Source organism: Zea mays, chromosome 5, assembly GCF_902167145.1.
Source record: "Zea mays cultivar B73 chromosome 5, Zm-B73-REFERENCE-NAM-5.0, whole genome shotgun sequence".
Taxonomy (NCBI): domain Eukaryota; kingdom Viridiplantae; phylum Streptophyta; class Magnoliopsida; order Poales; family Poaceae; genus Zea; species Zea mays.
The window spans coordinates 54,967,359-55,039,447 of NC_050100.1; the positions used below are offsets into that span (position 1 = coordinate 54,967,359).

Consider the following 72,089-nt stretch of genomic DNA (forward strand, 5'->3'; position numbering starts at 1 on the left):
GGGCCTTGCCTGCCCGAACGCAGGCCATTGACGAGGCCTATGCACGGTCTATTAGTCTATTTATACTGCCGGACTGGCCTATGGTCCGACGAGCTTATACTTGCCCATCACGTTTAAAATAGCAAAAAGTTAAAAATGTACAAAAATGGGAATTTTAACTCTCATTGTTGGCTTTAATAAAAGCCTATCTATACCCACTTAATCAATAATACACATGTATTTTTATGTTTTATACCTTATAATAATGTGTAGTATAGATATTTATGTTAAAAATTTGGAAAACATAGAACCGGACCATGCCTGGTCGAGCCTGTCGTGCCTTAGGCCCAGGCACGACCCGGTGTTCAGGCCAGACCGGCACGAGCCTAGTAACTACCGTGTTGGGTCGTGTTCGGGCCGGGCCAAAACCATGTCAGGTTACGGGCTTACCGGGCGACCCGGCCTATTTAGACATCTATAAACCTACACTATCCGACTAAGATGACTAAGATTTCACTATAGGATTGTTTGTTCGGTTAGTGCTGGATTGAGGGGGATTGTGGATTAAATACCTCTCTATTTAATTTTAAATAGGAAGGGATTTAATCCCCCAATCCCATCTCCCTACAAACAAACATGCCCTACTGAGTCTGTTAACGTGGCAGACTGGCGGCTAGAATTCATGGGGCACAAGAGGGTCGGTTAGGGGCCTTATCCACGACTGAGTGAGGGTGGATGATTTTTCTTAATTCTTGCTTGATTAGATTGACACATATACTTTTCCTTTATAGAGAGGCTTAATTGACCTCTAAACAATATTCTAATCAAATAAATCTAGTTTATGTCTTTAATTATCCGCTAACTGAAAGTCGCCTAGAGGGGGTGGATAGGCGGAATCTGAAATTTACAAACTTAAACACACTACAAGCCGGGGTTCGCGTTAGAATTAAATCCGAGTCCAAAAGAGAGGGAAAACAAATCAACCAAAAAATGAAGAGGATGAACACGTTGATTTGTTTTACCGAGGTTCGGTTCCAAAGAACCTAGTCCTCGTTGAGGTGGTCACAAAGACCGGGTCTCTTTCAACCCTTTCCCTCTCTCAAACAGTCACTTAGACCGAGTGAGCTTTCTCCTTAATCAAACTGGTCACTTAGACCCCTACAAGGACCACCACAACTTGGTGTCTCTTGCTTTGATTACAAGTGTCTTGAGAACAAGAATGGGGAAGAAGAAAGCACGATTGCAAAAGCCAAGCGACAAGAGCGACAAATAACACACGAATCACTTTCTCTCTCAAGTCTCTAATCACTAATGATCACTTGTCTCAATTGTGGAACTTGGAGAGATTGGAAGCTTTGATTGTGTCTTTGAATGGATTGCTAGCTCTTGTATTGAATGTGAAAGATTGGAATGCTTGGATGAAGTGAATGGAGGTGGTTGGGGTTGTATTTATAGCCCTCAACCACTTCCTAGCCGTTGCTCCTTTTCTACCGACCGCGGATGGTCCGCGTCCCTGGTCCGGACGGTCCGCCCCTGCACATCAACGGCTGAAATCGCAACGGTCAGCACTAACGGCTATATCAATGGCTATATAAAATTTAGTGCGTCGTCAGATGTCAGATAAAGGTAGTCGCGAATGGTCCGGTCGTGCACCCCGGACGGTCCGCGAGGATGCTATAATTCATTTTACCGAACCCGTCACCTTCGAGTTTTTCGGTTCTTCACCGATCGGACGGTCCGCGCTTGGTCTCGGACGGTGCTTGCTTTTCCATCAGACGGTCCATAGTGTAGACTTGTGTTTTTGCATTGGTTCTGTCCGAGGCTCACCCTAGTGTCGCGGACGGTCCACCGCAAGGGCCCGGACGGTCCGCGCTTAGGTGATTTTCCAAAAAAGCTTCTCCAGTCCGGAATAATCTACGGTATTCCGGACAGTCGACTTTAGAATAGTTGTAGATGAACTTATGCACCTGTGGAATGATCAACTAGTTTGATTCCGGACAGTCGACTTTAGAATAGTTGTAGATGAACTTATGCACCTGTAGAATGATCAACTAGACAAACTGGTTAGTCCACAAGATTTGTGATGGTCGTCAAACACCAAAATTGATTATAGGAAATATTGAGACTATTTCCCTTTCAATCTCCCCCTTTTTGGTGATTGATGCCAACACAAACCAAAGCAAATATAAAGTGTAGAAATGTAACTAGTTTGCATTTTGACAAATGTGCATAAGTTATTTTGAAGTGAAAGCATTTCTAAGTATATAAGTTTGATTTGATATTTAACATTTTGGACCACATTTGCACCACATGTTTTGTTTTTGCAAATTCTTTTGGAAAAATCTTTTCAAAGTCTTTTGCAAATAGTCAAAGGTATATGAATAAGATTTGAAATTTCTCCCCCTGCTTCAAATGCTTTTCCTTTGACTTAACCAAAACTCCCCCTGAATGAAATTCTCCTCTTAGTTTTCAAGAGGGTTTTAATAGATATCAATTGGAAATATCATACCAATTTGAAGTATAACACTTAACAAGATACCAATTGAAAACGTTCTTTTGAAAATTTTGAAAATTTTAGGTGGTGATGCGATCCTTTTGCTTTGGGCTAATACTCTCTCCCCCTTTGGCATGAATCACCAAAAACGGAGACTTTTGAGAGCCCTTCTTACTTTCTCCTCCATTGGTAAATAAAATATGAGTGAAGATTATACCAATCGAAGAGTGGTGTGGAGTGACGGCGAAGCGTAAATGATACCGATAGAGTAGAGTGGAAGCCTTGTCTTCGCCGAAAACTCCATTTCCCTTTCAATCTATGACTTAGTAGAAATATACTTGAAACACATTAGTCATAGCCTTGGTACATAAATAATGAGAGTTATGCATTTGTACCAAAGTGAAAGAGATATGATCAAAGGTATATAAATGAGCTATGTATGCAAAGTTTCAATCAAAGTTCCAGGAATCAAGAATGTTTAGCTCATTCCTAAGTTTGGTAAAGGTTTTCTCATCTAATGGCTTGGTAAAGATATCGGCTAGTTGTTCTTTGGTGCTAACATAAGCTATCTCGATATCCCCCTTTGTTGGTGTAACACCCGGGTTTTAGGGGTCCAAAGCCCGGGCGTAAACATAATCACCAGGTGTGCTGGGACCAAGTCTCACACATATGATGAATCATGGCACAGGATCGAATGTCACATCTTTACTACATAACAGAAGTTCTATACAAAATAAATAAATAATTACATTATAAGGAGACAACGGTCCAGCAACCCAAAGTTGACTGGGAGACGACGACCTAGAACTCTCACGAACACATCGCAGCATCCTCCACGCGCCTCATCCTGTGGTACCTGTTCTTGACCTGTGGGGGGGTGTGAGACAGCAAGAGTGAGCTCACATACGTTCATCGCTCAACAAGTTGTGGGGAATAATGTGCATGAACTCGCCAAAGGTGGGAGCTCACGTGAAGTGTAAGGCTTACCAAAGAGGATGGTTAGAGCTGAGCATTGCTTTTAAAGTTGGTCAAAATTTTATTAGCAATTACTAAGTATAAGTAAATACCAACCCAATTAAATAGTAGAACAAAAGTAACAACATCACCTGCGATGCAATGCATATGACAAATTGAATTTAGTTCCATAAATTAATCATCAGAGAGTCCTGAGCTGCTCATGACCGTGAGCTCGGCTAGTATACCAGTTTTACACTCTGCAGAGGTGGTACCCTTTACCCACAAGTCATGTTACCCATCTGCCAAGGGATCGCGACTTCCCATACACCTCTACCGAGGAGACGAGGCAGAGTAACACTACGAGGCCTTTACAAAGTTCCACTAGCTTCAGAAAACCCGCTACAGTTTATAGGAAGCTCCAATGCAGGAATCCCTTGCAGGACCGCCATCGCAGCAAAATCCTCCCGAGGGCCTCCCTACACTGACCACTCCCCTACTGCCCTTGCCCCTTTTGGGTAAGGTAGTCCTCCACTAGCTTTCCTAATTAATCAGCCAAGGGCGTCCATAAACCCTTGTGGTGGCACGTGTTTCTCAAGTTAAGCTCTATGTTCCAATTAACATTTAATGATCTTGTCATGAACATAAATAAAATAACAACATAATTGGAACATAGATATAATGAAATATTAACCCAAAACCATATAAAGCAGTAGCAGAACTACCCAAGTGATTCAGGGGAAACAAGGTATTCAGGGTAAACAAACTAGGGTGACCTATTGGGTCCCATCAAAATTAACCTATGCAGATCATTATGATTAATTAGAACATGAATGGGTAAAAGAAGTGATCAAGGGCACAACTTGCCTGGGACTTGAGATTCCAGATACCAGGATGATCTTCAGGTGACTCGTGACCTCACGCTAGTCGTAGAAATACAAACTAACATGGTATAGGCAAAATTAACATCACACCAAACATAAGAATAAACTATGTAATAATAATCTACACGTTGCTACGAGATCGTAGGAACAAGAATCACTAAATTCGGAGCTACGGTTATTAAGTTATGGATTTCCTAAGGTTTTATGTATTCGATACGAGATTAATTAAGAGATAAATTTTAATACCATTTTCATGTCAAAACAAAGATACAGGGTAATAAACAACATTATTATAGGATTATAGGAATTGAAATGGATTAATTTGGACTTCAAATGAATTTTCTAAGAATTAAATAAGTTTCTGCAATTAATTTTGTATTGAAAATCATTTCTAAAATGAATTCATCTGTCTCTGGTCCACGCACACTAATAAACGGAAATCCAGGGGCCTCAGCGCAAGTGCCACCAAGAAACAGAACCCAACTACGTGGATCGCGGGTTGTTTTTAGGTAAACCGAGGGGTTCTTGTGCAAAATTAACTAGCGAAAGGGGTACGGGGTGATATAGGCCGCAGGATCATGGATGAACGATCCTGATTAGATCGGCATCAACTGCGAACCGGTATCGTATCCTGGCCGACGGTTCGCAATCCAACGATCCACATTTTAAATACCAGAGGTCCCCCGCGATCCATCCGATCGCCAACGAACGGACGCGGACGAAACTCTACCAAATCTAATCCCCACCGCAGCAAAAGGATCCGACGGCTAGCACAAGGCTCCCTTCCCCGGTTCATCCCCAATCTCGACGGCAAGCCCACCGCGGCGGAGCGCCATGACCAGGACCGAGCGAGGAGCTTCTCCCAGTGGTCACCATCGAATTGAAACAAAGCTACACGTTGCTGAGACTACGACGAGCAGGTATAGGGCACACTTACCCGCAGCTAGGAAGTCGAGATACCCCGACCACGGGCGGGGCGGATCTATGGCGGCACACGAACGACGGTGAGAAATTCCTCGACAACCAGCCGGTCTTTGCTCCCAGCGCCGCATCGAGCACGCCCCTGAGCACCTGGCGAAGCCCATAGATCTATCTTCATGCTCCGAACGGCCATAGGTCCTTGAATCGATGGCGACGGCGCGTTCGGCATCCCGTTTTATCCCTCTTCTCGCTCTTGGTGCTCGGTTACGGCAGCGCGATGCCAGAGCACAAGCATCGACGCCCAAGCTCTCCATGCTTCTGCTGCGCGGGTACTTTTATAGAGGCATGGGGAAGAAAATTGCGCCGAGGAGCTCGGTGCGGAATTTGGGCGAGCACGGATTCCGTTGCTAGCCGCGAGTCCGAGTCGCAGCCAGGAGGTAGGATACGCCCGCGGCCCGGAGTTCCCCCAGCTTTCCAGGAACCGCTGAGACCGGAACACTAGGATTTGGTGGCGCGCGGCGGCAAACGCGGAGGGGTTGTTACGGTGAAGGAGACGCATCAGACAATCGGGCCCCATATGTCATTGTCTTCGCGCGCACAACGTCAAGCGCCCGACCCGCGGGTCCCACCGTTCATTGGCCACAGGAGCGCGCGTGGTGGTCGTTCCGATGGGATGGGCCACGGTAGATTCGGCCCAAATAGGTCTTGTTTCCCCCTTTTTCTTTATTATTTCCTATTTTCTTTCCCATTCTTTATTCTTTTGAATTTGAACTTCAAATTAATTCAATTATAAGTTTTAACAAACAAAATAATCCCAGTATGATGTGATAATTATTTTATTATTTATTTTATTATTTGAATAATATCGATGCGTAATTCATGAGAGAGAGAAAAGAATAATTAACTCATCCGAAATTAGAAATCTTTACGTTTATTAAAATATTTTCAAGTTTGACTTTTAGTTTTGAGACTCCAATCTATCTTGGATAAAATAATAAAAATAATATATATAATATTTCCACTTACTTATTTCCAAGAAATATTTACTAACCTAATAAAGTTCTTATTCATTCGTTTTCTCGTTTCAAGTTGAATCCTAGTTCCAATCTTTAACTCAAATATTTTGGACAAACTTTTTATGAAATTCCAAAGTTAGGATTTTGGGATGTTACAAATCCTACCCCCCTTAACAGAAATCTCGTCCTCGAGATTAGTTAGAAAAGGAATATAGAGAAATTGATGTGTAAATTAGCTTTTAGTTTCCATTAGTTAAAAATTTAAGAATTTCCCTTTTTCTAATAGTCCTTAATGGGTGATAGGTATCTAGCTACTTATTAGGTATGATATAAGAGATGGATAAGTTAGGGCAAGAATAGCTTGGGGTAAAAAGTTTATGGTGAGAAAGAACTCCTTGTTGGGTGGTAATGCATCTGAAGATCGATTTGGACTTCTCTCCTTCCTTGACGAGGTTGATCTTGTTCTTTTCCGATCTTGGTCTCATTGAGTCGGGGTCGGTGTATATCATCAGAGCTGGGGGAATATGGTTAAGATAGTTATGGATGAGATAGACTACATGATGTAGGTCAAAATTTGGTTTGATGTCAGGTGGGGTTTGATAGATTATGCAATCCATCAAGACTCTATTGGTTGGGTTAGATCTCATGCATGTGGCTGAGTTGGTCTAAGACACTAGAAGTTTCAAGTGCATGGGGGGTTATGGCCTTATCTTTTGTACCAGCATTAAGTATCTTACTTTAGATTAGATCATAATAGATTAGATAGGATCTAGATTAGATTGGTATGACTAGTTTGACTAGATATGATCTAATTAATTTGCGTTAGATCATGGTTGTTAAACTAGGGTGGATAAGTATGCTTATTAGGATATGATGGATCCATAAAGATAGAATCTTTCAAGATGAGATAGATATTGTTAGGCTAGATACTTTAATGAGGGATAATCTAGTTTATCTAGTTATTTTATAAGTATTTTTTCCCTATATGTATATGCAGATGTAATTGTGGACATTACTCCACAACTCATCACACGCAATCAAAGATCCAAATCAAACAAGTATCATAAGAACAAACACTCAAGCGTATAGTTAACTATAAAAATAGTTTTTTTGTTTTTGTTCCTAGGAGTATGTCTCCTATTCTTAAAGGTCACTTTAGGTACAGGATTTCAAAGTGTGAAATCCACATTTGTCTTTAGAATGAAAAGGTAAGAATAATCAGAGTAAAGCGGAAATAGATGAGAAAAGATTAAGATAAGTTTAGAAAGAATCAGAGTAGCAAAGGTAAGTAGATAATGGTTATGTCCATTTCTATCTAGGTTTCGTCCTACAGTCAACATTCCTCTCATACCACTTCTGTAACACCCGGGTTTTAGGGGTCCAAAGCCCGGGCGTAAACATAATCACCAGGTGTGCTGGGACCAAGTCTCACACATATGATGAATCATGGCACAGGATCGAATGTCACATCTTTACTACATAACAGAAGTTCTATACAAAATAAATAAATAATTACATTATAAGGAGACAACGGTCCAGCAACCCAAAGTTGACTGGGAGACGATGACCTAGAACTCTCACGAACACATCGCAGCATCCTCCACGCGCCTCATCCTGTGGTACCTGTTCTTGACCTGTGGGGGGGTGTGAGACAGCAAGAGTGAGCTCACATACGTTCATCGCTCAACAAGTTGTGGGGAATAATGTGCATGAACTCGCCAAAGGTGGGAGCTCACGTGAAGTGTAAGGCTTACCAAAGAGGATGGTTAGAGCTGAGCATTGCTTTTAAAGTTGGTCAAAATTTTATTAGCAATTACTAAGTATAAGTAAATACCAACCCAATTAAATAGTAGAACAAAAGTAACAACATCACCTGCGATGCAATGCATATGACAAATTGAATTTAGTTCCATAAATTAATCATCAGAGAGTCCTGAGCTGCTCATGACCGTGAGCTCGGCTAGTATACCAGTTTTACACTCTGCAGAGGTGGTACCCTTTACCCACAAGTCATGTTACCCATCTGCCAAGGGATCGCGACTTCCCATACACCTCTACCGAGGAGACGAGGCAGAGTAACACTACGAGGCCTTTACAAAGTTCCACTAGCTTCAGAAAACCCGCTACAGTTTATAGGAAGCTCCAATGCAGGAATCCCTTGCAGGACCGCCATCGCAGCAAAATCCTCCCGAGGGCCTCCCTACACTGACCACTCCCCTACTGCCCTTGCCCCTTTCGGGTAAGGTAGTCCTCCACTAGCTTTCCTAATTAATCAGCCAAGGGCGTCCATAAACCCTTGTGGTGGCACGTGTTTCTCAAGTTAAGCTCTATGTTCCAATTAACATTTAATGATCTTGTCATGAACATAAAAAAAATAACAACATAATTGGAACATAGATATAATGAAATATTAACCCAAAACCATATAAAGCAGTAGCAGAACTACCCAAGTGATTCAGGGGTAAACAAGGTATTCAGGATAAACAAACTAGGGTGACCTATTGGGTCCCATCAAAATTAACCTATGCAGATCATTATGATTAATTAGAACATGAGTGGGTAAAAGAAGTGATCAAGGGCACAACTTGCCTGGGACTTGAGATTCCAGATACCAGGATGATCTTCAGGTGACTCGTGACCTCACGCTAGTCGTAGAAATACAAACTAACATGGTATAGGCAAAATTAACATCACACCAAACATAAGAATAAACTATGTAATAATAATCTACGCGTTGCTACGAGATCGTTGGAACAAGAATCACTAAATTCGGAGCTAAGGTTATTAAGTTATGGATTTCCTAAGGTTTTATGTATTTGATACGAGATTAATTAAGAGATAAATTTTAATACCATTTTCATGTCAAAACAAAGATACAGGGTAATAAACAACATTATTATAGGATTATAGGAATTGAAATGGATTAATTTGGACTTCAAATGAATTTTCTAAGAATTAAATAAGTTTCTGCAATTAATTTTGTATTGAAAATCATTTCTAAAATGAATTCATCTGTCTCTGGTCCACGCACACTAATAAACGGAAATCCAGGGGCCTCAGCGCAAGTGCCACCAAGAAACAGAACCCAACTACGTGGACCGCGGGTTGTTTTTAGGTAAACCGAGGGGTTCTTGTGCAAAATTAACTGGCGAAAGGGGTACGGGGTGATATAGGCCACAGGATCATGGATGAACGATCCTGATTAGATCGGCATCAACTGCGAACCGGTATCGTATCCTGGCCGACGGTTCGCAATCCAACGATCCACATTTTAAATACCAGAGGTCCCCCGCGATCCATCCGATCGCCAACGAACGGACGCGGACGAAACTCTACCAGATCTAATCCCCACCGCAGCAAAAGGATCCGACGGCTAGCACAAGGCTCCCTTCCCCGGTTCATCCCCAATCTCGACGGCAAGCCCACCGCGGCGGAGCGCCATGACTAGGACCGAGCGAGGAGCTTCTCCCAGTGGTCACCATCGAATTGAAACAAAGCTACACGTTGCTGAGACTACGACGAGCAGGTATAGGGCACACTTACCCGCAGCTAGGAAGTCGAGATACCCCGACCACGGGCGGGGCGGATCTATGGCGGCACACGAACGACGGTGAGAAATTCCTCGACAACCAGCCGGTCTTTGCTCCCAGCGCCGCATCGAGCACGCCCCTGAGCACATGGCGAAGCCCATAGATCTATCTTCATGCTCCGAACGGCCATAGGTCCTTGAATCGATGGCGACGGCGCGTTCGACATCCCGTTTTATCCCTCTTCTCGCTCTTGGTGCTCGGTTACGGCAGCGCGATGCCAGAGCACAAGCATCGACGCCCAAGCTCTCCATGCTTCTGCTGCGCGGGTACTTTTATAGAGGCGTGGGGAAGAAAATTGCGCCGAGGAGCTCGGTGCGGAATTTGGGCGAGCAGGATTCCGTTGCTAGCCGTGAGTCCGAGTCGCAGCTAGGAGGTAGGATACGCCCGCGGCCCGGAGTTCCCCCAGCTTTCCAGGAACCGCTGAGACCGGAACACTAGGATTTGGTGGCGCGCGGCGGCAAACGCGGAGGGGTTGTTACGGTGAAGGAGACACATCAGACAATCGGGCCCCAAATGTCATTGTCTTCGCGCGCACAACGTCAAGCGCCCGACCCGCGGGTCCCACCGTTCATTGGCCACAGGAGCGCGCGTGGTGGTCGTTCCGATGGGATGGGCCACGGTAGATTCGGCCCAAATAGGTCTTGTTTCCCCCTTTTTCTTTATTATTTCCTATTTTCTTTCCCATTCTTTATTCTTTTGAATTTGAACTTCAAATTAATTCAATTATAAGTTTTAACAAACAAAATAATCCCAGTATGATGTGATAATTATTTTATTATTTATTTTATTATTTGAATAATATCGATGCGTAATTCATGAGAGAGAGAAAAGAATAATTAACTCATCCGAAATTAGAAATCTTTACGTTTATTAAAATATTTTCAAGTTTGACTTTTAGTTTTGAGACTCCAATCTATCTTGGATAAAATAATAAAAATAATATATATAATATTTCCACTTACTTATTTCCAAGAAATATTTACTAACCTAATAAAGTTCTTATTCATTCGTTTTCTCGTTTCAAGTTGAATCCTAGTTCCAATCTTTAACTCAAATATTTTGGACAAACTTTTTATGAAATTCCAAAGTTAGGATTTTGGGATGTTACAGTTGGTGATTGAGAGCACCTAGAGGGGGGTGAATAGGTGATCCTGTAAAATCAAATACTTGTGGACACAAAACTTGGTTAAGTGTTAGCTCAATAGAATCAAGTGGCTAAGGATCAAGCTCTTGTGAAACACAATGGTCACGAAGAAAATAAGCACAAGAGACACGGTGATTTATCCTGTGGTTCGGCCAAGTATAACACTTGCCTACTCCACGTTGTGGCGTCCCACTGGACGAGGGTCGCACTCAACCCCTTTCAAGTGATCCAGTGATCAACTTGAATACCATGGTGTTTTCCTTTCTTTTACTATCTCCCGTTCGCAAGAAATCTCCACAACTTGGAGCCTCTCGCCCTTACAATTGATGATCACAAAGAAGCACGGAAGTAAGGGAGGGGAGAGCAACACACACAAGACTCAAAGCAAGAGCACAATCACGCACACAAAGCCACAACTTGAGCTCACAACACAACTCGAGGAGTTCTCTACTCAAATAAGGCTCAAGTCACTATCTCAAACAATCGAATGCGCAAGAATGGAGTCTTGGTGCTTAGGAATGATCAAAGAATGTTTGTATTACTCCTCCATGCGCCTAGGGGTCCCTTTTATAGCCCCAAGGCAGCTAGGAGCCGTTGGAACCCAACAAGGAAGGCAATTCTTGCCTTCTGTCGGGTGGCGCACCGGACAACCACTGTAGCATGTCCGGTGCGAATCTCCTTCCATTCCTGGCGCAGCCGACCGTTGGATCTTTGGGCTGGTTGGCGCACCGGACACTGTCCGGTGCACACCGGACAGTCCGGTGCCCCAGCCGACCGTTGGATGGGGCCACGCGTCGCGTGCGGATTGCGCGGCCGACCGTTGTGCTGGCGGCCGTTGGCTCACCGGACAGTCCGGTGCACCACCGGACAGTTCGGTGAATTATAGCCGTACGCCGCCGACGAATTCTCGAGAGTGGCCAGTTCGCCAGAAGCCAGCCTGCACCACCGGACACTGTCCGGTGCACCACCGGACAGTCTGGTGCACCCAGACTGAACTGAGTCTTGGCTGCTTCGAGCCAAGTTCTCCTTTTCTTTGATTCTAGCACTTAGACAAATATATTAGTACACAAAAACCAATGTACTAAGTCTAGAATCATACCTTCTTTTTGATTTGCACTTCATTCATCATTTGGCACATAATTACTCACTCAATATGTGTTGGGCACTTAATCACCAAAATGTACTAGAAATGGCCCAAGGGCACATTTCCCTTTCAATCTCCCCATTTTTGGTGATTTATGCCAACACATCAAAAAGCAACCAATAGAAGTGCAACATCTATATACTTGAGAACAAAAATTGTTTTTTATTCAAATTTGGCATATTTGGACCATTCTTTGCCACCACTTGGTTTGTTTTTGAAATCAAACTCATTTTCCTGTCTCTAAGTTAAACACACTTGTTTAGGCATAACGAGAGGTATTCCGAGAGAAAATTGATCAAGAGCCAAAAAAACTCCCCCCTTTTCCCATAATCAAATATTCTCCTCACAAGAGACCAAATTTTGCACATACAAGTATTTTGACAAATCAAAAGTGCTAACTCTACTATTTTCAAATTTCTCAAGTGGTAGCTGATCCATTTGCTTTGGCCTTAGTTTCTCCCCCTTTGGCATTAAGCACCAAAACGGGATCATTATTGGCCCTTTAACCCCATTGCCTCACCAATATTGTCAATTAAGAGCAAAAAGGCAATAAGAGCATAGATATGAACTTGGAGTGAATTACCCTCACATCGGAGTGCAGTGGAAGTCTTGCATGGTCCAAGTTCACCTTTCCCTTTCAATTCACTCTTGAGACTAAATCAAGTGAACTCAAACACATGCTTAGTCTCAAAGGGTCAAGTTGTAGCACATCTCCCCCTAAATATGTGCATCACTCACACATGGACTTGTGAGGTCCGGGGATTTCTTGCACAACTTGAGCACCATAAATAAGCAGTAAATCATATAAATGCATAAGGTAACATGATCAAAGGCATAAAACACATGTATGTTATGGATCAATCCAAGTTACGCGAATCTAAGACATTTAGCTCACTACACAGCCTGCAAAAGGTCTTCTCATCTAAAGGCTTGGTAAAGATATCGGCTAGCTGGTTCTCGGTGCTAACATAAAACACTTCGATATCTCCCTTTTGCTGGTAGTCTCTCAAAAAGTGATGCCGGATGTCAATGTGCTTTGTGCGGCTGTGTTCAACAGGATTATCCACCATGCGGATTGCACTCTCATTGTCACATAGGAGTGGGACTTTGCTCAGATTGTAGCCAAAGTCCCGGAGGGTTTGCCTCATCCAAAGTAGTTGCGCGCAACACTGTCCTACAGCAACATACTCGACCTCAGCGGTGGATAGGGCAACGGAAGTTTGTTTCTTAGAACTCCAAGACACCAGGGACCTTCCTAGGAATTGGCACATCCTTGATGTACTCTTCCTATCGACCTTGCACACGGCATAATCGGAGTCTGAATATCCAATTAAGTCAAAGGTAGACCCTTTTGGATACCAGATCCCGAACAAAGCGTAGCAGCTAAAAATCTAAGAATTTGCTTAACGGCCACAAGGTGACACTCCCTTGGGTCGGATTGAAATATAGCACACATGCATATGCTAAGCATAATATCCGGTCTACTAGCACATAAATAAAGTAGAGACCCTATCATAGACCGGTATGCCTTTTGATCAACGGACTTACCTCCTTTGTTGAGGTCGACATGTCTGTCGGTTCCCATTGGCGTCTTCGCGGGCTTGGCATCCTTCATCCTGAACCGCTTGAGCAAGTCTTGCGTGTACTTCATTTGAGAGATGAAGGTGACATCCTTAAGTTGCTTCACTTGGAACCCAAGGAAGTAGTTCAACTCGCCCATCATAGACATCTCGAATTTCTGTGTCATCACCCTGCTAAACTCTTCACAAGACTTTTGGTTAGTAGAACCAAATATTATGTCATTGACATAAATTTGGCACACAAATAGGTCACCATCACAAGTCTTAGTGAAAAGAGTTGGATCGGCTTTCCCAACCTTGAAAGCATTAGCAATTAGAAAATCTCTAAGGCATTCATACCATTCTCTTGGGGCTTGCTTAAGTCCATAGAGCGCCTTAGAGAGCTTACACACGTGGTCGGGGTACCATTCATCCTCAAAGCCAGGGGGTTACTCCATGTACACCTCCTCCTTGATTGGCCCATTGAGAAAAGCGCTCTTCACATCCATTTGGAACAACCTGAAAGAGTGGTGAGCAGCATAGGCTAATAGAATGTGAATAGACTCTAGCCTAGCCACAGGAGCAAAAGTCTCCTCGAAATCCAAACCTGCGACTTGGGCATAACCTTTTGCCACAAGTCGAGCCTTGTTTCGTGTCACCACCCCGTGCTCGTCTTGCTTGTTGCGAAACACCCACTTGGTTCCCACAACGTTTTGCTTAGGACGAGGCACCAGTGTCCAAACTTCATTTCGCTTGAAGTTGTTGAGCTCTTCTTGCATGGCCAACACCCAGTACGGATCTAGCAAGGCCTCTTCTACCCTAAAAGGCTCAATAGAAGAGACGAACGAGTAATGCTCACAAAAATTAGCTAATCTAGAGCGAGTGGTTACTCCCTTGCTTATATCACCCAAAATCTGGTCGACGGGATGATTCCTTTGAATCGTTGCTTGGACTTGAGTTGAAGGGGCATGTGGTGCTTCTTCCTCCATAGCTTGATCATATTGTGCTCCCCATTGATCACACGCCTCTTCTTGATGAACCTGTTCATCATCTTGAGTAGGGGGGTGCACCATTGTTGAGGAAGAAGGTTGATCTTGCTCTTTTTGTTCCTGTGGTCGCACATCTCCAATAGCCATGGTGCAAATTGCGTCCGTTGGAACATCATCTTCATCTACATCATCAAGATCAACTTGCTCTCTTAGAGAGCCATTAGTCTCATCAAATACAACGTCGCTAGAGACTTCAACCAAACTCGATGATTTGTTGAAGACTCTATACGCCTTTGTATTTGAGTCATAACCTAGTAAAAACCCTTCTACAACTTTGGGAGCAAATTTGGAATTTCTACCTTTCTTCACTAGAATATAACATTTACTCCCAAATACACGAAAGTACGAAACCTTGGGTTTGTTACCGGTTAGAAGTTCATACGAGGTCTTCTTGAGAAGGCGATGAAGGTAGACCCGGTTTATGGCGTGGCAAGCTGTGTTCACAGCTTCCGACCAAAACCGCTCGGGCGTCTTGAATTCTCCAAGCATTGTCATCGCCATGTCTATAAGCGTCTTGTTCTTCCTTTCTACCACACCGTTTTGCTGTGGTGTGTAGGGAGCGGAGAACTCGTGCTTGATTCCTTCCTCCTCAAGGTGCTCCTCCACTTGAAGACTCTTGAACTCGGACCCGTTGTCGCTCCTTATCTTTTTCACCTTGAGCTCAAATTCATTTTGAGCTCTCCTTAGAAAGCGCTTTAGGGTCCCTTGGGTTTCTGTTTTATCCTGCAAAAAGAATACCCAAGTGAAGCGGGAAAAATCATCAACAATAACAAGACCATACTTACTTCCCCCGATGCTAAGGTAGGTGACAGGTCCGAAGAGGTCCATATGAAGTAGCTATAGAGGTCTTGACGTGGTCATCACGTTCTTGCTGTGATGAGTACTTCCCACCTGTTTACCTGCTTGATAAGCTGCACAAGGTCTATCTTTTTCGAAAGATACATTGGTTAGACCTAACATGTGTTCTCCCTTTAGAAGTTTTTGAAGGTTCTTCATTCCAACATGTGCTAAACGCCGATGCCACAGCCAGCCCATGCTGGTCTTAGTAATTAAGCATGCATCTAGATCGGCCTCCTCCTTTGAAAAATCAACTAAATAGAGTTTGCCGTCTAGTACACCCTTAAAAGCTAGTGAACCATCACTCCTTCTAAAGACAGACACATATATATTGGTAAACAGACAATTATATCCCATATTACATTATTGACTAACAGACAATAAGTTGTATCCTAGTGATTCAACTAAGAACACATTAGATATGGAATGCTCGGATGAAATAGCTATCTTTCCTAGACCTTTAACCTTGCCTTGGTTCCCATCTCCAAAGATGATCGAATCTTGGGAATCTTTGCTCTTGACGTAGGAGGTGAACATCTTCTTCTCCCCCGTCATGTGGTTTGTGCATCCGCTGTCGATAATCCAGCTTGAGCCCCCGGATGCATAAACCTGCAAGGCAAAAAATAGGCTTGGGTCTTAGGTACCCAACTCTTGTTGGGTCCTACAAGGTTAGTTACAATATCCTTTGGGACTCAATTGCAAGTCTTGTCTCCCTTGCATTTGGCCCCCAACTTCCTAGCAACCACTTTCTTATTTTTACATGAAAGTACAGAACTGGTGTTGCAGGCATGAAAAACAGTAGCAGATTCATTAGGCATTTTCTTAGGCACATGATGAATAACATTTGCCTTCCTAGGCCTACTTCTACTATGCACTAAAGTAGAACTTGAAGCAATCATAGCATGTGAATCATAAGCACCATAACTCCTATTATAATGAGTATTCCTAGAAACTTTTCTATCATAAATGAACGCATGATTCTTTTGAATGCAACTAGCCATAGGGGCCTTCCCTTTCTGCTTGTTGAGAATGGGAGCCCGTTGGCTTGTTAAGTTCTTGGCTTCCTTCCAAAAGCCAAGCCCATCCTTAATTGAGAGGTGTCTACCAACAGTGTAGGCATCCCTAGCAAATTTTAATTTATCAAAGTCACTTTTGCAAGTCTTAAGTTGAGCATTAAGACTTGCTACTTCATCATTTAATTTAGAAATGGAAATTAAATGTTCATTACAAGCATCAAAATTAAAATCCTTACATCTATTGAAAATTACAACATTCTCTACACAAGAACTAGATTTATTAACTACTTCTAGCTTGGCATTTAAATCATCATTAATACTCTTCAAGCTAGACACAGTTTCATTGCAAGTAGATAACTCAGAAGATAGTAATTCATTTCTCTTTATTTCTAAGGCAAGAGACTTTTGAACACTAACAAACTTGTCATGTTCCTCATACAGAATGTCTTCTTGCCTCTCTAGTAGTCTATCTTTCTCATTTAAAGCATCAATCAATTCATTAATTTTATCTACTTTTGATCTATCTAAACCTTTAAATAATTCAATATAATCTACTTCATCATCGCTAGATTCATCATCGCTTGAAGTAGTATACTTAGGAGTTTCACGAACACTTACCTTTTTCTCCTTTGCCATGAGGCAGGTGTGGCGTTCGTTGGGGAAGAGGAAGGACTTGTTGAAGGTTGAGGCAGCGAGTCCTTCGTCGTCGAAATCAGAAGATGAGCAGTCCGAGTCCCATTCCTTTCCGATGTGTGCCTCGCCCTTTGCCTTCCTATAGCCTTTTTGCTTCTCTTTCTTCCCGTCCTTTCCTTGTTCCTGGTCACTAGAGTTATCGGGACAATTTGCTATAAAATGACCAGTCTTACCGCACTTGAAGCAGGAGCGCTTTCCCTTTGCCTTGTTTTTGTTTGAGTACTCCTTGCGTCCTTTCAATGTGGTCTTGAAGCGCTTTATGATTAGGGCCATCTCATCCTCGTTTAGCCCGGCCGCCTCAACTTGTGCTACCTTGCTAGGTAGTGCCTCCCTGCTACTTGTTGCTTTGAGAGCAATGGTTTGAGGCTTGTAGATGGGCATTGGGCCATTCAATGCCTCATCAACGTATCTTGCTTCCTTGATCATCATACGCCCGCTTACAAACTTTCTGAGTATTTCCTCGGGCGTCATCTTTGTGTACCTGGGATTCTCACGTATTGAGTTCATAAGATGAGGATCAAGAACAGTGAAGGACCTGAGCATGAGTCGGACGACGTCATGGTCCGTCCATCTAGTGCTTCCATAGCTCCTGATCTTGTTGATCTAGTGCTTCCATAGCTCCTGATCTTGTTGATCAGGGTCTTGCTAGGTAGCATTGTGTTTTGAGAGGCAACAAATTAGAGTCTCTCATGGTCCGTCCATCTAGTGCTTCCATAGCTCCTGATCTTGACGGCGATGTTGGCGGCGTCCTTGTCAGAGGAGGAGTTGGTGGTGCTTTTGTCAGAATCCCATTCCCGACATACGTGGGCATCGCCGCCCTTCTTCTTATAATATCTCTTCTTCTCCTTCTTCTTCCCCCTCTTGTCGTTGTCCCTATCACTATCAATAGATATAGGACATTTAGCAATAAAGTGACCGGGCTTACCACATTTGTAGCATACTTTCTTGGAGCGGGGTTTGTAATCCTCCCCCCTCCTTTGCTTGAGGATTTGACGGAAGCTCTTGATGATGAGCGCCATTTCCTCGTTGTCGAGCTTGGAGGCGTTGATGGGGAGCCTACTTGATGTAGACTCTTCTTTCTTTTCTTCTATCGCTTTGAATGCGACAGGTTGCACCTCGGGTGTGGAGGTGTCGCCTTGCTCGACGATTTGTTTGGAGCCTTTGATCATCAACTCAAAGCTCACAAACTTTCCTATAACCTCCTCGGGAGACATTAGCTTATATCTAGGATCACCACGAATTAATTGAACTTGTGTAGGATTACAAAAAACAAGTGATCTTAGAATAACCTTGACCATTTCATGGTCATCCCATTTGGTGCTCCCGAGGTTGCGCACTTGGTTCACCAAGGTCTTGAGTCGGTTGTACATTGCTTGTGGCTCCTCTCCTTGGTTGAGAATGAATCGAACGAGCTCCCCCTCGATCGTCTCCCGTTTGGTGATCTTGGTCACCTCATCCCCTTCGTGCGCGGTCTTTAGCACGTCCCAAATCTCCTTGGCACTCTTCAACCCTTGCACCTTATTATACTCCTCTCGACATAGAGAGGCGAGAAGTATAGTAGTGGCTTGGGAGTTGAAGTGCCAGATTTGGGCGACCTCATCCAAGTCATAGCCTTCATCCCCCATGGATGGTACCAGCGCTCCAAACTCAACAATGTCCCAAATGCTAGCGTGGAGTGAGGTTAGACGATGCCTCATTTTATCACTCCACATACAATAATCTTCACCGTCAAAAACCGGTGGTTTGCCTAATGGGACAGAAAGTAAAGGAGTGCGTTTAGAAATGCGAGGATAGCATAGGGGGTCTTACTAAACTTCTTGCCTCATGGCGCTTAGAAGTGATGGACAGAGTGTCGGAGCCGAAGGTGGAGGGCGACAAAGAATAGGTCTCGTAGTAGACCACTTTTTTCATCTTCTTCTTCTTGTCGCCACTCTGGTGCGACTTGACGTGGGGAGGTGATTCCTCCCTTCCTTTAGCGCCGAACCCCCTTGATGGAGCTTTCCTGTGGCTTGTGGCCGTTTCCATCTCCGTCTTGGCGGATCCTCCTGACATCACTTCGAGTGGTTAAACTCTAATGAAGTACCGGGCTCTGATACCAATTGAAAGTCGCCAAGAGGGGGGTGGATAGGTGGAATCTGAAATTTACAAACTTAAACACACTACAAGCCGGGGTTAGCGTTAGAATTAAATCCGAGTCCAAAGGAGAGGGAAAACAAATCAACCAAGAAATGAAGAGGATGAACACGGTGATTTGTTTTACCGAGGTTCGGTTCCAAAGAACCTAGTCCCCGTTGAGGTGGTCACAAAGACCGGGTCCCTTTCAACCCTTTCCCTCTCTCAAACGGTCACTTAGACCGAGTGGGCTTTCTCCTTAATCAAACGGGTCACTTAGACCCCTACAAGGACTACCACAACTTGGTGTCTCTTGCTTTGATTACAAGTGTCTTGAGAACAAGAATGGGGAATAAGAAAGCACGATTGCAAAAGCCAAGCGACAAGAGCGACAAATAACACACAGATCACTTTCTCTCTCAAGTCTCTAATCACTAATGATCACTTGTCTCAATTATGGAACTTGGAGAGATTGGAAGCTTTGATTATGTCTTTGAATGGATTGCTAGCTCTTGTATTGAATGTGAAAGATTGGAATGCTTGGATGAAGTGAATGGAGGTGGTTGGGGTTGTATTTATAGCCTCCCTAGCCGTTGCTCCTTTTGTGCCGACCGCGGACGGTTCGCGCCCCTGGTCCGGACGGTCCGCCCCTGCACATCAACGGCTGAAATCACAACGGTCAGCAGTAACGGCTATATCAACGACTATATAACATTTAATGCATCGTCAGATGTCAGATAAAAGGTAGTCGTGGACGGTCCGGTCATGCACCCCGGACGGTCCGCGAGGACGCTATAATTCATTTTACCGAACCCGTCACCTTCGGGTTTTTCGGTTCTTCACCGACTGGACGGTCCGCGCCTGAGGCCGGACGGTCCGCGCTTGGTCTCGGACGGTGCTTGCTTTTCCATCGGATGGTCCATAGTGTAGACTTGTGTTTTTGCATTGGTTCTGTCCGAGGCTCACCCTAGTGTCGCGGACGGTCCGCCGCAAGGGCCCGGACGGTTCGCGCTTAGGTGATTTTCCAAAAAAGCTTCTCCTGTCCGGAATAATCTACGGTATTTCGGACAGTCGACTTTAGAATAGTTGTAGATGATCTTATGCACCTGTGGAATGATCAACTAGACAAACTGGTTAGTCCACAAGATTTGTGATGGTCGTCAAACACCAAAATCGATTATAGGAAATATTGAGACTATTTCCCTTTCACTAACCAAAACTCTTCTTATTCTAACTAACCAATCCTTTTTTTTATTCTAGCCAACCAAATAAAATGTATTTTTTTCTTATACTAACAACTCCACTTGCCATAACACGGCTCCACTTCTTCAGGACAACTCGTCATCAAGCCATGCTAATGGTCATGGCTATAGATGTCAATATGTACTGTACAACCATCTTATTCACTTGACGACGGAGTGACATGTGTACAACCATCTAGATCCCATGACATAGTCTGGCGAGTGTCGAGACCTAGGAGTGGTCACAACAATGGCCATCGGAGACGCCCTCGCGGAGGACAGTGACAAAAATGTGGCGATGCTACATAGTGCACGCCTACAAGGAACCCCATGCCTTCTCCCTGCCGAATCACTGTTGGTCCATGCCACACCGGGGAGTCTTCAATGTTGAGTTGTCCTAGGGGCTAGGAGAGAAGTTGTCTGAGATGCTAGAAAAGCTGCCCAAAGTGTCGGTGCAAGAAGTGTCCTGAGGGTTGGTGCATGAAGTGTCCCAAGTACCATAACAAGAAGTGCCCCAGGGACCAGAACAGATGTCCCCAGAGCCAAAAATATATTCCTCGAGACCCAGGACCCAGGGGTTGGTGCAAGAAGGGCTAGGATAACTAGGACCGGCACAAGAAGTGCATCAGGGGCCAAAATAGATGGCCCGGGGGCCAGGGGGTCGTGGATCTGTGCAAGAAGTGCCTTGAGGGTGGGGATGTCGGTGGTTGGCGCACAAAGTGCCATAGTGGCCAAAGCAGATGCCCTAGGGGCCAGGGCACTGGGCCCAACCAAGAAGTGTCCTAAAAGTTGGAACATGTATCCTCCAAGTGAACACTGCCGATGGAGGAATTGCTCGCAATAGTTGAACCAGTTCATGTGGTCCTTCTTACTGTTGTAGGTGGAGAAGGATGAGAACATCATCATCCAATACCTTGTCACCCCGTAGGGAAAGGACAATTTCTACTCATTATGCACCAATTAGGTCCATAATATCATGGTTATCAAATCTTGAACACCTCACTAGGGTTGAGGCTCTTCCTTTTACTCCAAAGAGTTTCTTGAGCCAAACAAATAGGCAAGAGACCTCAAATAGATGAGGTGGAGAGGTATTTATAGCCCCACGGTATAGAACTAGTAGTTACCCCATGAAATAATCGGTGCTCACTAGATGCCTGCACAACACACGTCCCATGAAGGTTCTGATGGCTAGTTTTTGGATTAGTCATTACTATACTAGTATCTGGTGCAACCTGACTGATGCTCATTGGACACATCCACTAAGTGCGTTGCGTCAAAGAACACAACTACATACCTCTCTCTGAGCCCTGTATTCAATGAGGAGTTCGGTGCACAACTAGAGATGCACTGGCTCCAATACTTGCTTGCAGCCTTCTTTGGGTGTTGAGTCCACTGCGTCATGACTGGTGCACACTAGACACGTCGATGCTACTTCTTCGTTGAATAGCATATCTTGTGCCCCGTATCCGATACACACTGGACACGTTCATTGCACCACCACTACCACCACCAACAACAACGACCCTGAGGGGGGGGCGCGGGGCGGTCGCCCCGGGCCCCCGGAATGATGGGGCCCCACCCCTGACACCATATCAGTATACGTATTAATTAAATCGGCAACACAGATTAGGCCCATCATCAGAATCAAAACGATAGGCGCTTGCTTTCCTGCCGAGGCCTTGCTTTGCTTCCTTGGGAACACAAACCGTTAGGAGCAGATCACGGAAACAAAACGACAATCTTGCGCCGGCTGTCGCGTTTGCTTGCCAAAGTCTGCACGGCACATCGTTTGCCTTCGTCTCCGCCTTAGCTTTAGATGATTATTGATTACTAATTAGACTATTGTAGGCAGTAGCAGATCGCTGATTCATGGTATAATTTTTCTCTGTGCTTTAGATGATTATTGATTACTAATTAGACTATTGTTTAGATATTTAAATGGATTGTTTTGGGAATTTTACAGCAGGTCTCATTTGTAATACATCGGTTTAATATTGTCTCGTTATCGCTTTGCTCATTGGTGCCAACATGATTGACTTTAGTGTTTTGCAGTTGACTTTATCAAATAAATCAATATTTGTCATGGATATTTTTGAGTATGTTAGAGAAATGGATTCTTATCCTAATACTGCTATTGCTTATCGACTTTTATTTATTGTTCCCGTGACCGTTGCATTATCTAAAAGAAGTTTTTTAAAGTTGAAGTTGCTGAAGAATTATTTGAGGTCCAAAATATCTTAAGAAAGACTAAATGGTTTGGTTATTTTATGCATCGAGAAAATATTATTAGATAAAATTGATACTGATGCTATCATCAATGACTTCGCTTCGAGACATGTTAGAAGACAATTTTTAAAATAATCACATATTTGTATTTTTTTTCTTACGATTAATATTTTTTTAATATTTATTACCAATATGTATTATATATATTATTATAGTAAAGCGCCTATATTAAGTCTGGCCTTGGGCCCCGAATTTGTCAAGACCGTCACTGCCACTAACTAGTATATTTCAAACCCTCTTTAAGTTGGATTTATTCTCAAACTTATCTTAGGCTTCCATAAAGCTACCTAGTATTAGACACCACTAGAATTACATAGGTCTAGCCCTCTAGTCGTTTTTCTTTAAAAAATGTAGTGTTTTTCTAGGATTCTAGAGTATCTCACAAGAATTTTTGTTGGAAATTCTGTCAGCACCCTCTGTCTGTAATATACTTCCTCTATCTTAAACTATATGGATTTTGGCTTTTCTAGATAAAAGCTAATCTGTCTTATAATTTATTAGAACAGATGGAGCGGTAAGATGTTGGTTTCTGAATTTGACTTTTTTTCATGGACGTACAGCTCGTGGCAAATGGACATACTGATAGAATATTTTTTTTTACAACTCAATACGTACCTGAATCAGCACGCATATATTTTCTTACTATATAATAAGCCACATACGTTCTGGTCTGACAAAGAGTGATGCGACTATTAGTACATAATGCTGGTTCCTGACGTTTAAAGGAAACAGCTATTTAGCGTATGACTGTAGCTGAAGAATGGATGCCTTGGTTCAGAATCCTTGGCGGCTAATTGATTAAGGGCTGTTCGTTTTAAGCTCAATCAATATGAACATGAGAAAATTGAATGAGTTTAAATTCGTAGCAATTTAAAATCCTTCTTCATCCCTCTCAATCTCATGCGATTCAGGAATAGGGTTGGACCGGAGCTAGACTTAGGGCAATATACTCTGATATAGAGCTGCCCGGTCATCTGACCTAATTTAGAGGTAGGTCCTGTTTGGTTTGTGGCTAACTGTGCCACACTTTGCCTAAGGCCGGTTAACTGTTCAAATTGAAGAACTAACCTTAGGCAAAAAAGTTAGGCAAAGTGTAGCAAATTAGGCAGCAAACCAAACATGACTAATGCAAAGTCGTCACATGAAGATACTATACATGGGCCCTGGGCCTGATTGTTTCAGCTTTTTTTAGCTTCTGGTCATCAGCTCTGTTAAACGTTAGTTTTTCAACCCGTTTCTATAATAATCATATAATTAAAACCATTACTTTTTATATTCTAAACTTCATAAACTCTTTTATCTTTCTTCGCACATAATCTATAGAATACTTAAATTCTGTCCACAGCTAGATTCTCCTCGCAATTAAATTCTTAAAAAACTTCTCAGGAAAAAGCTGAAACCAAACAGTCCCACGCTGGGCTGGATTAGGGCTGCAACATCCTTGGTCCTAACACACCGACCCTACTGCATCTCCGCTCTTGTACATAAACCGAGGTGTCAATTTGTCACGCGAGTAGTATATATATATCATCTGCTAAACTACACGAACATGTAATATCACTTGGATCGAACTCCAATCATCGTATCTACCCCAAGTTGGTCAAATTGGCAGTTAAAAAGGTCGAGGAAAGCCACGCGCTAGCACGCCGGGTATGCTATATATAAACCAAACCCCATGCAGGTATCCGCAGGCTCCATTCCAATGCAGTGCACCGTCGCTTTCGTCAGACCCGTCTCGATTGACTGAAACCACCAGCTAGCCACAGCTTGAAACCCCACACTTTTGAAGCGCTCACGCAACAGCCTTCGGTAAGCAACTCTTGCATTGGTAGGTTAAATTTGCAGATTCCTTCGAACGAGTACGTACTAGCAGTAGCTTAAGAGTACTGCGATCGATGGCGAGTGGTGGGCTGAGCTTCGTCGTCGTCGCCACCCTCGTCATCGTGTCCGCGGGCCTCATGCCGCCGCCTGCCGTTGCCGAGCTGGCGACGGACTACTATGCCAGCACCTGCCCCAACCTGGAGGTCATCGTCCGGAGCTCCGTGAAGCAGTCCATGGCGCAGTCACCCATCTCCGCGCCCGCCGCGCTCAGGCTCTTCTTCCACGACTGCGCCGTCAGGGTACGTATTTACTACTACATTCGACGACGGCCGTACAGGTAGTGACCCAACATCATATACACAGGGCTGCGACGCGTCGATCATGATCGTGAACTCCGACGGCGACGACGAGTGGCGGAACAGCGACAACCAGTCGCTCAAGCCGGAGGGGTTCCAGACCATCCTGGACGCCAAGGCTGCCGTGGACAGCGACCCGCAGTGCCGCTACAAGGTTTCCTGCGCCGACATCATGGCCGTAGCCGCCAGAGAATCCGTCTACCAGGTAGCAACAACAACTTAGCTTAACAGCTAGCCGCCGCCGCCGCCGGGGCGACGACGACAGAGAAATCACCTATATACATGCAAAACGCACAGCCGCCAGAGAGAAAGCCATTCATTTTCAGTTACACGCACGCACGCGTTGGTTTTCCAGAGCGGCGGACCCTACTACGAGGTGGAGCTGGGCCGTTACGACGGCCGGGTGTCCACCAGGGACGGCGTCGTGCTGCCGCACGCCAACTTCGACCTCGACCAGCTCACCGCCTTCTTCTCCAGCCTCGGCTTCACCCAGGCCGAAATGGTCGCGCTGTCAGGTAAAACCGTAAAAGACAGCACTGCACTGCATATTATTACACCTCGACCTGCTCGATCTGGCATGAGCCTGAGTGCCTGACCACCGGCCGTCTGGCTCGATCTGGCTTTTCTGTGCGTTGATTATTCAGGCGCCCACACCATCGGCGCCGCGGACTGCCCTTTCTTCCAGTACAGGATCGGCAGCGACGCGACCATGGACCCCGGCCTCGCGTCGCAGCTGAACGGCACCTGCAGCTCCGACCCCAACGCTTTCGCCTTCCTGGACCCCTCGCCCGTGGCCTTCGACAACGCCCTGTACCGGAACCTGCAGGGCGGCAAGGGCCTCCTGGGCTCCGACCAGGTGCTCTACTCCGACCCGAGGTCGCGCGGCACGGTCGACTACTACGCGTCCAACCAGGGCGCCTTCTTCGCCGACTTCGTGGCGGCGATGGCCAAGCTTGGGAGAGTCGGCGTCAAGACGCCGGCCACCGGCGGCGAGATACGCCGGGACTGCCGGTTCCCCAACTAGTTACTGGTTAATTAACCTCCATCGTACATTGCCACATTGACCTCGATATATATATACTGGTATTAGTTAGTAGTCTATACAACGACTGTACAATTACAAAATTTTACAATAAGTTCATGGCTTTGATTTAGGAGCCTCACCCTGATGTGTGTATAATACGTACTAGCTAGCTTCTCGTGTGGGCAAGCCAAGTGTGTTCTTTTCAATGTTGTCATCCCAAGCAACCATTCTCTTTTACTTTTGTCTATAGCACAACCATGGTTAGGGCTACACCAAATGTGGCTCGTTATTGGCTCGCTCGGTTCATGCTCGGCTCAGCTTGACTCGGATCGACTCGTTTAAATATTTTCACGAGCTGAAAGCTAAGCTGACGTCCTAGCTCGATTCGTTAACGAGCCAGCTCGCGAGCTAAACGAGCTATCACATTCCAGCAAAACGAAACTATATGCATATCATTTACAGAATAATTGATTAAGATGTTATATATATGTGAGGTTTTTATGGCCTATGAGTTAAACTAATGATTAATGAACTATGTCTATGTGTTAAATTGATCTATGTGGATATAATTGTGGATTAAACTGATGAACATGTATGTGAATTGTGAAATGATGACCGATGAATTGTGCTAATTTGGTGTTACATTGACGTGGTTTGTGAAACTATGACTATAATTACTAATTTCTATTGTTAAATTAGTTTGGATTAACTATAAATTAATTATTATACACATGAAATCATAGAGTTTCAATGTAGTTCTCTTAGGTTTCTACACATAGTGCCTCACAACTTTCTCGAAACATTCTCAAATTTTTATCACAATTTCTATATATGATATCATGACATGTGGACAAGTTTCATAATTTTCTGACTTTGTTTGTGTTTGTACAATTTTTAAACAGCTAGATGGCAAGTTCACAGCCATGTTTAGTGAGCATGGTGCTCGAAGTTTCCGGTCCGCTCCTGAAATCGGTCGTAACTTATGCTAAATAATATGGATATCATTTTTGCATGCACAATTTTCCAAGTTTCGAGTGACTTGCAGTTCAAATGTGAATTTTCCGAAGAAATTCAAACATTTTGCCACATTGACCTCTCTCTCTCTCTCTCTATATATATATATATATATATATATATATATATATATATATATATATATATATATATATATATATATATATATATATATATATATATATATATATATATATATATATATATATATATATATATATACTGGTATTAGTTAGTAGTCTATACAACGACTGTACAATTATAAAATCTTACAATAAGCTCATGGCTTTGATTTAGGAGTCTCACCCTGATGTGTGTATAATACGTACTACACTACACTAAAACGATAAAATTCCGACGGTCGTATTATGTCCGACGGCCCCCTAGGCAACCGTCGAACATAAGGTTATGTCCGACGGCCAACAGCGGCCGTCGAAAATAACAGAAAACCACCGACGGCTGTCAGACTGGCCGTCGGACATAACCTTATCTCTGACGGCCCGTCCACCTGGCCGTCGGACATGAGCTTATGTCCGACGGCCTCCTGGGTACCGTCGGAAATAAGGAGTTTTAACCGACCCCGCCCGAGCGCGCATCGTTTCATTCTAACGCGCGCATATGCAGCCAAGCCGCCGCCGCCGCCGCCAGGCACCACCGCCCAAGCACAGCCCGTGCCCGACGACCTCCCCTCCCGCCCCAACGCGCAGTCCAAGCACGACGCCACCGAAGCCACCCCGACGAAGCCCGACGCCACCGGAGCCGCCCCGACGCAGCCCGCGGCCGCCGGAGCCTCTACCCCGTCCCCGACGCCACCGGCGCCCGCCCCTACCCCGCCGGAGCTCGCTTCACCGGTTCATCGTCTGGCAAAGTGAGCAATTTTAAAAATTTTAGTATAATTTTGTGTATAAATATTCATTGTTTGCTAGTAGCAATGTTTAGTTTTGTTATGTCCGACGGCTTAATTTAATTATGCAATTAAATTAGCTTGTTTTAATTTATTTATTAGTGGCTATATAATTTAAACTTTTAATTTCCGAGGGTAATTATTAAGCCCTCGGAAATAAGGTTGTTTTATTTGATTTAGGGTCCCGTGAAATGATTTTTTGTAGTGCTATTGTATTAGTTTGGTTAATTAGTGGCTATTGTATTAGTGTGGTTAATTAGTAATCATAACTAATTAAGTTAACGAAACCTAGGCGTCACCCGTTTCGGCCCAACACACCTTACATGCGACGCATGTGAGGTATGTTGGGCCGGAATTGTCCCTTTATTGGACAGCCTCGGGGTGACCGACAGAGTCCGTGTTTATGACAAAGGCATGTGCTACTGCTTAGTTTCGGCAGCATAACCCCTCTGTTTTCCAATTGCACCATTTTTAGGCGTGCGATTGGAGAACAGCGGGGTTATGCTGCCGAAATTTCGCACGACCACATGTCTTGTCATAAACACGGGCTCGTCGGTCACGCCTGGGTGGGTTTAGGACCTATCCTTTCCTACAGATGTAGGGGCGTGATTTCTTCGTAAAAACGGATGGTCCGTGCATTACTTATCTAATTAAGTTAACGTCTCGTATCTAGTATGGAGGAGAATCGTCGATGGATGTATGAAGGTTGGAAGAAAAGAGGTGCTCTATCAAGTGAGTGGGTTGCCAAGACTGATGCTTTTCTCGACCATGCTTTTGCTCGGATAGAGACTGGAACCGATGTTAGGTGCCCTTGTAGCAAGTGTCGGAACATTAATTTCCTTGACAGGAGTACTATGTCGATACATATTTGCAAGAACGGTTATATGCCAGGCTATGAGGTGTGGGTGCACCACGGTGAGGATCCACCTCCTCGTATTGTATCGGAAGTTCAGTCACATGAAGAGGAGGACTACGATAGGATGGAAGAGATGCTTGACGATGTACGCCATGAGCTTCTAACCGTCGATTCAGAGAACCCCGGTCAACCCACCGAGTTTGAGGATCCAGCTACACCTGAGGTTCAGAAGTTCTTCGAGCTCCTTAAAGCTGCCGAAGAGCCGTTGCATGAGCACACAAAAGTGACCGTCCTTGTATTTGTGACTCGACTTATGGCTATTAAGTCTAAGTTTGCATTCTCAAACAACTGTTACAAGGAGCTTTTGAACTTGATCAGTGATGTACTTCCGGAGAATCACAAGATGCCAAAGGACATGTATCAGTCTAAAAAGTTGTTATCTGGGCTCGGTATGGACTACGAAAAAATCGATGTTTGTGAAAATAATTGTATGCTTTTCTGGAAGGAGACCGCGGGTGAGAAGAAGTGTAATGTATGTGGTGAGCGTAGATTCGTTGAGGTTGAAAACGACGATGGTTTGACCGTGACTACGAAGATTGCACGTAAGCAGCTTCGTTACATGCCTCTTATACCTCGGTTGAAACGTTTGTTCATCTCCAAGAATACAGCCAGACACATGAGGTGGCACAAAGAAGGGGTACGTGAGAATCCAAATGTCTTGGTGCACCCAGCTGATACAGATGCATGGAAGGCACTAGATGCTTTTGATTCCAGCTTTGCTGATGAAGTGCGGAATGTTCGCTTCGGTTTGGCAACAGATGGTTTCTCGCCATTCAATCTAACTGCAACGTCCTACTCATGTTGGCTCGTCTTTGCTGTTCCATACAACCTTCCACCAGCTCTTTGCATGAAATATGAATTTATTTTCTTATGTCTTGTAATACCTGGTCCGGATCATCCTGGAACAAAGATCGATGTGATGATGAGACCCCTGATTGAAGAATTGAAAATTTTGTGGGAAGGAGTCGAGGCGTACGATTGTTACAAGAAACAGAAGTTCAACCTGAGAGCCGCGTTTTTTATGGTCTATTCATGATTTTATGGCTTATGGTATCTTTGCTGGATGGAGTTGTCATGGGATTTTGACATGTCCGATATGCGTTGAAGACACTTTATGCTTTCGACTAAAGTTTGGTGGAAAGATATGTTACTTCGATTGCCATAGATGTTTTTTGCCAGAGGATCACCCGTTCAGGTTCGATAGGAACGCTTTTAAAAAGGACACGATTGTGACGAGGGGACCACCCAAGCGTCTAAGTGGTCCAGAGATTCTCGCGAGACTTAATGATTTGAAACTAAACGAACATGGAAATCGTTTTGAAGGTTATGGAACCGAGCATAATTGGACTCACAATGTGGTCTATGGGAACTCCCTTATATGAAAGCCTTGATTCTAATGCATAACATCGATGTCATGCACCAGGAACGAAATATGGGTGAAAGCATTATCAGCACTTGCATGAATATCACTGACAAAACAAAAGACAACCCTAAGGCAAGGAAAGACTTGGCCTTAATCTGTAGAAGACCAACTATGGAGATAGGAGAGAATCAGAAGAAGCCACGTGCTCCTTTCAGTATTAAACCTAAAAGGAAGAAACAATTGATGAAATGGTTGAAAAACTTAAAGTTCCCAGATGGTTACGTCGCGAGCTTTAGAAGGTCTGTGAATTTGAAGACGGGCAAGTTTTCTGGGTTGAAGAGTCATGACTACCACATAATAATGGAAAGACTCCTTCCTGTTATGTTTCGTGGTTTTGTAAAAAATGATGTCTGGAAAGCATTAGCGGAGCTAAGCTACTTTTATAGACATCTTTGTGCCAAAGAAATAAAGAAAGAGATGATGGAGAAGCTTGAGCAAGAAATACCGATTTTGGTATGCAAACTTGAAAAATATTTCCACCAGGTTTCTTCAATCCGATGCAACATCTACTTGTTCACCTACCATACGAAGCTAAGGTAGGAGGTCCTGTGCAATATAGATGGATGTATCACATCGAAAGGACACTAAAGAAGCTACGTGCAATGGTTGGTAATAAGAGACGAGTTGAAGGGTGCATCGCTGAAGAATTCAAATACAAAGAGATAGCATCGTTCACGGGCCTGTACTTTGCAGAGGAACACAATGTCAATGCCCATACATTGCGGTATCATGTCGACGAGCCCCCTATTAGTGATATTGAAATTTTTCAATGGAGGGGCAAAACTGTAGGACCCAGCACAACATACTGTTTCACCAACGACGAATGGAAGACTGCTTTACTCTACATGTATAACAACATGGAAGAGATGAGTCAGTTTCTCCTGTAAGTGTAAACTTTATTTTAGTCATTGCCGCTAGAATTTTTGTTGTGATACTAAAAGGTTTGTTTCCTTGTACTAACAGGGAATTTGATTCTCAAAATTGCATCTCTGGCTGTGAGTGACCAGATTCGTCGAGAGGGAAAAGATGGGGGACTTAATTTCTTGTGTTGGTTTCGAGATTATGTAGATAAAAATGACAATATACACTCGGACCTTCGACAATTATCCCTAGGAGCAGTAACTGGCAGACGTTATGGTCGGTATGATGTCAATGGTTTTAGATTCTGTTCCACAAGGTTCGAAGATGATCATCCTCTAGCAGCCACGACAAACTCCGGAGTTGTAACTAGAGCTGTCGATGATGAAGGGAAGGTGAGTAATTATTATGGATGTTGGAGGCTTGTTCTCAAATGCTATGAATTAAGAACAAGGCAACATAAAATGTTAAATGATATTGTCCTTCGTCCATGAAGCATTATTCCTTTGAGGATAATGGGTCTTGGACGAAGGTTGATAAGAGTCTTATTACGAAGTTGAACCTTCGTAATAAACTTCCAATAAACATTGTAAGATAATACAAAATAAAAGGTATAAGATGAATAAATGTCTCATAGATACATCATATCATATTCACTTAATATATTGAATCATTAAATACAATGATACCTATGCCTTGACAAAGGTTGTATTCCGAGAGATGCGATAGCAAATACCAGAACGCGTGAACAGTAACGGAATACTGTTCACTATTTATAGGCACAGGACGCAGCCTGTGAGGAATTACAAGTATGCCCCTTATAAAAACTTACAACATTGACTCAGACCTTTATGGATTAAAAGGTCATTCTATCTTTAAGTCGGTTTGTAATGCCGAAGCTCTACGAAGAGGCACCTTCGGCTATCTTATACGAACAACTTCATCCGAGGATCAGTTCTTTCTATAAGACCTTCGGCGACGAAGCATAGACCCAACAGTAGCCCCTTTCGCGGTGCTAGATCGTTTTTCGTAACGAGCTTGATCCGTGAAAAAAAATTTCTTAAGCTTCATAGCGCCGAAGGTCTCAAAAAACACCTTCCCTGAGCTCGTTGTCGAGAAACGATTCAATTTCCCTGCGCGCAGCGGCCCCACCTTGTAGAGTTACTGTTCGGTCACTGCGGTCCACCGTACAGCGAGTGCGAGCGGGTGCCCGCCTGGTATAAAACTCCTGGCGCTTCGCCTTCTTACCTGCGGCACTATATAAACAGACGAGTAGGTGTGAAGTTACCACAGCATTTACTGCTATTTGCACTGTTTTGCTGCCAAAATTTTTAACCATCGCCGAAGCTTGTTTGTCAGATTTGAATGAAGCTCCATCTTGAAGCCTGCTTCGGAGAAAAAAGTATTAAAGTTTCACAAGTTCATAGTTAAATGGCCAGAGTCCGTTCCACCGCCAGGGTTGAACGCGAGGGAGACGAAACGGAAGCTTCGGAGACTGTCCCTATCTCCGAAGCCATGCAACGATCCGGGCTAGTGACTTCGAAAAAGGCTCCTATTGATGATGCAGAACAAACAATTGCTGAGGCAGAAGGAGAAGATGCTGAGGAAACTGACCCCGAAGATGATTATCACCTTGCTACGCCAAGCAAACCCAGCCATTTGGACTTCGGGAAATCTACCGTTTCGAAGGCTGATTTGTCCAAGATGGTAAAGTCAGGCTATTTTACTAAAAATCAAAAGAAGCTACTACGCTTCGGGGGAGAAGAAACTACCCCAAAGCCGGAGAAAGATGAAATTGTTATTTTTAAAAGCTTTCTAAAGGCTGGACTAAGATTCCCCCTTCATGGGATTATTGCAGAGATACTGAAGAACTTCGGAATTTATTTTCACCAGCTAACCCCTAATGCTATCGTTAGGCTCAGTGTTTACATCTGGGCACTCCGAAGCCAAGCGGTGGAACCGTTTGCTGACAGCTTCTGCCGAGTTCACGAACTGCACTATCAGACAAAGGCTAGAAAGGATGGATTACATGAGAATTTTGGTTGCTATAATTTTGCTTACCGGAAAACTACGAAGTATCCTGTGATCAGCTACCGAAGCAAATGGGCAGCCGGGTGGAAATCAGAATGGTTCTATGTTAAGGTTGATGATGATAAAGAAAAGCTTGTGCAAAGTCCACTGGAACTGACCTTCGGAGAAACTCGCCCCCAGTGCCACATGTTACCAGAGGGTCCAACTCAAAAAGCAATGTATGAATTCAAAATAATTGCAGAGAATATCAGTACAAGGGACTTGGTCCAGGAATTCTTGGCTTTCAAGGTTTTTCCCAGTGTAAAAGAGTGGGAAATGCCGAAGCTGAAGGGGGAGAAGAAAAAAGGTGAACTTGTACGTTTGCCTTACTACTTCAAATTTAAGAAATACTTCAAAACTCCTTGCCAAGAGTGGCTGGATACGATTGAAGTGATGTGCAATGAGATACTTGGCAATTATTCCAAGAAAGAAGATCAATTGATGACCGCAGCCTTCGGCACCCGTCCAAAACGAAGGCTGAACCGAGTGTTAGACGCCTTGGGCTTCGAATACCCAGACTACAAAAATCTGAACAAAGGTGCCGGAGGCCAAAAAAGGAAAAGGGTAACTGAAGCCTTGGATGAAAGTGAAAAAGAACCAATAAAGAAGAAAATCCCGAAGAAGAGGAAAACTTCTCCTCCGAAGCAACAAATATCCGAAGCAGAAGAAACCCCCGCATCACCTTCTGCTGCTGTTGTTGAGGAAATTATGAAGGTAATGACTGAATCCTTACCTGCGAAGCTAAGTCCACTGGATCCTCAACTGACAAAGTTTTTTCAGAAGGACAAGGAGCCCGAGAAATCAAAGAAAATAATCAAGGCAAAGAAACAAAGAATCATTACCGTGACAGAGGTAATTGACAAAACGCCGCCCAGAGCTTCGGCCCAAAAAACACGAACGGCTGCAGAGGGAGCAGACATTGAAATTGCACCTTCGGAGGCCGCAGCCGCCGAAGTTACCTCAGCTGAAGATTTGAATTTAGAGAGCACAATTGAACATATTGACCAAATGCTGCTAGACATGGCTGCAGAAGAAGCTGCCACTGCTGCCGAAGAGACTGTGACCGCAGCGTCAAAGAAAGGAAAAGAAATTGCTGACGAAGCTTCAGAAAACGAAACCTTCGCGTTCCAAAACTTAGTTGGAGAGCATCTAACAAAAGCTGAAATAGAAGAGCTTAAAGAGTATGCCCAATCCTGTGGATACAAACCTGGGGCACTCCTCTTCGGAGGCGTTGATGATGAGAAATTAGAGTGTATTCGGGACCAAACAGGGGCCAAAGTCATTAGTACTCTGTCCAAGAGTATTGGATTCCCGAAGCTAGAAACAGATATCAGCCGTTACCGACGACAACATGTCGTTGGTAGTCTATTTTACTCCAACTTCAAGGTAAATGACTTGTCCCTTAACTTTTATTGCTTCTAATAAAAACATGTCTGACGAAGGTTGTGTTTGTGTAGAGTATGCTATTGAGCAAAGCTTTGCAAATGCAGCAAGATCTTGAAGATAAAAAGCATGAAGTTATAATTGGAAATTTAGAAAACAAAATAAAGGAGCAATCAGATGCTTTTGAGAAAAAGAACTTTGAGCTCCAGGCAGCCGAAGGTTTACTGGCGGAAGCTGAAGCAAAAATATCAGAACTAAACACGAAGCTTCTCCGCCAGTCTGAGCAGTTCGAACAAGAAAAACAAGATCTTAATGCAAAACTTGAAGCCGAAGCTCAGCAAAATTCGGATTTGAGAAAACTACTGACAAATCTTCAAGAAAAATGCCTGGAATTTAGCAACAAGTGTATACAACGACTAAGAAAGATTTTTCACTCAGTTGGAGCTAGCAGCGAAAAATTTACCCCCTCAGCTGAAGATCTACCAAAAATCTTCGAACACATTGAGGGGGAGATTGAAGAGCTCGACGAAGTCATAGCTGGGCATGGCGACTTCTGTGCCTGGGTGGCTTCTCGAGGGACTGCTGCAGCCTTCCTGAAGGCTGGCTGTGATCATGGGAAAATTGTCAACAGGCCAAATTTCACTTTGTCGCCATCAATCCTGGATGACATCCCTGATCTTGCCCGAAGCATCTCGAATCGATTTGTGAAAATGGTATGGACAAAAGGTGGTCGAGAGAAAGCTGGAGACGAAGCTCGTAGCCACCTTGATCCAGTAAGAAATCATACCTTGTGTTTACATTTTTCTGTAAACTTGATTTTGACTTCCAACGACCTTATTCGTGTAGGATGATGAAGCCGAAGCTGATGACCAAAAATAATGCCGAAGCCGAAGCTCCTCGGAGATTTAGATAGTAGACTGCAGACAGCACTTGAAAAACTTTTGAGATAACTTTTTGTGAATGTAAACAAAACTTGTTTTTAATGTATGCTGTTCATACCTTGTAATATATCCTTAACCTTTCACTGATGTATGAGAAATGCTTTGATGTGGACGAAATTTTCTTTTTTGAGCCGAAGGCGAAAAAACACCTTCCCTTCTTTTCGTACGCAACGAAGCATAGAAAACAACATTTTCCTTTTTTCCGAAGCTCTCCTTCATGGAAAACAACATTTTCTCTTCTTCTTTGTGCACGAAGCTCTTTTTTCCCTTTCTTTTTTTTCCTTGCCAAAGCAACCATTTTATGCGATGAAGATGATTTTCCTACATATGCCTAGATGAATGTTTATGAATGCAAATGCTATGATGTAATGTGATGTGCAAATGAATGGCCAAACACGTATCCGAAGCCATATTCATAGCCGTTATTTTCTTAAAAACAATCACACCTTAGCTCTGCATTCCCTTGGGAACGACTTTGGAGCTTCTTCGCCTTTACTTTTGGCGGAATCAGCGTTGACTTTTCGCTGTAAGCTCTGCATTCCCTTAGGAACGTCTTTGGAGCTTCTTCGCCTTTACTTTTGGCGGAATCAGCGTTGACTTTTCGCTGTAAGCTCTGCATTCCCTTAGGAACGTCTTTGGAGCTTCTTCGCCTTTACTTTTTGGGCACTCGATGGTGCACTCTCAGCTTTTACATTTACATTCTTTGGGGGATTTTGCTCTTATAAGACTAAAAAGGAAATTACATATGTTGGCCCCATTAAAAACCTTTCTCCCCCTTTGGAAAGGAAAAGGGTGCCATGAAAGGAAAAATAAAAAATATGAAAAATTACATCGAATTATACATAATATCGGCGAAGCTCATCCGCATTCCAAGATCTAGGAATGTCATTGCCGTCCATATCTTTCAATCTGTATGAACCGGGCCTTGACGAAGATGCTACTAAGAAAGGCTCGTCCCATTTCAACTGCAATTTGCCCACTGTTTCCGGGTTGGCTACCCTCCGAAGCACCAAGTGCCCTGGCTCAATATTTTTTAGCCGAACCTTTCTATCCCGCCATTTGACTGTTTCAGCCTGATATTTATTAATATTCTCCACGGCTTGCAGTCTGAACCCTTCTAAAGCATCTTTTTCTATAGAATAAGCAGCTTCGGAATCTGATTCTGCCGAAGCTACTATCCTTATTGATCCGGCTTTAGCTTCTTCTGGAGTTATTGCTTCGTCACCGAATAACAACTTGAATGGAGTGAAGCCTGTAGATCTTGATGTTGTCGTGTTGTGGCTCCACACCACTTTGGTTAGCTGATCTGGCCATTTTCCTCTAGGTTGATTGAAGATTAACTTCATTATTCCTGTCATTATAATGCCGTTGGCTCTTTCAACGAGTCCATTTGACTCCGGGTGCCTGACTGATGCAAAATGTATCTTCGTACCAATTTGGTCACAGAAATCCCTGAAAGCTTCGGAGTCAAACTGTGTTCCATTGTCCACAGTGATAGCCTTTGGCACCCCGAAACGACAAACAATATTCTGCCAGAAAAACTTTTGGACAGTAGCCGAAGTTATTGTGGCTAAAGGCTTCGCCTCAATCCATTTAGAAAAATATTCCACAGCTACCACATCATATCTCAGGTTCCCCTGGGCCGGTGGTAACGGACCTAACAAGTCAAGGCCCCACCTTTGCAATGGCCAAGTGGGTTGTATGAGCTGTGTTAAGGACGAAGGTTGTTTTTGATCTCTTGCACATTTCTGACAACCTTCGCACTTTTGAACCAATTCTGCTGCATCCGAAGCTGCCTTCGGCCAATAAAACCCTTGACGAAAAATTTTTCCGAGTAACGGCCTAGATCCGATGTGAGATCCACACAGGCCTGCATGTATTTCTTTCATTAACTCTATACCTTCGGTTCTGGATAAGCATTTGAGCAGCGGAGCACAAACTCCATGTTTATACAATTCCCCTTCTATCATGACATATGGACGAGCTCTTGCTTCTATCCTCTTGTTATAAGCTTCGTCATCTGAGAGAAATTTACCCTGAAGGTAAGAGATGATCTCGGTTCTCCAATCTTCGCTAAAAACAGGAGATATATTAAGAACTGCTCTTTCAAGAAGTTCCACCGAAGGTGCTTTTATTGTTTCGAAAAATACATCCGAAGGTAAAGGCAGCCCCTGTGCTGCTGACTTAGCTAGCAGATCAGCATGCTCATTTTGTCCTCGAGGGATATTCTTGACAGAAAACCCTTCGAAGGAAGCTTCGACTCTTCGAACCATATCCAGATATTTTTCAAGCTTCGGATCCTTAGCCTTGCAACTCTTGTCAATATGACCCGAAACAACCTGGGAATCAGTTTTAAGTATGGCCCTTCTGATTCCCATTGCTTTTAACTTCCGAAGACCTAGAATCAATGCTTCGTACTCAGCAATGTTATTTGTGCAATTAAAATCAAGCTTTGCCGCATAACAAGTTTTGATTTTAGAAGGTGAAACCAACACAGCAGCCGCTCCTGCTCCGAAGGTTCCCCAGGATCCATCACAAAACACTGTCCAGGCTTCGTTGTCTTTATTCGTTCCCTCCTCCTGAGCCCCTGGCGTCCAGTCAGCAATGAAGTCTGCCAATGCCTGGGACTGAATCGAAGATCTGTGGACATATTCAATACAGAATTCATTGAGCTCTGCAGCCCATTTTCCAATCCTTCCAGTAGCTTCTCGGTTCCTCATAACATCCTTCAGAGGTTGTGAAGAAGGAACAATTATGTTGTAAGCTTGGAAATAGTGCCGAAGCTTCCTGGAGGCCATCAAGACAGCATACAGTATCTTCTCCAACTCTGTATAGTTTTTCTTTGATAAACTAAGGACCTCGGAAACAAAATATATTGGGGCCTGCCTTTTGACTTGACCATCAAGCTTCTCCTGGACAAGCGCTGCACTTACCGCTGAGTGCGAAGCTGCCACATATAATAATAAAGGAGCCCCTAGCATTGGTGGAGTCAATGTTGTTAGATCTATCAAATATTGTTTCAGTTCTTCGAAAGCCTTCTGCTGGATTGGCCCCCATTGAAAGACTTCGGTCGACTTCAGTACTTCAAAGAATGGTAAATTTCTCTCTGCTGATCTGGATATGAATCTATTGAGAGATGCCAATCTTCCTGTCAATCTTTGAGCCCCCTTCTTTGTAGTTGGTGGCTCCATCCGAAGTATAGCTTCAATTTTACTTGGATTGGCTTCAATTCCCTTTGTTGAGACCAGGCATCCAAGAAATTTCCCCTTCTTCACTCCGAAGACACATTTTTCTGGATTCAACTTTAAGCCAGCTTGCCTGAAACTGGCGAAGGTCTCCTGCAGGTCAGCAATATGATTCTCCTGCTTCGTGCTTTTGACAATGATGTCATCAACATAAGTTAGCACATTTCTGCCTATTTGAGATTGAAGAACCTTCGCAGTCATTCGGCTGAAACTTCCTCCAGCGTTTTTGAGCCCCTCAGGCATCCGAAGATAGCAATATGTGCCACTTGGAGTGATGAAGCTAGTCTTCGGCTCATCTTCCTTCTTCATCCAAATTTGGTGATAACCTGAATAGCAGTCTAACAGACTCATGAGCTCTGACGAAGCTGCTGCATCAACTAAAGAATCTATCCTTGGTAGTGGGAATTCATCCTTCGGACAAGCCTTGTTAAGATCTGTAAAATCGATGCACATCCGCCACTTGCCATTGGCCTTTTTTACCATAACAGTGTTAGCCAACCATTCTGGGTACTTCACTTCTCTAATAACTCCTGCACTGAGGAGTCTTTTGACTTCGTTGCGAGCACCTTCGGCCTTATCATCTGACATTTTCCGAAGCCTTTGCTTTTTGGGTCTGAAGGATGGATCGACATTGAGCGAGTGCTCAATAACATCCCTATTAACTCCGCATAGATCATTGGCTGACCATGCAAAAACATCTTTGTTATTGAACAAAAACCTTATCAAGGTTTTTTCCTGCTCTTCGGATAGTTGAGAGCCTAACAGCACCTTCTGCTCTGCTATGTCCTCACATAAGAGCTTAGGCTTCGGCTGATCTGCTGAAGCTGCTTTCTCCCTTCTGAATTTGTACTGTTCACAAGCTTCAGCTCCATCTATATTATGGATTGCTTTTGAGTCAGTCCAGTTACCTTCGGCCCTTCTTGCAGCTTCCTGACTTCCATGGATAGCAATGGGTCCCTGATCCGAAGGTATCTTCATGCAAAGATAAGCAGGATGAAGGATTGCTTCGAAGGCATTAAGAGTACCACGACCAATAATTGCATTGTAAGGATATTCCATGTCAACAATGTCAAACACAACTTGCTCAGTTCTAGTGTTGTTGATGAATCCGAAGGTGACTGACATGGTGATCTTGCCCAGTGCTACAATCTGTCTTCCTCCGAAGCCACAGAGAGGATGTGTAGCATCATGAATCTTATCTTCTGGCTCTTGCATTTGTCTGAAGGCTTTAGCAAAAATGATGTCAGCTGCACTGCCTGTGTCAACCAAGACATTGTGGACCAGAAATCCTTTGATAACACAAGAGATAACCATGGCATCGTTGTGTGGGTAATCTTTGAGTTGAAAGTCCTCTTGGGAGAAGGTGATAGGAATGTGAGACCATCTTGATTTGATGAAGGGTCCTTGCACCCCAACATGCTGTACCCTTCTCTGTGCTTCCTTCTTCTGTTTCTTGTTAGCTGGCTCTGAGGACGAGCCACCTGTGATCGGGAGCACCAGCTTCGGTTCCGAAGCAGCTCCAGCTTGGTCGTTGAACGAAGCCATCAGCTCAAAAAGTGGAAGTGAGTTCACCGGAGGTGGGCGCCAATGTTGGAGGCTTGTTCTCAAATGCTATGAATTAAGAACAAGGCAACATAAAATGTTAAATGATATTGTCCTTCGTCCATGAAGCATTATTCCTTTGAGGATAATGGGTCTTGGACGAAGGTTGATAAGAGTCTTATTACGAAGTTGAACCTTCGTAATAAACTTCCAATAAACATTGTAAGATAATACAAAATAAAAGGTATAAGATGAATAAATGTCTCATAGATACATCATATCATATTCACTTAATATATTGAATCATTAAATACAATGATACCTATGCCTTGACAAAGGTTGTATTCCGAGAGATGCGATAGCAAATACCAGAACGCGTGAACAGTAACGGAATACTGTTCACTATTTATAGGCACAGGACGCAGCCTGTGAGGAATTACAAGTATGCCCCTTATAAAAACTTACAACATTGACTCAGACCTTTATGGATTAAAAGGTCATTCTATCTTTAAGTCGGTTTGTAATGCCGAAGCTCTACGAAGAGGCACCTTCGGCTATCTTATACGAACAGCTTCATCCGAGGATCAGTTCTTTCTATAAGACCTTCGGCGACGAAGCATAGACCCAACAATGGAGTCATTAATGATATAATCGAGTACAAGTTTTTTGGAGATAAACAACTCAAAGTGGTGTTCTTCGATTGTGATTGGTTTTCTCCAAATACAACGCGAGAAAATCAATATGGCATGATGGAAGTCAAACACAACGATAGATTAAAAGGCCACAACACTATAATCCTTGCCCACCAATGCGAGCAGGTGTATTATATGACATATCCATCTAAGAAAAACGGTTTGGTTGATTGGAGGGTAGTGTACAAAGTTAATCCTCGTGAACGACTATATGCTCCTGGTGATGCTGGTTATGTTGAAAGTCAAATCGAGCAGGAAGTGGGGGCTGCTGAGATTTTCCAAGACGAAGAACTTACAAGCACGTTTAATGTACAAACTGAAATGTTGGAAGAATCTTTATTAGGCGATCAAAATGATGTAGAGGTTCCTCCAAAAAGAAAACGAGTGACGAGAAAGAAGAAAGCTACTTGGCGTCCATTAAATCGACGAAAGCAACTAGATCCTAATTTTGATTACGATTACGATTGACGAGTATGGATCATGATTTTATTGCATATTTTATGATTTTATTGCATATTTTATTATTTTATTGTCGATTTATGTACTAACTTGTTTTTGTTAAAATATGATGTCAAAGAAAATGAAGTCTTTTGCTCGTAGTTTGCTTGGGTCGAGGAGTAGCTCGAGGAGCAGCTCGAGGGGTGAGGATTCAGTTTTTCAGGGCACAGGTTCTACCATGAGCAGACGGAGAGCGTTGGCAGAACATTTGCCTCCACAAGATGTAAGTTAGTTGTTAAATTACATTATTTGAGTTACTTAATATTGTATGATGTAAGTTAGTTGTTAAATTACATTATTTGAGTTACTTAATATTGTATGATGTAAGTTATTTGTTTCATAGGATGCTGAAATTGAGGAACCAGTGGTAGAGGATCATGCAAGAGATGATGTTGAAGATGATGGTGGAGATAATGTGGGAGATGATGCTGGAGACGACGCTGGTGGGGATTCTGGGGCTGGGGATTCTGGGGCTGGTGGAGATTCCGCAGCTGGGTCTGGAACTTCTCGAGTTAAGAGAACGAGGAAGCTGCATTTTGTTGGACCACCTCCAGAGCTTCCACCCGAATCTCGGGTTTTGATAAAGCCTAGTGAAAAGTGAGTGACATATCTTTGCTTAAATGTTGTTGAAAGTTATGTTTTAATTTCTACATTGTTTTCTGTTTGCAGGACTTGGATCGACGACTCGTTCACAGGCACAGGACACTACATGCAGGTGAACATGGTCCTTGGTAATCTTGTTCGTCTGCACTGGCCTGGTCTTGTGACTTTGCCTACTAGCGAGTCTGTCCCCGCCACCACTTGGGAGCATTATCGCTATGGTGTCTGTAGAACGTTTGGCAACACACAAGCACTAGTTTGGGATGCATTCTGGGTATGACTTGTTTATACTATTTTAGTTATTCCATATATGTTTGCTTTTATGATAACACTATGTTTTTTGCAGAAACGATACAAGTTGCCGGACGATGGATCATATGATATGAACGCTCGTTACGTGTTTGAGTATAACGCGAACGATGTCGTTGCAGATGCAATGTACTATGCACGAATTCAGGCTATAAAGGCATGGTACAGAGCAAATGCTGATGATCGACCGATGCCAAATACCAAGGCCGAGTGGTCATCAATTTACTTGATGGAGGAGCAATACCTAGAGGTAAACAGGTTGTTGCCTCTCATATCGCACGAAGCCATGTATTTGCTTGCTTTATTTAAAAATTTTCATGTAGGTGTCGGTGCCGTGGATGGCCACCCGATCAGACGGTTATCGGGCATTGTGCAGATGGTGGGCTTCCCCTGAGTTTTGTGCCATTTCCGAAAGGAACAGGGGAAACCGTGGGACTGAGTCGTTCCACAACTACGGCGGTGATGGTCATGTGCGCTTGGCTAAGCGAATGGTAAGTCACAGTTTGTCGTAACTTTGAATCACCTAGAAATGTGTCATTATAACTTTTATGTACAGGAAGTCAAATCCGGCCGTACGCCCACGGATGTGGAGGTGTATATGCAAGGGCATAGGGGTTCTGATCCTCAGAATCCTGATGTGTTATGCACTCAGACGGCCACCGACCATCTAGTGAGTTTTTGATACTCTATTATGTGTGTTGATATTGTTTGCAAGGGCATAGGGGTTATGCACTTATATTTGATATTGTTTGCCTCCAGGCTTCGTATGGCAAGAGATGGTTCAACGCCATGGGGAGGAGTACGATTGGAGGAGTCAGCCAATCGACCCTTAGGCAGCATATGCTAGCGCAGGAGGACAAGCCCATGGACGGTGAGATTATTTGATTTGGTTTTCAAAATTGTCATCATATGCTTGCGATTGAACTGAGCCATGAGTTACTATACTAAGTGCATGGTTCACTCTTGTAGGTTGGGTATTTTTGATTCTACGATTGATTCCAGAGAGCTGAGACGCCGTGGACGACAATCCACATCGTCGTCTTCACAGTCGTCCCGTTCACGATCAGCAGCCCATGAGATAGAGCTTGCAGTGTTGCGTCAACAGGCAGAGTACCATCAATCAGTCTTGAGGGAACAATTGGAGTACCAGAGGCAACAATCTGAATACCAGAGACAACAAGCCGAGTACCAGAAGAAGAGGGACGAGTATTATGCAAGCCTCCAGGCCCAAAATCAAGCTCTTCTCTCGGTAAGTTGAAGTAACATTTTGTAGCTTATTTTGCAAAACACTTGATGTGTATCTTATTTGCTCAACAATGACTTCTATATAATTTGTAGCAACTAGCCCAACAAGCGGGCGTCCCGATTGTAGGGTCGAGATGGCGGACTAGAGGGGGGTGAATAGTCCTTTCTAAAACTAATTACAATGGCTAACACAAATAAATACGGAATTAAAACTATTTTGGTTTAGCCACGACTAAACTCCTCTAACTATTACAAACACCTGACAAAAGATTCTAATTGAAACAACTAAGGTGCCAAGATAGTGAAAGAGCTATCCCATACAAATCTAGTTAGCAACGACATATAAATTATGCAAATGTAATTTTAATCATAACTATAGCTCCTAAACATACTAGTAAGCAAAGAGCACAAAGCACAAGCACTACTAGAGAGAAACAACTACTTAGCTACACAAGCTAAGTAAAACAGATTAGCTACACAAGCTAACGACAAGTGAGCAACTATTTTATTATAGGTATGACTAGATATACAAGAGGATACATGAGCAACAAATACTCACTAGCATAAGTATATGAACAAGTAAATACAAGCTAGTGAGGAAAGTTGCAAACCAACAGGAAGATGATGACACGTGGCACAATGATTTTTTCCCGTGGTGTCGATGACTTGCCGGTCACCCCTAGTCCACGTTGAGGTAGATTCAAAGCTCCCAACCGCTCCTCTATCAAGTCTCCACTTGATCTCTTGAGCCGGATTGGTCAATGAACCCTCAAACCTCGATTCCACTAGAGTTGCTTTTCACCGCTCCGGCGAGGCAAGCACAACGCCTCTCACAATCACCACCGCGGCCTCTTCACAGTCTCCTTTGAAGAGCTCACGGGGAACCACCACCAAGCCGTCTAGGAGGCGGCAACCTCCAAGAGTAACAAGCCAACGACCTCACTTGATGATCTCCCTAGTGCCTCAAAGATCAACAACTTGATGCAATGCACTAGATGGCTCTCAATCTCACTAGAATGCAATCCCAACCAATATGAGTGAGAGAGAGGGAGAGGAAAGGCTCCAATATGCTCACAAGTGTTCCAAATGGCCTCCTTCACACTTTCAACCCGGGCAACACAAGGATATATAGCCCCCTCTCCAAAACTAGCCGTTATGGGTCAATTGCCCCTTTTCTGCGCACATGCGGACGGTCTGCAATACAAGCCCGGACTGTCCGCACAAGAATCCCAACGGCTATAAACGGTTATAAAAATGTCAGAGCATTCAAAAAAGACTTGCGGACGGTCTACCCCTCAAGGTCGGACGGTCCGCGATACATAAAACTGAGCCAAAACAAAGTTTTGCTGACTCTGCGCATTTGCTGAAATTTGTACTGCGGACGGTCCGCAATACAAAATCTTTGTACTGTGGACGGTCCACACCTGGACCCTGGACGGTCCGCAATACAAAATATTTGTACTGTGGATGGTCCGCGCTCAGGCCCCGGACGGTCCGCAGTTCAAAAAATAAAACCAACACAGAACTACTCGAGTTCTGTCCAAACACCAATCCTTCAACTATGGACGGTCCGCCACCTGGGACCAGACGGTCCGCAGTACAAAAACTTCACGAAACACAGAAACTCCGTGTTTCTGTCCATCATCTCAAGTTAGACCTGCGGACGGTCCGCCATGCTGGCCCGGACGGTCCGCGGTACCTCAATTCAGCCCACATTCAAGAAATCGATTTTGAATAAGTTTTATTACACGAACCAAAGCGTTGTTAGCCCTCATGCAAATGCACCAACTATATGAGCAATGAGGCACTAAAGACATGTCAAGTAAGATAATTGACCCCTCTTGATAGTACGACTATCTAGCCTACTAACCCGGTCAATTATCAACCTCTAAGCACCTTTTGATCGGTAAAACAAAAACCTATTGTTATACCTTTGCCTTGAGCATTCAATTTTATCTCCTTAAATGATGAACAATGGGCATCCATAAGTGTAGCCAACCATGATACCTTTTACCATTTGTCCATAGCATGAAGTTCCTCCACCATCATCATCAAGCCACTTAATCAATATCCCAGATCAACACATGGCTTGATAATTCTATAATGATATGATCCACTCCATGTTATCACATAGCCTTCTTGGTTCATCAATCTCAACATAGCTTGCTCTTCACCGTTGCTTTATGTCCATCGGTGCTAAGTCCTTGCTCTTGCTTCACCGCCACGCGGTCCCTCACACATGAGCCTTTGACTTGCCCTTCACACTAGCCACTCGGTCCATCGAAACCAAGCCATATCTCTTGATCTTCTCCATATAGCCACATGACACCATGTCATGTCTTCATATGCAATGAGCTCCTTTATCACACTAGTTGAGCATCTCAATATCACCAAGCCACATCACCACCATGGCTAAAATAACTCACACTAGTGTACCTGTGGACTAATCACCTGTGTATCTCAACATAAACACTTATTAGTCCATATAAGTTGTCAATCAATTACCAAAACCAAACAGGGTCTCACAATCTCCCCCTTTTTGGTAATTGATGACAACTCTACAAAGATTTGTCGTTTTTTTTCTTTTCCAAGCTAGCTTTTCACACAAGTGTAAATTGCTAGTTTGGCAAAGTTCTTATGTTCCTTATCCAACTTTAAGCTCATTTGTTAAGATTTGGATAAGCACCATAAAAACGGTTTGGTAGTGATATCCTCGCCTACATGTGTGCTTGGATGGTTTGGTTGAAAGCTTACACACATGCAAAGATATGAAAATTGAGGGGACATTATCACTACCACATGATGCTAAAGTATACAAAATAGAAATGTACCTTTGTAGCGTGTTTACTACTTTTCATTTCATCCTTAGCATCATCTTGCTAGAAACAAGTGAAACTAGATACCACATGAGATCATAATAAATAGGATTCTAGTTACTCCTTTCACACTAAGACTAGTCTTATAAATATCACTAAATCAATCATCATCCAAGTCTTAGTTCTAGCAAACACTTACACACAAGTATGTAGGAATATAAGACAAATGTGATGCAAGCAAGAAATGTAGTGCAAACAAATGCATCAAACATATATTCACGAGCTTGCTCCCCCTACTTGTGTGCATCTCTTGTTCAATAAAATATCATACCATTATACTTTGCTCTTGATCCATTTGTATTCATTCTAACTCAATTTACCAAAAGCTCCCCCTGAGTTCATGTCCAATTTTCTCTTGTGCATATTTCCATATCTTTGTTCCAACCTCTCCCCCTTTGTCATTAATTACCATAAAAAGGGTTGTTCTAAGGCTCTGGGAAAATGTACTTGTGAATATTATATCAACTTGAAAGTACTCAATAAGTTTTTGATGGACACCATATGCATGATAAAAATCCTTGACATCACTTGCATGAACTTATTTTAGGAGAGAGTTGATCTCTTGAGTTGATGATCACTTAAGGTTGTGGATCACTTGAAGTCTTGTACCACTCAAAGGATATCAATTGTATGATTGATCTAGAAACCACTTAGTGAATACCAATTGAAGGAATAATATTGGCCTGGACATTTCTCTGTAGATATTGATGCCACTTGAAGGTTTTGATATTCATTTGCATTGGTATCTTCTTCATAAGTCATCCTCATGAGCACCTCAATATGTGACTTAACCAAATAGATTTGCTTAAGCTTCCAAGTTCGGGTTGAACCCTCTTTAAGCTTCTTCACACGCATTAAGCGGTTATCTTATCGAGGTTGTTCTTGTAGCTTGTTGCAATCCAAAATAAATTAAGTACATGGGTTCACTTTGCTCATGAACAAACTCATATGCTACCACTAGTTTCAATCAACGAAAATAACCAATAGTGGTAGAACATGAATTTAAATATTTCATTAAATATGCATGATACTATTAAGTATGTACTATATGCACTAACCACATACTAGTAGGGGATGATATGATCATGCACATCACAATGATACCTTTGCTATGTTGGAGTAGAGGATAGTCAAGATTCTTTTGATTAGCTCTCCAATAGCAATGTGAAGTCCAATTGAATAGCTTGGTGAAGACCAATTATCAATAAGAAATCCATTCTTCACCAGTATGAAGTCGAGAACCCATTTAAGATCAAGTGCACAATTTGAATGTTGTAGTTCACATGCATTTGTTCCTTCAATACCACTTGTATGTGAGAGAATTATGAATTTGCACGGAATATAGGAATATCACTTGTAAGGATGATACCACTTGTGGAGATATTGGTCCAGAAAATTCCTTTGTTTATGCAAGACTGCTACTCACGGACGGTCCGCAGTGGGAGCTCGGACTGTCCGTGGCCTGATCTCTCGGACTGTTCGTGGCCTAGGACCGAATGGTCCGAGACCTGGAACTTGCATTCCATTGAGCTGACTGTTAACTTCTCAATAGTTGAATTTTAAAATAGGATCATTGAACTTTATGACTGCACCAAGCATTAGTATTCAACCATATATAAATAATTTGCATGAATGTACATGATTTGAGTATAAGTGATCATGAATTGATGTCAAACCAAAAATACTTGGAAAATACTCAAAATCAATCCATGTTTGAAACATCAATCATATTTGCTTGATTTGCCTTTGAATGTGTTGCTTGCTCTCTTTCTCGGTCAATCTTTTGATTGCTCCAATTAAGTACCACTTTGCCTCTAGCAATCCTTTTCTTACTTTTTGGTGAGGAGTAACCAATTTGAACATATGGAATCTCTTTTCACTGGACTTCATGAACAAGCTCAAAAGAGATGTTGTTAGTAATACAAGCACCAAATTCTCTTTTATAACACTTTGAATATATAAAGTAGGCAGATACTTAAACAAGGAAACCTTATTATATGAACTAAAATTCTCTTAATCTTCAATGCTTAATTTTAACAAATTAAACATGCATGATAAATTGATTAAGTTCAAAGGCTAATTTTAAATCATATCATGGTGAGTATTTAATGTAGAAGAAATAAATCCAAATGTACAAGAGAGAATACATCACATAGTTTTGGATTGCTCTTCTTTATATGTTTAATTGCATAGTCCATTGAGAAACTCATTCTCATGCTGTGAAACTACATAGATCACTTAGGTAATAACATTAGTTTCACAACTCTAGTCATATAGAGAATTCTCTTTTTGATAAGTGCTTTAAGAATTTGAATTTCTTAGCACCTTATTCATTCACGAACACAAGGTTTTTCTCTTTTATGTCTAGATCATGGCAATAATAGAGTAATCAAATTGAAATATGTCAAGAAATACTTACAACCAATTTAAGTATTTGGATTGGCATATGTAAGAAAGAAGATTATGTAATCTGTTATATGATAACCTCAATTTTGATCATCTTTGGTCTTCAACTTGGAGTACCAAGATAAGTGCCAAAATATTTCTCAACAAATATCCTTGTATCTCTTCACTTTCCATGATTATAGATCAATTCAAAACCAAACTCTGGTCTCTCAAACAACTTATGTGATTTATCCTATATGAGAGCCTTCCAATCAAAATGACTTTCAATATTTCAAATACTTGTCACTTATGACAGATTCTATATACTCCAAAGAAACATCCATAAATTTTGATGTACAGATCCTATGACCACGAAAATTGGTGGAGATGTGCTTTAATAAGTCTACTAACAGCTGTAAAAAGTTGAGACTCATTTGACTTCATATGTGCTGCCAGCCACAACATCTCCCACAATAGGTACATGCTGAAAACTGCTGTGTTTGTTTTGACAAGATTGACTTAATCAAGAAGTTTCACTTATCCAATGATTATGAAATTTGCACAGACTTTGCTATCATATGCAAAGAGCAAGTAAACTGAATTTCAAGCCAATCCAAATAGATTTGATCACTCAAACATGGATATGAGCACAGCCTTGTCAGATTTTCAATATTGGCTAGATTTCAGTATATTGAGTTATTCTTCTTCAAGTTGAATCAAATTTGAATGAACTACTTTCAAAAGACAAATATCCATTCAAACCACTTACTAAATGAAGTCTCTTGAATTTATTCAACATAAATCAATCCAAACTTGATTATTTAGCAAGTTGTCCATTCAATCACCTTACAGCAAGCAACATATGCATATATATCCAATTCAATCAACTCATATGCATTCAAATCAATTTGATCAACAAATATTATACTTTATATACCTCATGATCATCCAATAGCAAGTTTGAACTTAACTTATTTGCAATCCATTCATAATTTAACCAACTTGAATAAAGCACTTGTATTTGGTAGAATTTGGACTTCACTTATTATTGACTTGGCATTGGGATAGAATTTTATTAGTCTTCAACACTTAATTCAACATGATGATTAAATGAATATTATCGAATCAAGCCTCCAACGCCCAAGGTACCTGTTCATGATCATCCACGTTTTGATGGTACCCAAACTAAGTTGGGTCCTCTTAAGTTAGGAGCAACATACTTAGGCATTGCCTTAGTATGAATAGCGGGATGTTTTGCAATTGCAACAAATGAGGTGCCATTGCCATCCTTTCTAAGCATAATATTCTTATGAGTTAAAATAGGCTTCGAATTGTTACCTAAGGGACATGAATTTGCCATGTGTCCCCTTTCCCGATATGTGTAGCAAGTTCTCTTTGTTTGAGCCTTCTCTTTCTTTCTCAAATTTTGCTTCACATTGCCTTGCCTCTTCTCATTTGCTTGAGCCTTCTTCTCAAGATTGTTGGGACACCTTGAGGCAAAGTGACCCATATCATCACACATGTAACACTTGATTTGATCCATATCATCCTTCTTCTTTTGATTTGTGCTCATCATGTAATCTTGATTATATATTGAATGCCTTCTTCTTTCTCTTCTTGTTTTCTTTTTCTTCCCCACATCACCATTATATTCATGGTTAATCCTGATTTTCTTTTGGGGATTCTTCTTTTGCTCAACTCGTGGCTTTGATTGAGGCTTCACTTGTGGCTTCACTAATTTCTTGGTTGGGCACATTGAGGTGAGGTGACCCCAAGTGTGGCACTTGAAGCACATGTCATGCTTTAGCCTCCTTTCTTCCTTCTTCAACTTGAGCTTCCTTTTATTGGGGCATGCCTTTGCAAGATGACCCATCTCATGGCATTTATAGCACATGAAGTGAGATAGCTTATTTCCTTTTAATTTGAATTGTCTGCCTTTGATATTGCTCTTGTTGAAACCAAGGCCACTCTTGTCATCATATCTTCTTTGATTTTTCATTATAAGATCATGAGTGACTTTTGATTTATGCCACCACTCAAACATGTTGCTTAAATTCTTCACTTTGTTTTTGAGCTTATTATTTTCCTTCAAAAGGTTAGTCCCACAAGACAAGGAATAATAATAATAATCTATAGTTGAAAAACATGGCATAGCTAATAAATCTTCACAAGAGGTGGATACATTCTTCTTATCTTCATCACATGGATTAGCAACATTTTGCAATTGATCATATAAATCATGTGATGAGTTCTCACTAGTTTTAATTTCTTCACTATAAATCTTGTTAGTGAGAAAAACGTGATCTTGTACCAAATTTTCATGAGCAACACTAAGTTCCTCATGACTCAATTTTAGTTCCTCATGTGAACAAGTAATAACATAAAGTAGATGTTTTTGTTGTTCACCTGAATTCTTTAGAAATAAGTTTTCGCTTTCCAAATTTCTTGTTTTATCTTTCTCATTTTCTAAGTCAATGTTCATGCTAGCAAGTCTAACAACAAGCTCATCATATGAATATGAATGATTAGTCACATTAGCATTATATACCTTCGTATTACCTTGTGACATCAAGCAATGTGGTGTAATGGATGAGCTTGTAGTAGCAATATCATCATCCGAGCATGAACAATCACCATAATCATCAAGTATGCTTGAGATAGAACAATCATTTGCATTACTTGAGTTTGAGCCAACACAATCATGATTATCAAGTGAACTTGTGGTATGTCTTTCATCTTTATCACTTGACCATGAGGTGGAGCAATCTTCCACAACCACCATGTTGAGGATGTGCTCCACATCCTCGCTAGAGATCCTCCCATATACGCCATCAAGATATGTCCAAATATCATGGGCGGTCTCCATATACATAATTTCCTTAAACACCTTATCACTTATCCATTGATATAAAATGTTAGTAGCTTGGTGTTCAAGATGTAAGCATTTCTCTTTTTCTTGGGTGAGATCTTTTGTGTTCTCATCAAAGGGTTTATAAAAGCCTACACTTATGATCCACCACAATTTTGCATCAATTGTATGAAAATAATGACTCATGCAAGTTTTCCACTGTGCAAAATGTGTGCCATAAAAAATATGTGGTTCACAAGTAATCTCTAGCCCTTTAGTCGCCATCCAGCTTACTCTCGGGTCGGTTAAGACAACCAAATGAGAGAACCAGGTTCTGATACCACTTGTAGGGTCGATATGGCGGACTAGAGGGGGGTGAATAGTCCTTTCTAAAACTAATTACAATGGCTAACACAAATAAATACGGAATTAAAACTATTTTGGTTTAGCCACGACTACACTCCTCTAACTATTACAAACACCTGACAAAAGATTCTAATTGAAACAACTAAGGTGCCAAGATAGTGAAAGAGCTCTCCCATACAAATCTAGTTAGCAACGACATATAAATTATGCAAATGTAATTTTAATCATAACTATAGCTCCTAAACATACTAGTAAGCAAAGAGCACAATGCACAAGCACTACTAGAGAGAAACAACTACTTAGCTACACAAGCTAAGTAAAACAGATTAGCTACACAAGCTAACGACAAGTGAGCAACTATTTTATTATAGGTATGACTAGATATACAAGAGGATACACGAGCAACAAATACTCACTAGCATAAGTATATGAACAAGTAAATACAAGCTAGTGAGGAAAGTTGCAAACCAACGGGAAGATGATGACATGTGGCACAATGATTTTTTCCCGTGGTGTCGATGACTTGCCGGTCACCCCTAGTCCACGTTGAGGTAGATTCAAAGCTCCCAACCGCTCCTCTATCAAGTCTCCACTTGATCTCTTGAGCCGGATTGGTCAATGAACCCTCAAACCTCGATTCCACTAGAGTTGCTTTTCACCGCTCCGGCGAGGCAAGCACAACGCCTCTCACAATCACCACCGCGGCCTCTTCACAGTCTCCTTTGAAGAGCTCACGGGGAACCACCACCAAGCCGTCTAGGAGGCGGCAACCTCCAAGAGTAACAAGCCAACGACCTCACTTGATGATCTCCCTAGTGCCTCAAAGATCAACAACTTGATGCAATGCACTAGATGGCTCTCAATCTCACTAGAATGCAATCCCAACCAATATGAGTGAGAGAGAGGGAGAGGAAAGGCTCCAATATGCTCACAAGTGTTCCAAATGGCCTCCTTCACACTTTCAACCCGGGCAACACAAGGATATATAGCCCCCTCTCCAAAACTAGCCGTTATGGGTCAATTGCCCCTTTTCTGCGCACATGCGGACGGTCTGCAATACAAGCCCAGTCTGTCCGCACAAGAATCCCAACGGCTATAAATGGTTATAAAAATGTCAGAGCATTCAAAAAAGACTTGCGGACGGTCTGCCCCTCAAGGTCGGACGGTCCGCGATACATAAAACTGAGCCAAAACAAAGTTTTGCTGACTCTGCGCATTTGCTGAAATTTGTACTGCGGACGGTCCGCACCTGGACCCCGAACGGTCCGCAATACAAAATCTTTGTACTGTGGACGGTCCACACCTGGACCCTGGACGGTCCGCAATACAAAATATTTGTACTGTGGACGGTCCGCACTCAGGCCCCGGACGGTCCGCAGTTCAAAAAATAAAACCAACACAGAACTACTCGAGTTCTGTCCAAACACCAATCCTTCAACTACGGACGGTCCGCCACCTGGGACCAGATGGTCCACAGTACAAAAACTTCACGAAACACAGAAACTCTGTGTTTCTGTCCATCATCTCAAGTTAGACCTGCGGACGGTCCGCCACGCTGGCCCGGACGGTCCGCGGTACCTCAATTCAGCCCACATTCAAGAAATCGCTTTTGAATAAGTTTTATTACACGAACCAAAGCGTTGTTAGCCCTCATGCAAATGCACCAACTATATGAGCAATGAGGCACTAAAGACATGTCAAGTAAGATAATTGACCCCTCTTGATAGTACGACTATCTAGCCTACTAACCCGGTCAATTATCAACCTCTAAGCACCTTTTGACCGGTAAAACAAAAACCTATTGTTATACCTTTGCCTTGAGCATTCAATTCCATCTCCTTAAATGATGAACAATGGGCATCCATAAGTGTAGCCAACCATGATACCTTTTACCATTTGTCCATAGCATGAAGTTCCTCCACCATCATCATCAAGCCACTTAATCAATATCCCAGATCAACACATGGCTTGATAATTCTATAATGATATGATCCACTCCATGTTATCACATAGCCTTCTTGGTTCATCAATCTCAACATAGCTTGCTCTTCACTGTTGCTTTATGTCCATCGGTGCTAAGTCCTTGCTCTTGCTTCACCGCCACGCGGTCCCTCACACATGAGCCTTTGACTTGCCCTTCACACTAGCCACTCGGTCCATCGAAACCAAGCCATATCTCTTGATCTTCTCCATATAGCCACATGACACCATGTCATGTCTTCATATGCAATGAGCTCCTTTATCACACTAGTTGAGCATCTCAATATCACCAAGCCACATCACCACCATGGCTAAAATAACTCAAACTAGTGTACCTGTGGACTAATCACCTGTGTATCTCAACATAAACACTTATTAGTCCATATAAGTTGTCAATCAATTACCAAAACCAAACAGGGTCTCACACCGATGCCGACATATGGGATGCCGCCTCCGGACTTTGCACTGCCAATGCCAATGTTGGTGCCTCCACCTCCGCCTTCGCCTCCATCACAATTCCCTATGGTATGTACACATATGCGTGTGTGACATGTTCATAGATGTCTTATGTGTTTAAATGAACAACTGAGTGGTTAATATTTCATGTGCTTGTGTTATAGGGATTTCAGACACCACCCGCTTCAGTTGCCGCACCTGGAGATGTGTCTGGTCAAGACGACACAACACATTCGTGGGTCAACAACCTTTTCAACACGCAGAGTCCAGCCGGAGGAGGTGGCTACTCGAACCATCCAGACGATGGATATGATTGATGTGTCGTGATGTTTATTTATGAAACACTTTGCAACACTTGTTTGTGAGACACAATTTCAGTTTGCAACAACCGTCGGACCTATATGTTGATGTTAAATTTGTGAATGTTAATATTTATGTGAGAATATTTGTGATTGTGAATACTTATTAGAATGTGTATATTTGTGATTGTGAATGTGTATATGTGCATGAAATCTGTTTTTGTTTTGTAAATGTCAGATTTTTTAAAAAACAGAATTTTGTGTAAATTTTGTAATTTGTTATGTCCGACGGCCTAGTGGTAGCCGTCGGACATAAGGCATGCTTATGTCCGACGGCCTAGCGCCGGGCCGTCGGACTTAAGCCTGTGGGGCCCACAGGCTGACCGGTAAAACGATTGGGATTTATTATTTCCGACGGGCACACGCAGTCGTCGGAGATAGCTTATGTCCGACGGCAGCCATCGGACATTGCACTATTTCCGACAAATTATCTCTGACGGCTTAAAGCCGTCGGAGATAGGGTACTGCCGTCGGAGATTACTTATTTCCGACGGTTTGAACCTTATGTCCGACGGTTTTGGCCGTCGGATGTTGTTCCGTTTACTGTAGTGCTAGCTAGCTTCTCGTGTGGGCAAGTGTGTTCTTTTCAATGTTGTCATCCCAAGCAACCATTCTCTTTTAGTTTTGTCTATAGCACAACCATGGTTAGGGCTAGACCAAATGTGGCTCCTTGTTGGTTGGCTCGGTTCATACTCAGCTCGGCTCGACTCAGCTCGACTCGGATCGGCTCATTTAAATTTTTTCACGAGCTGACCTGACGTCTGTTGGGGACTTGCTCTCAAATGCTATAAGTTGAGAACAAGGCAACACCAAAGACAAGTTATTTGTTAATGCCCTTCGTCCTTCAAAGCATTATTTCTCCAAGGATATAATGGTCTTTGGACGAAGGTCATGAATGACATACCTTCGTCACCTCAACATGCTTATATGTGTAAACATTAACAATGAATGAAACATGCAAAGCATAAGAAATAGTGTGAACAATAATATTATCACATATATTTCTTAACATATTATTGCAAGTTAACATAAGAACAATATTGAATTACATTTGGTACCTTCGGCTTGGCAGAAAGCAAAGGTACGAGTGTGATGCACGAGCAAATACAAGTCAGCGTGAACATATGGGAGCACTGTTCATCTATTTATAGGCACAGGACGAACCCATGTAAAATTACACCTGTCGGCGTTTCAACCCCGGGGGGTCCCTGGACCGACGAGTAAATTGTCGCTGCGTGTCTCAGCGCAGATGGGTCGGCGCGAGACGGAACACAAGGAGGAACAATAAGGGGAACCGCGGCTCGTGTTGTCCTACGCCCAGGGCGGATGCGCTTGCAGTAGGGGGTTACAAGCGTTCGCGTGGGAGAGAGAGAGAGAGAGCCTGTTCGTCAGCCCGTCCTCCCGCGCGACCACCTTCTCATATGAGGGCCCTGGACCTTCCTTTTATAGATGCAAGGAGAAGGCCCAGGTGTACAATGGGGGGTGTAGCAATGTGCTAACGTGTCTAGCAGAGAGGAGCCAGAGCCCTATGTACATGCCGACGTGGCTGTCAGAGAGGTGTTGGTGCCCTGTTCATGTGATGTCATGGCCGTCGGAGGAGCACTTAAACCCTGTAGAAGCACAGCTGTCGGGGTTGTCTTGTCCTTGCTGACGTCTCCTTGCTTCCGTAGGGGGCTGAGAACCGCCGTCGTCATGGAGCACGCGGGGTGTCATCATTACTTGTTTACCGGGGCGAGCCAGATGGGACGCCGGTCTTGTTCCCCGTAGCCTGAGCTAGCTAGGGGTAGGGTAATGATGTACTCCCCTGCGGTGTGGTCGGTCCGAGCCCGAGGTCGGGCGAGGCAGTGACTCCTCCGAGGTCGAGGCTGAGTTCGAGCCCTGGGGTCGGGTGAGGCCGAGACCATCGTCCGAGGTCGAGGTTGAGTCCGAGCCCTAGGGTCAGGCGAGGCGGAGACCGTCGTCCGAGGTCGAGTTTGAGTTCGAGCCCTGGGGTCGGGCGAGGCAGAGACCGTCGTCTGAGGTTGAGGTTGAGTCCAAGCCCTGGGGTCGGGCGAGGCGGAGACCGTCGTCCGAGGTCGAGGTTGAGTCCGAGCCCGGGGGTCTGGCGAGGTGGAGCTTCCTATGGCGCCTGAGGCCGGACTTGGCGGCTGTCAGCCTCACCCTGGCGGGTGGCACAGCAGTCGGAGCAGCGCAGACGACACTCTTTTCTTGTCAGGTCAGTCAGTGGAGGGGCGAAGTGACTGTGGTCACTTCGGCCTTGTCGACTAAGGAGCGTGCGTCAGGATAAGGTGTCAGGCGATCCTTGCATTGAATGCTCCTGCGATCCGGTCGGCTGGCGAGGCGATCTGGCCAAGGTTGCTTCTCCGTGAAGCCTGCCCGAGCTGGGCCTCGGGCGAGTCGAAGGTGCGCCCGTTACTTGAGGAGGCCCTCGGGCGAGGCGTGAATCTGTCTTGGTCTACTGTTCCTGCCCGAGGCTGGGCTCGGGCGAGGCGAGATCGTGTCCCTTGAGTGGACGGATCCTTGACCTGAATTGCGCCCATCAGGCCTTTGCAGCTTTGTGCTGATGGTGGTTACCAGCCGAGTTTAGGAGTGTTGGGGGTACCCCTAATTATGGTCCCCGACAGTAGCCCCCGAGCCTCAAAGGGAGTGTTGGTACTCGCTTGGAGGCTTTGTCGCACTTTTTTGCAAGGGGACCAGCCTTTCTCGGTTGCATTTTGTTCCGGTGGGTGCGCGCGAGCGCACCCGCCGGGTGTAGCCCCCGAGGCCTCGAAGGAGTGGTTTGACTCCTTCGAGGTCTTAATGCCTTTCGTGATGCCTCGGCCGGTCTGATTGTTCCCTCATGCGAACTGGTCGTAGCCCGGGTGCATAGTCAGGTTCCGAGTTCTCGGGCTGGTATGTTGACGCTGTCAACGGTTTGGCCGGAGCCGGGTTTGCGAGAGCAGCCCCCGAGCCTCCGCACAGAGCGAGAGGACGATCAAGAACTGACTCGACTTTTATCATACGCCCCTTCGTCGCCTTTCCGCAAGGAGGAGGGGGGAAAGCGCCATGTTGCCCTTGGAGGGCGCCAAACATGGTGTCTCCAATGAGTTGCTAACGGGTGATCCGAGTGGACGCCCGTGCCCCGTTCGATAGGGGTCGGCTAGTGGCCCAGAGGCGCGCTCCAAAAGTACCTGCAGGTGATTTGCCGGACCCGGTCCCATTTGATAGGGTCCGAGGGCTCGATGCCTCTCTCTGATGGGATTCTGTTACAGAATCGCTCCTGCTGGTCTCGGAAATGTCCTAGGGTACCTCGGGAGCGTAGCCCGAGCCTCGGCCATGTATCGGACGTACCCAGAGTCATCCCTCGCTCTGCATGTTCTGAGGCGGCTGTCGAACCCTTCGGGGGCCAGCCTTCGAACCCCTGATCAGTAGTGGGCGCGGAGCCCGAGTGGCCTGAGGCGGCTGTCGAACCCTTCCGAGGGGCCAGCCTTCGAACCTCTGACCAGTAGTGGGCGCGGAGCTCGAGTGCTCTGAGGCGGCTGTCGAACCCTTCCGAGGGGCCAGCCTTCGAACCCCTGATCAGTAGGAGGGCGCGGAGCCTGAGTGCTCTGAGGCGGCTGTCGAACCCTTCCGAGGGGCCAGCCTTCGAACCTCTGATCAGTAGGAGGGCTCGGGGCCCGCTTCCTTCGCAGAGAAGGATCCCTTTCGGAGTATCCCCTTTCCCGGCCCCTGTAGCAAGAGAGAGAAAGGGAAAGAGGAAAAGGATACGAAATTGAACGGTGTGGCGCACCTTTTTTGACGCGGTCATTATGGCGGAGGTGAAGCGTCGCCCGCTTCGCCTGCCAAAGGTGTCGCCTGCTTTGCCGCGGAGTTAATGCGACGGGATGAGTGGTTCGCGGGGCAGCCATTGTGCATGCGTGAGCCGTTCGAGGAATGGAACACGGGCGCGTTGTCTTCATGCCGTGGGAGAGGGCTCTCCTGCTGCTCCAGGAGGGGATGTGAGCCTGCTGACGATTTGACTGCTGCTTCCGCCCGCCTGCCACCGCCATTACTGCTGGCCCACTTTTGGCCATATCGACCGTTGCGCCTTCTCCCGCGGCTGACTGACCCGTGACCGATGCGCCTGGTTGGCACTGTTGGGCTATGCGCAGGGTTTCCTTGAGTCGCGGCACCGGTTCCGCAGTCGAGGAGGCGCGACACTAGCGCAAGTGACGGTGCAGTTCTTCGCACATAGTAACCGGCGCGCCGGTTACATGACGTGTGGGCCTGGGACTCCATGCTGGATGCGTCGAAGTCGAAAGGGTGCATCCCCGTGGTGCGGTTGCATGCCGCTTGCATGGCGGTCCGCCCTTTCACCCGCTGGTTTAGGCGAAGACGGAGGAGTGCTTGTAACCTGTAACGCCCCGAATTTCGAGTTGAATTTTTTCTTTCTCTATCGCTCGCTAAATTCGGGCGTTACCTCTCTTTCCTAATTCTTTTCGCTAAAACCCTACCTATTTCCAAAACTCCAAGTAGAATAATAATAATAAACCCTAAGAGTATTTCATTTGGATTGTTGCACCATGCCGGTCCCTGCATATCTTTTGTTTGTGGATTGAATTTGTGAAAACATGCTTTCAGAAGAAATGATTAAAAAAAAGGAAAAACCTTTCCTTCTCTCTCTCTTCCCCCCTCCTCCCCTTTCAGCCCGACCGGCCTGGGCGGCCAAGCTGGCGCGGCCCAGCCAGGCGCGCAGCCACCCCCCCTCTCGCGCCCGGCCCAGCTGGCCAATCCGGCCCAGCCGGCCTCCCTCCCCCCTTCTTTCCTCCCCGCCGTGGGCCGGCCTCGCCGCGGCCCAGCTGCCCCCCGCGCTTTGGGCCCAGCTGGCGGCCCGGCCGCGCGCCCCCCTCCCGCTTTCCCCGCGTGCAGCGCGCGGCGGTTGCGCCCGCCGCCGCCCCCTTCCATGCGGGTCCCGCCTGTCACCCTCTCTCTCCGCCCGAATCCCTCTCCCCTCCCCTGCTCCACCCCGATCCCCTGCTGCTCGCCCGGAACCGCCGCCGCCGCCGATCCTCGCCTACGGTGAGCCCCTCCCTCCCCTCTCCCCTTCCCTCTCCCCTCCCTCCCCGTTCCCCGAGCTCGTGGGCGCCCTCCCCGCGCCGTGGGCGCGCTCGCCCCGGCCCCGAGTTCGTCGACCATGGCGGCCCGGCGCCCCGCCCTGGCCCTGTCCGCCCCGACCCTCCCTCGGCTCGGCCAGCCATGGCGGCCCGGCGCCCTCGCGCGGCACGGCGAATCCCGCCCCGCCCGCGCGCGCTCGTCCACCGGCCTCGCCCACCCGTGCTCGGCACGGTGGCGCTCGGCCCGGCCTCGCCGGCCCCGGCGCCCTCCCGCGGTGCAGCGAGCCCTGCCCCATCCGCCCCGCCCCTCCCCGGCTTGGGCGCGGCCCAGCCATGGCAGCCCGCCCGCGGCTCGCCGGCGCGGCGGCTCGCGCGGCCATGGCGCCGCTCAGCGCGCGCGGCGGTCCCGCCCCGGCCTTCCCTGCCTGCGACGCTCGCCCCCGGCCCCTGCGCGGCCTCGCCCGCCCGCGCAGCCCCGGTCCCGGCATGGCCTCGGCGTGCGCGCGGAGCCCCGGCGCGGCCCGTGCACGCACGGAGCCCCCAGCGAGCTCGCCGCACCCGCGGCTCGCGGCCGTGGCGGCTCGGTCCCGCCCGCATTGGCGTGTCCCGCCCCTGCGCAGCGCGGCCCCGGCCCGGCGCGGCTTCGGCTCGCGCGGCCGTGGTGCCCCTGCGTAGCGAGTGCGCGGCTCGGCCCCGGCGTGTGCGCGGCTCGGCCCCGGCGTGTGCACGACTCGTTCGCGACACGTCGGCGCGGCCTTGCGCGTACGTGCTCGCGTGGTGTATGGTGCGTTAGCGTGGCTCGTCGTGCCTGCGACGCAACGCATAGCGCCCTGTCGCGTCCTCGACACGATCGTCTACCCCGAGCCACCCGTCTACCCCCCTATGCATTCCGTGTGTAGTGATCGTGTTATGTAATCAATAAATGGAAACCCAAATTAGAAATCGTTTACGTTAGCTAATACATGTAAGTAATTATCTACCTCATCTAAAGTCGATCAACTGGAAATGGTCATGATTCGAATTATGCATGTAGCTAATCATTTTGTTAGAACTAATTGGAATTAAGTAGAACTAAGGCACGTAGCGTTTAGTTATTCGTTTACCTGTAGCGTGCCTTGAGCATAAGCTTTAACCCCTGCGAGACCTTCTCTTGTTTCTTTCTAACCATGATAAATTCATTATCGTATGTGATATTCTATGCATATCTACTTTATTTGTTCTCTTGTATGATGTATTGTTTGTTTCCTAATTTGAATGGATGGATGTATGTATGCTTGCAATCGCATAGAGAACGATTCGGTCGAGGAGCCCGAAGAATTCGCAGGAGAAGCCCCTGAGCAGCAGTCGGTTGGTGGAGGCAAGTGTCCTTTGACCTATCTCTGTCCTATTCATTCTTTAATTCACCCCCCACATTACACATTTATACTTAAGGATTGACTAGCTTTTGTTATCCATGTCCTTGTTTACCTATTTGGGTTGGATTATTATTGTTTAGCTTTATGCTATTGCTCAACTATAATCAATGAACATGATGAGGTTATCTATGATACGCTGTTTTCCCTCTTCTTATTATGATGTTATACTTATGGCCTTTAAGGGGGCTCGAGCGGTTTCTCGAGTGCCTCTCCGTAAGGACCTGTTCTATGGATGACCGCCCGGGAAAACAGTGCAACCATGAGGGTGGAATGGGGTGCCCTTAGCTGAATAATTAGAGGATCCGGAGTGTAGTTCGCTTCGCCGTCGTGCCGTCAATGAGGCTCGGTGTATGCGGCTTGCTCTGCCAAGGTTGATTTGTCCCTTGGGGAGGAGTGCGGTACATTTAGGAAACCTAACGGGCGGCTACAGCCCCGGGGAATCTTTGTAAAGGCTACATAGTGAAACCCTGCCTATTCACCTTGGTAGTGTTTAAGGGTTTGATCGGCCCGAGGCAAGAGGGAATCACGGCTTGTGGGTAAAGTGCACAACCTCTGCAGAGTGTTTGAAAACTGATATATCAGCCGTGCTCGCGGTTATGAGCGGCCAAGGGAGCTCCAGTGATTAGTGGTACTTGATCAGAGACATTTTGGGTTACCAGTGGCAATGAGATTGATGGTTCTGGTTATGGTTATGGTGCTGGTAAGTGGTATTCTTTCCGTTTGGAAAGGGTACATCGGGCTAATAACTTGGGTTAAAGCTAAAACCTGGCCTTCTGTTAGTAAATAATAATCTGACCAACTAAAAGCAACTGCTTGACTTATCCCCACATAAAGCTAGTCCACTACAGCCAAACAGGATACTTGCTGAGTATGTTGATGTGTACTCACCCTTGCTCTACACACCAAACCCCCCCAGGTTGTCAGCATTGCAACCACTGCTCAGGAGAAGATGAAGTTGTGGAAGGAGACTTCCAGGAGTTCCAAGACTACGACGAGTTCTAGGTGTGGGTTAGCGGCAACCCCCAGTCGGCTGCCTGTGAAGGCCGCGATTATCTACGTTTCGTTTTCGCACTTTGAATTATTGTAAGGACTATATGGACGTCTCAGACGTATGATGTAATCGACTATTATTCCCCTTTTAATACTATCTGAGCATTGTGTGATGATGTCCATGTTATGTAACTGCTGTGTACGTGAATTGCTGATCCTGGCACGTACATGGTTCGCATTCGGTTTGCCTTCTAAAAACCGGGTGTGACATAAGTGGTATCAAAGCCGTGTTGACTGTAGGACCACTAACCTAGAATAGAATGGTCGTTCTAAGGACTATAGACCTCAGTCCCTGCCTTGACTTTGATATCCCTTCAAAAGTTGGTCATACCGACCAAACCTATGTTCTACTATATAATATACCTTGCTGAAAATTGTGTTTTATTCTAATCCTTTATTTACTTATGATTCATTATTTGCTGGTCATATTAATTCTGTTCTCACTCTTTTGCTTGCGATGTCTTTTGTAGATGGCTCGACTTAGACACACTGCACGAAAGTCCGTCATCCCCTTCTTACCCTCCCGCCTTGCTGAGCGTCCGCTTCGCCGTCCCGTGGCCGGACAGTCCAGCCACTTGGAGAGATTTCACCACTGCCTGCATGAGGAGCAGGAACGTCGACGACAGGAGCAGCAGGGCTCTTCCTTCTCGCTCCAGCAGGAGATAGAGTCCGTGAGGAGCTGCTCCCCCGTGCTTCCTCTGGAGGCACCCCCTGCACCACCACTAGGCGCCCCAGCTCCTGGAGTAGCTGCTGGAGGAGACCCAGACGACGGAGGTGGCGACGACAGCTCGAGCCATGACACCGACTTCCCTGCTGACCAGGAGCCGGAAGGATGGGTTGCTCGACCCATCACTCGCGACGCTGCTCGCGGGTGTCACTTCCACGACGCGCCCGACACCCTGCTACGTCGGGCACTTAACCGGCGTACTTGGTCCATCGAGTATCGCTGTGTGGTCTACCAGCATAGTCGCGGGGTCTACCCGGACTGCTGGGAGGCGACCTGCTTGGTGCGCCGTCCGGAGAACAGCCTCCAGGGTGCTGAGGTCTGCTCAGAGCACTATTCTATCTCTGAGCGGGACTCAGCTGAGGCGGCCATGCAAGATGCTGCACAGCGTGCGCTTTCGCACTACTGCTCTGTTCTCGGTGGGGTAGCTGACGGTCTTGATCTGAAGTATTACCCCCACCGTCCATCTGGCAGCACAGGAGGCGTGATTGTCTCACCTGTCGGTGAGGACAATCCTAGGTTGAGCAGCACAGTCAACCTAGCCGCCGTGCTAAACACGGAGCTGGACCATGCATTAGACGAGCTGAGTAGGGCTCGTGCTGAGATCGCCCTGCTGCGGGCTGAGCGCGTGGAACGTCGTCACTTGGATGATGGTTCCCCCGCCCCCGTTGGGACTCAGCACCCGTACCGCTCGCCCCGGCGTGGACGCCAGTCTTATGGCAATCCCGACTGCAAGACCAAGATAAATCTAGAACCATAGGTCGTTAGAGTTGGATCTTGTAATTAATACAAAATATATACGTAGAAGCTTCAGTCTTAGCGTTAGTCTCGCTCTTAGTTAGTCTTAGTTAGACAGGGTAGTTTGCTATATCCTGTGCATTTATGCTTGTTATGATGAACTATGTTTGGTTTGGATCTTTGTAATGACTGTCACCAGAGTCTGGGTACCCCCTGCATTTTGGTTTACCTATTATGTTAATGGAGTTAGCTATATAGTTGGGAAACCTTTTATTCCACTTTCCTCTTTATCTGAGAAGCTGTGTGGTCTGTGTTGGAGATCAGTGAAGATGCTCATCTGTTCAGTGTTGTTGAAGAATTCTATACTCTTTTCTTATGCTACAAGATTTGCTAGATCAGTTTTGATGCGTGGTTGCATTCTGCAGATGTCAGAGAACAGGCGCAGAGGAGGAAGGCGTGCTCAGCAGGAGCAAGCCGCTCAGCAGGAAGAGGTACCCCAGCAACAGCATCTGCCGCCCCCGCCCCCGATGTCGATCGAGCAGATGTTTCTGATGCAGACTCAGGCAGTTCAAGCCATTGGTCAGACTCTGGCCACCATTCAGCAGCAGCAGCAGCAGCAAGCACCACCTCAGCCTCAGATGCCTCAGATGCCCAGAGACAAGCGTGCTGAATTCATGAGAGGTCATCCACCAACGTTTGCTCACTCTTCTGACCCCATGGATGCTGAAGACTGGTTGCGCACTGTGGAGCGGGAGTTGCACACCGCTCAGTGCGATGACAGGGAGAAAGTCCTGTATGGTCCCCGTCTGTTGAGAGGAGCAGCCCAGTCATGGTGGGAGTCTTACCTTGCCACCCATGCCCACCCCGACGCCATCACCTGGGAAGAGTTCAGAGGAAGCTTTCGTCAGTACCATGTGCCTGCAGGTCTGATGACAGTGAAGAAGGAGGAGTTCTTGGCCCTTAAGCAAGGGTCATCATCTGTCAGCGAGTACCGAGACAGGTTTCTGCAGTTGTCTCGCTATGCTCCTGAAGATGTCAACACCGACGCCAAGCGGCAGTACCGTTTCCTGAGAGGCTTGGTTGACCCTCTGCAGTACCAACTGATGAATCACACCTTCCCGACATTTCAGCACCTGATTGACAGAGCAATCATGACGGAGAGGAAGCGTAAGGAGATGGAGGATCGTAAGCGCAAGATCAGTGGACCCCAGCCTGGAAGCAGCAGCCGTCCTCGTTTCTTAAACAATCAATCTCAGCAGTTCAGGCAGAACCAGCGTCCACCTCAGCAGCATCAGCAGTTCCAAAGGCAGTATCCTCAGCACCAGTATCAGAACCGTCAGAGCAATCAGTCAGGAGGAGGCCAGTTTCAGAGGCAGAATCAGTAGGCACCTCGTCTTCCTGCCCCAGCAAGCCAGCAGAACAGCCAAGCAGCACCAGCTCAGGTTGGAAACAGAGCATGTTTCCACTGTGGAGAGCAAGGCCACTAGGTGATGCAATGTCCGAAGAAGGCAGCCCAGCAGCAGTCAGGCCTCAATGCCCCAGCAAAGCAGAATGTGTCTCAGCCTGGAGCAGGCAACCGCTCTCAACCGTGCTACAATCATGGAAGACTGAATCACTTGGAGGCTGAAGCAGTTCAGGAGACCCCCGGCATGATAGTAGGTATGTTCCCAGTCGACTCCCATATTGCAGAAGTGTTATTTGATACTGGAGCAACGCATTCTTTCATTACTGCATCATGGGTAGAAGCACATAATCTTCCAATTACTACCATGTCAACCCCCATTCAAATTGACTCGGCCGGTGGTAGAATTCGAGCTGATAGCATCTGTTTGAATGTAAGTGTGGAAATAAGGGGGATAGCGTTTCCCGCTAACCTTATAGTAATGGGTACTCAGGGAATAGATGTCATCCTAGGGATGAATTGGCTAGATAAGTATCAGGCAGTTATCAGTTGTGATAAGAGGACAATCAAGTTGGTGTCTCCACTAGGAGAGGAAGTGGTGACCGAGTTAGTCCCGCCTGAGCCAAAGAAAGGAAGTTGTTATCAGATAGCTGTTGATAGCAGTGAAGCAGACCCAATCGAGAGTATCAGGGTTGTGTCTGAGTTCCCAGATGTGTTTCCAAAGGACTTACCGGGTATGCCACCAGAGCGGAAAGTTGAGTTTGCCATAGAGCTTCTTCCTGGAACCGCCCCTATCTTTAAGAGAGCCTACAGAATATCTGGACCAGAGTTGGTTGAACTTAAGAAGCAGATTGATGAGCTGTCAGAGAAAGGTTACATCCGGCCAAGCACCTCGCCTTGGGCCGCCCCTGTCCTATTTGTGGAGAAGAAAGATGGCACCAAAAGGATGTGTATCGATTATCGAGCTTTGAATGAGGTCACGATCAAGAACAAGTACCGTTTGCCCAGAATAGAAGATCTGTTCGACCAGTTGAGAGGAGCTAGTGTGTTCTCCAAGATTGATCTGAGGTCAGGTTATCATCAGCTCAGGATCCGACCTTCGGATATTCCGAAGACAGCATTCATTACCAAGTATGGGTTGTACGAGTTCACAGTGATGTCTTTTGGTTTGACCAATGCGCCAGCCTTTTTCATGAATCTGATGAACAGCGTATTCATGGATTACCTTGATAAGTTTGTGGTGGTATTCATTGATGACATTCTGATTTATTCTCAAAGCGAAGAAGAGCATGCAAGTCATTTGAGGATGGTATTGCAGAGATTGCGAGAGCACCAGTTGTATGCAAAGTTGAGCAAATGTGAGTTTTGGATCAATGAAGTCCTGTTCTTGGGTCACATAATCAACAGAGAAGGATTGGTTGTGGATCCGAAGAAAGTGGCAGACATTCTGAACTGGAAAGCGCCAACAGATGCTCGAGGAATCAAGAGCTTCATTGGAATGGCCGGATACTATCGACGATTCATTGAAGGGTTTTCGAAGATTGCGAAACCAATGACAGCGTTGCTAGGCAACAAAGTTGAGTTCAAGTGGACACAGAAATGCCAGGAGGCCTTCGAAGCGCTGAAAGAGAAGTTGACAACAGCGCCCGTCCTAGTCTTGCCTGATGTGCACAAGCCCTTCTCGGTGTATTGTGATGCTTGTTACACCGGTTTGGGATGCATGTTGATGCAAGAGGGAAGAGTTGTGGCTTACTCGTCCCGACAGCTGAAGGTTCATGAGAAGAATTACCCAATCCATGACCTAGAGTTGGCAGCAGTGGTTCACGCACTGAAGACATGGAGGCACTATCTGTATGGACAGAAATGCGATGTTTACACAAACCACAAGAGTCTGAAGTACATATTCACTCAGTCAGAGTTGAATATGAGGCAGCGAAGATGGTTAGAGTTGATCAAAGACTATGAGTTGGAGATCCATTACCATCCGGGCAAAGCAAACGTAGTGGCAGATGCTTTGAGCAGAAAGAGTCAAGTCAATCTGATGGTCGCTCGTCCGATGCCTTATGAGTTGGCCAAGGAGTTTGATAGGTTGGGTCTCGGATTTCTGAACAATTCGCGAGGAGTTACAGTTGAGTTGGAACCTACCTTGGAGCGGGAAATCAAAGAAGCACAGAGGAATGATGGGAAGATCAGTGAGATTCGGTGACTGATTCTAGATGGCAGAGGCAAAGATTTCCGTAAAGATGTAGAAGGAGTGATATGGTTCAAAGACCGCCTGTGTGTTCCTAATGTCCAGTCTATTCGGGAGTTGATTCTTAAGGAAGCTCATGAGACAGCCTATTCGATTCACCCTGGCAGTGAGAAGATGTATCAGGATCTGAAGAAGAAATTCTGGTGGTACAAAATGAAGAGGGAAATCGCAGAGCATGTGGCTATGTGCGATAGTTGTCGAAGAATTAAGGCAGAGCACCAGAGACCAGCTGGATTGTTGCAACTGTTGCAGATCCCTCAGTGGAAATGGGATGAAATCGGTATGGATTTCATAGTCGGATTGCCTTGCACTCGAGCCGGCTACGATTCCATTTGGGTAGTAGTGGACCGCTTGACCAAGTCAGCCCACTTCATACCTGTCAAGACCAACTACAGCAGTGCAGTATTGGCAGAGTTGTATATGTCTCGGATCGTTTGTCTTCATGGCGTGCCAAAGAAGATAGTGTCAGACAGAGGAACACAGTTCACCTCTCATTTCTGGCAGCAGTTGCATGAAGCCTTGGGCACACATCTGAATTTCAGTTCAGCTTATCATCCGCAGACAGATGGCCAGACTGAAAGGACCAATCAAATTCTTGAAGACATGTTGAGAGCCTGTGCGTTGCAAGATCAGTCCGGATGGGACAAGCGATTGCCTTATGCAGAGTTCTCCTATAACAACAGTTACTAGGCCAGTTTGAAGATGTCACCATTTCAAGCGCTCTATGGGAGGAGTTGTAGAACTCCGTTGCAATGGGATCAGCCTGGGGAAAAGCAAGTGTTTGGGCCAGACATTTTGCTTGAAGCCGAAGAGAACATCAAGATGGTCCGAGAGAATCTGAAGATAGCGCAGTCGAGGCAGCGAAGCTATGCAGACACAAGAAGAAGAGAGCTGAGTTTTGAAGTCGGAGACTTTGTCTATCTGAAAGTGTCACCGATCAGGGGAGTTAGAAGGTTCGGAGTCAAAGGCAAGCTAGCACCCCGCTACATTGGTCCGTACCAAATTCTCTCAAGGCGTGGAGAAGTGGCCTATCAGCTTAGCCTGCCAGAGAATTTGTCTGCTGTGCATGATGTTTTTCATGTGTCTCAGTTGAAGAAGTGTCTGCGTGTGCCAGAGGAGCAGCTGCCAGTGGAAGGTCTCGAAGTCCAGGAGGACTTGACCTACGTTGAGAAGCCAGTGCAAATCCTTGAGGTTGCAGACAGAGTCACCCGAAGGAAGACCATCCGGATGTGCAAAGTCAGATGGAATCACCATTCAGAGGAGGAAGCAACCTGGGAGCGTGAAGATGATCTGATGGCCAAATACCCTGAGCTCTTTGCTAGCCAACCCTGAATCTCGAGGGCGAGATTCTTTTAAGGGGGATAGGTTTGTAACGCCCCGAATTTTGAGTTGAATTTTTTCTTTCTCTATCGCTCGCTAAATTCGAGCGTTACCTCTCTTTCCTAATTCTTTTCGCTAAAACCCTACCTATTTCCAAAACTCCAAGTAGAATAATAATAATAAACCCTAAGAGTATTTCATTTGGATTGTTGCACCATGCCGGTCCCTCCATATCTTTTGTTTGTGGATTGAATTTGTGAAAACATGCTTTCAGAAGAAATGATTAAAAAAGGAAAAACCTTTCCTTCTCTCTCTCTTCCCCCCTCCTCCCCTTTCAGCCCGGCCGGCCTGGGCGGCCCAGCTGGCGCGGCCCAGCCAGGCGCGCAGCCACCCCCCCTCTCGCGCCCGGCCCAGCTGGCCAATCCGGCCCAGCCGGCCTCCCTCCCCCCCTTCTTTCCTCCCCGTCGTGGGCCGGCCTCGCCGCGGCCCAGCTGCACCCCCGCGCTTTGGGCCCAGCTGGCGGCCCGGCCGCGCGCCCCCCTCCCGCTTTCCCCGCGTGCAGCGCGCGGCGGTTGCGCCCGCCGCCGCCCCCTTCCATGCGGGTCCCGCCTGTCACCCTCTCTCTCCGCCCGAATCCCTCTCCCCTCCCCTGCTCCATCCCGATCCCCTGCTGCTCGCCCGGAACCGCCGCCGCCGCCGATCCCCGCCTGCGGTGAGCCCCTCCCTCCCCTCTCCCCTTCCCTCTCCCCTCCCTCCCCGTTGCCCGAGCTCGTCGACGCCCTCCCCGCGCCGTGGGCGCGCTCGTCCCGGCCCCGAGTTCGCCGGCCATGGCGGCCCGGCGCCCCGCCCTGGCCCCGTCCGCCCCGACCCTCCCCTCGGCTCGGCCAGCCATGGCGGCCCGGCGCCCTTGCGCGGCGCGGCGTATCCCGCCCCGCCCGCGCGCGCTCGTCCGCCGGCCTCGCCCACCCGTGCTCGGCACGGTGGCGCTCGGCCCGGCCTCGCCGGCCCCGGTGCCCTCCCGCGGCGCAGCGAGCCCCGCCCCGTCCGCCCCGCCCCTCCCCGGCTTGGGCGCGGCCCAGCCATGGCAGCCCGCCCACGGCTCGCCGGCGCGGCGGCTCGCGCGGCCATGGCGCGGCTCGGCGCGCGCGGCGGTCCTGCCCCGGCCTTCCCTGCCTGCGACGCTCGCCCCCGGCCGCTGCGCGGCCTCGCCCGCCCGCACAGCCCCGGTCCCGGCGTGGCCTCGGCGTGCGCGCGGAGCCCCGGCGCGGCCCGTGCACGCACGGAGCCCCCGGCGAGCTCGCCGCACCCGCGGCTCACGGCCGTGGCGGCTCGGTCCCGCCCGCATTGGCGTGTCCCGCCCCTGCGCAGCGCGGCCCCGGCCCGGCGCGGCTTCGGCTCGCGCGGCCGTGGTGCCCCTGCGTAGCGAGTGCGCGGCTCGGCCCCGGCGTGTGCGCGACTCGTTCGCGACACGTCGGCGCGGCCTTGCTCGTACGTGCTCGCGTGGTGTATGGTGCGTTAGCGTGGCTCGTCGTGCCTGCGACGCAACGCATAGCGCCCTGTCGCGTCCTCGACACGATCGTCTACCCCGAGCCACCCGTCTACCCCCCCTATGCATTCCGTGTGTAGTGATCGTGTTATGTAATCAATAAATGGAAACCCAAATTAGAAATCGTTTACGTTAGCTAATACATGTAAGTAATTATCTACCTCATCTAAAGTCGATCAACTGGAAATGGTCATGATTCGAATTATGCATGTAGCTAATCCGTTTGTTAGAACTAATTGGAATTAAGTAGAACTAAGGCACGTAGCGTTTAGTTATTCGTTTACCTATAGCGTGCCTTGAGCATAAGCTTTAACCCCTGCGAGACCTTCTCTTGTTTCTTTCTAACCATGATAAATTCATTATCGTATGTGATATTCAATGCATATCTACTTTATTTTTTCTCTTGTATGATGTACTGTTTGTTTCCTAATTTGAATGGATGGATGTATGTATGCTTGCAATCGCATAGAGAACGATTCGGTCGAGGAGCCCGAAGAATTCGCAGGAGAAGCCCCTGAGCAGCAGTCGGTTGGTGGAGGCAAGTGTCCTTTGACCTATCTCTGTACTATTCATTCTTTAATTCACCCCCCGCATTACACATTTATACTTAAGGATTGACTAGCTTTTGTTATCCATGTCCTTGTTTACCTATTTGGGTTGGATTATTATTGTTTAGCTTTATGCTATTGCTCAACTATAATCAATGAACATGATGAGATTATCTATGATACGCTGTTTTCCCTCTTCTTATTATGATGTTATACTTGTGGCCTTTAAGGGGGCTCGAGCGGTTTCTCGAGTGCCTCTCCGTAAGGACCTGTTCTATGGATGACCGCCCGGGAAAACAGTGCAACCATGAGGGTGGAATGGGGTGCCCTTAGCTGAATAATTAGAGGATCCGGAGTGTAGTTTGCTTCGCCGTCGTGCCGTCAATGGGGCTCGGTGTATGCGGCTTGCTCTGCCAAGGTTGATTTGTCCCTTGGGGAGGAGTGCGGTACATTTAGGAAACCTAACGGGCGGCTACAGCCCCGGGGAATCTTTGTAAAGGCTACGTAGTGAAACCCTGCCTATTCACCTTGGTAGTGTTTAAGGGTTTGATCGGCCCGAGGCAAGATGGAATCACGGCTTGTGGGTAAAGTGCACAACCTCTGCAGAGTGTTTGAAAACTGATATATCAGCCGTGCTCGCGGTTATGAGCGGCCAAGGGAGCTCCAGTGATTAGTGGTACTTGATCAGAGACATTTTGGGTTACCGGTGGCAATGAGATTGATGGTTCTGGTTATGGTTATGGTGCTGGTAAGTGGTATTCTTTCCGTTTGGAAAGGGTACATCGGGCTAATAACTTGGGTTAAAGCTAAAACCTGGCCTTCTGTTAGTAAATAATAATCTGACCAACTAAAAGCAACTGCTTGACTTATCCCCACATAAAGCTAGTCCACTACAGCCAAACAGGATACTTGCTGAGTATGTTGATGTGTACTCACCCTTGCTCTACACACCAAACCCCCCCTAGGTTGTCAGCATTGCAACCACTGATCAGG

The 72,089-nt window shown here is 45.6% G+C and overlaps 1 protein-coding gene across 1 annotated transcript; it reads left to right on the forward strand.

Moving 5' to 3' along the window:
- Positions 1 to 24,606: 24,606 nt before the first annotated feature.
- LOC103626369 (peroxidase 45) lies at positions 24,607 to 26,361 on the forward strand. Its single transcript, XM_008646775.3, has 4 exons — positions 24,607 to 25,039; positions 25,104 to 25,301; positions 25,452 to 25,611; positions 25,741 to 26,361. Exons 1-4 carry the CDS (start codon positions 24,815 to 24,817, stop codon positions 26,118 to 26,120), a joined length of 963 nt encoding a protein of 320 aa, XP_008644997.1. The 5' UTR covers positions 24,607 to 24,814; the 3' UTR covers positions 26,121 to 26,361.
- The last annotated feature ends 45,728 nt before the right edge of the window (positions 26,362 to 72,089 follow it).

What these genes read in the sequence shown, in the direction of transcription:
- LOC103626369 (XM_008646775.3), top strand. Translation starts at nt 24,815, where the DNA reads ATGGCGAGTGGTGGGCTGAGCTTCGTCGTCGTCGCCACCCTCGTCATC. An exon ending in CCAGAGAATCCGTCTACCAG is followed by an intron (nt 25,302 to 25,451) that starts GTAGCAACAACA and finishes TTGGTTTTCCAG; the next exon opens with AGCGGCGGACCCTACTACGA. An exon ending in CGAAATGGTCGCGCTGTCAG is followed by an intron (nt 25,612 to 25,740) that starts GTAAAACCGTAA and finishes TTGATTATTCAG; the next exon opens with GCGCCCACACCATCGGCGCC.